This window comes from Myodes glareolus, chromosome 8 (genome assembly GCF_982192425.1).
Source record: "Myodes glareolus chromosome 8, mMyoGla1.1, whole genome shotgun sequence".
In the NCBI taxonomy this organism is placed as follows: Eukaryota; Metazoa; Chordata; class Mammalia; order Rodentia; family Cricetidae; genus Myodes; species Myodes glareolus.
The window spans coordinates 21,695,459-21,755,430 of record NC_142033.1 but is presented as its reverse complement, the minus strand read 5'-3'; the positions used below and the strand labels follow the sequence as shown (position 1 = coordinate 21,755,430).

Here is a 59,972-nt window from a genome sequence, read left to right as displayed (position 1 = left end):
AAACAATACAGAAATTACTTTACAGCCTTCATGCTCCTCGGAGCCTAGCTGAGTTTCAGGCAGGTGTGGGCTCCTACCTATAATCTCAGCATTCAGAAAGCAGAGAAAGGAGGTCCCTGCAGGATTTTGACTAGCTGGATGTAACATGGCGGGCCGGCTTGTTGGGGTATCTGTCCCGCCCAGTGCTCCACAGCCGGCAAGCCCCAAAGGAAAATCAACCACACAGAGATCTCTATAAGTTATAAAGCTGATTGGTCCAATATGTCAGGCTACTTATTAGCTCTTATAACTTATGTTACCCCATTATCCTTATCTATGTTAGCCACATGGGCTCAGTACCTTTCTCAGTGGGGCAGCTTACATGTTGCCTCTTCCGTGGTCTGCGCAGGAGTGGCTGAGGAACCTTTCTCCTCCCTAGCCTTATACTATTCTCATTACTCCGCCTCTACTTCCTGTCTGGTTGACCCTCCTATACTTCCTGCCTGGCCAATCAGCATTTTTATTAAAATACATGATTGACAGAATACAGATAATTCTCCCGCACCAGCTGGACAAGTCTGTATTGGTGAGTTGTGGATTCGGTTCAGATACAATCTCAATAAATAAGGAAGGGAGTGATCAAGGGAGATTCGCTATATCAAGCTTGGGCTCTATATGCATGTGCACACGTTTAAGTGTTCACACACATGTGAGCATGCGTAAACACCCTCATGCTTACCACACTCACTTTAAAAATTGAGCTTACTATTGGGTCTTAATTATTGACATACATTAAAAGACAGTCTTGTATGGATAAGAGTAATTCATAAATATAATATCACTATTTTGTGAAATTAGTATCCCCCTGATTCTATGAACTCTAAAAATATTTATATTACATATAAGTCTCAGTCTTATTACCATGATTGCTATTAGGAAATGTCAACAGTGAAAAGCTTCAGTTTGAGGGTTTCATGTATATTGAAAATGGCTGTCTGGAAGTGCCAGAATTATGAGTCATTAAAGAGAAAAAACAAGGACAGATGCTATTGATGAATTAAGGGTTGGAAAGTTCTGCAGAATAAATATTTGCTTGTTGTAGTAATTTCTTAAACTATGTATAAATTTCAGATGTGTTCATGTATGGAGATATGAAGGAAGATTTTGAAATAGAAGACTCTCAGAAAGTGTGTTGTCATATTGGAGGGAATGTCTGTATTTGTCACTCTTTGCATAACTTATGAGCAGGATGTCTTTAGGAACATTAAAAAATATGCATAATAGGACCATATAGGTTGAACAATTTAGTAAAGAAAATAATGGTAAGTGGGGCTAGGTAACACCAGCGATGGATTTTTTGACTAATTAGACTTTTAAAAATTGTTCCATTACTAAACATTTATCTAACATATGTATTGATTATCAGTCAATACTGTGTGAGATAAAACAGAAATAAAGCAGTTGTGAAGCTTTATAGGATGTGAAATACTAAGGCTAATAAAATATATAAAAAATTACAACGAGGAGTGAAGAATCAGAATTTATTTGAAGAAGGAAAAAATGCTAAGAGAGGTTTGTATAGTGAAAGATTTTACCTGGAACAGTAAGAGACACATTCCTAGAAAAGACAAACTTAATCTTGGTTTTGTACAATAAGGAGAGTAGTCTGATAAGAGAGGAAGTTGCTCCACAAAGAAAGAACAGTGCAGCAACAGAGGAAGTTGTGTTCATGAAGTGAGAAGAGTGTGTTCAAAGAGGAAGCTGTGCTAATTAAGGGAAGTCAGAGAGCACACATAACACAGAGCACAAGCAAAAGAAAAATTCTATTGATTGCCATGGGACATTGACTTAGGTTTAATTTTCAAGCAAAGGAGCCATCAATATTTTGATAGAATATGTCCAAATTATGAAATTACATTATAACGTAACAATTCAGTGAGTGAGTGCCATAAGAAGAGAATGAAGGTGAAGAGAACCACAATGTGATAATAAAAGGATATAAACAATAGCAGTGATTATTTCAGCCATCTTCTGCAGGTGATGGGTTGACAGAGTATACAGCCAATTTGGTTGTAGATATACTTTATAAAAATAACAAAATTTTGCAATTACACCTTGCATTATTTGTAAGTATTGCTTCATGAAATTTCAGTCTGAGCTTTTACCTATGTATTTTATTGTGTATGTATGGGATTATGACATGAGAACATACTGTTTCTTACTATGTATTTTGGCCAAGCTAGAAAAACTGAGAGAAACCCCACCTTCATGATTGCTGCACACAGAGTTCAGAGAATTCTCTGCCTGAAGTATAAGTTGGTGCTGTATGGCACAATATAGTAAAAAGTTGTTAATGCTATTTTTATTCTTTGAAAGTTTTGTACATGTCTATAATACACATTGACCATACTCGTCCACCACTACCTCCCTTTAACCCCGTCTATTCCCTTCCCTTTCCAACCTCAAGTCCTCTGGGGACTAAAAGTAAAGCCTCCCACTTTAGGTGGAGAGAAATTCTCTGAGCTGATGAGCCTGTATCTGGAATAGCCTCTGGCAAGCATTGTTCATCTATTTCGCTATTTACTAAGTGGGTGGTCTGCTTCATAACTATACTGTGCTTTTTGAACACTCAATGTCACATCTTTGGGTTTCTCATATTTCCTAAAGTGATCAACTGCCTTCAAAAAGGCAATTCTCCCAGAGCATAGTTTCAGACATTGGAAGATATTTGATGTACAGAGTTATTACTGGTTATCAAAATTTGTGGAAGAGGGGTGCTACAGGCATCGAAGAGGGTGTGTCGAACCCTCTGAACTGGTGAGCTTCTCATAGTAAAGATTTGTTCTTTGCCTTTCACATCATGCATCTCGATCTCAACCCCATTCGTTTCCCCATCCTTTTGTATCCCCTCTCTGCCCTTTCAACACCCCCTCCAAACAAAATTTAAAAGAAAATAAAATGAGAAGTCAATCTCATCATGGAAGCTGCAGTGTGACACAGTGAGTTATGTAGTGATGTGTGATTCCCCTCTGTATGTTGTGAATATCATTGGTTAATAGAGGAACTGATTTGAACCTATTGCAGAGCCACAGGGGGACAGAGCTAGGCAGGGAAAACTAAACTGAAGGCTGGGAGAAAGAAGGACGAAGTTAGAGAGAAGCCATAGAACTCTGCCGGAGCCATATCGATCTTTACTGGTAAGCCACAGCCACGTGGTGATACACAGATTACTAGAAATGAGTATTAAATTAAAATGTAAATTGTACATTTTACTAGAAATGAGTATTAAATTAAAATGTAAATTGTACATTAGCTCTTACATTGTAATTACATTGTAATTAGCTAAATTAGAATGTAAGAGCTAGCAGATAAGAAGCTAGAGCTCATGGACCAAGCAGTGATTTAAATAATTTGATTTCTGTGTGATTATTTTCAGGGCTAAGTGGCCAGAACTAACTATGAAGCAGCCTCATTCAACAATGTAGTAAACCCTTTTGTCCATGTATCTTCAATTGCAAATGTCCATTGTAGAGTCATTGTTCTGGTTTGAAGTATCTGGTTTCTGCTACACTATCAATGCTGGGCCCTCACTGGGACTCTTCTTGAATATTCTATTGCTTCCCTGTGACATGGCCACCCTGCGACTTTTGGGTCTGCAGGACTGGCCGCTTCACCACATGCTCCAACAGATCATTGATGGGGTAGATGCTGGGGTGAGCCAACTCAGCCTTGGTTCTGAGTCTGGGTAGTTGCAGGGTCCATCAGACAGTCAGCCCTTCCAATCCTGACCACCAGGGTGCGCTGTCTAGCACTACCCTGGCTGGTTGACTTCTTTCAGATATGGATGGGCAAAGGGCCAGGCCAGTTCTGCTGTCACGTCCCCAGGGTAGGTTCTCTCACACCTACACCATCAGGGTCAGCTCTACTGTGTTACCCTGGGGAGGCACAAGAGCCACTCTCCCTCCGGAGTGCTGCAGCTGGTGAGGAACAAGTTCAGCTCTCCCTCTCTTATGACCTCCAGGCCAGTTCTCCCACCTGCCACAGTCAGTGAGAGGATTTGCTGCCCCAAATCACCACAAGGCAAGTGAGTTGCCATTTCAAATCCCCCGTGCTCAAGTTCTCAGAGCCCAGAGCCCGTTCACCCACCGCAGTCAATAGTGTCAGCTCTGCTGTGCTGCCTGCCCAGGCGAGGTGCAGGGTCTGCTTTCCTGAGTGCTGCGTCTGATAAGGGAGAGGGTCAGCTCCCTCGCCCACCGCAGGTGATAGGGGCAAGGTATGGAGGCCGAAAAACGCAGGCCCATTTTCACCTGTCTGCCTGGCAGAGAATTTGGAGATTGACAGGCATAGTTGCACAACCTAACTCAGGAGGTGATTGCTTGGTTCTTTTGAAATTAGGATAGCTCGGTGCCATCCTGATGGGTGGTCAGGATATGCAAATGTCCTTCTGCTCCTTCTATTGTAACTATGAAGTCACCTAGGGAAGGGGGTCTTCAGCATAGGTGATCTAGAGCACTTTTGCTACCTAGGCAACAGAATGTTAACGATTTGATGTCTCAGAGTGATAAAGTCTGTATGAGTTATTCTTTTGTATCATGTTAATGAAGTCTTTTGTTGCCTTCTCCCCCTTCTCCATTTTTGTTGGGTATGAAAGTTTATTATGGAAAAATAAACGTGGGTGAATTTCAGGATTTCAGTCACTGGGATGCCCTCCTGATACTTTCTATGTTTTCTGTCTTATTATTCTTTACTTATATTTCTTCAATTTTCATGCCCCTTCCCTGGCAAGAGGTGATTTTTGTCGAGGCCAGTAGGACAGCAAGTGGGGAGGACATCTTTCCCTCGCCCTCACCACCACATGGCAGACGATGGGGGCGTGGCCGGTTATCTCCACTCTCACATCCTCCAGGCCAGTTCACCAGGGCCTCCACCGACAGGGTCAGCTCTATTGTACTGCCCAGGTGAGAGGTAGGACCCTCTCTCCTCAGTGTTTCAGCCCTGAGGGGCAGAACCAATTTTCCCCAGTGTTGGCAGTCAGTGAGGGGTGGGCCAATTCTGTACAACCCTATCTTCTTGGCCTGGTGTTAGTAGGACCCATTTCCACCAACATAGACAGCGGCCATCATTAGGGCTATGAACCCAGACATGGGCTCGGCAGCAGTCCAGGACGAGGCATCACCATGGTCCTGGGTGTTAATGAAGCCTCCCTCTTTAGCCCACTCATCGCCACTTTCAGTTCTTCGGGTCATGAACCATTCTGTCTCTGCCTCTGTCTGTCTCTGTGTCTCTGTCTCTGACTCTCTCTTCCACCTACACCAGACCACACATTTGATGACCGTAATAGTACCCGTCCGGTTGGTGCTGCAAGACACTGGCAGTACTGTGTTTTCTACTTGGAGCCCCGGGTAGACTGCCCCACGCCTGCTTGTGGGTCTCCTTACCCCGCTTTGACCTGTTATGACACTGGGCACAACCACGCTTCTTCCCGGGAGCCTAGGTTGGCCCACTCTGGGTCCGTGTGTGGGTCTCCTTTTCCTGAGAGTATAATTCTTTTGTTGGATGTTTTTGTTGCTGTTTGAGACAAAGTCTCACATAATGAGGGCTGATTAAGTAGCTAAGAATTCCTTATTTTAAAGAATGTATCTGTTAACAAGAGTTGAAAGGCTCACACTACAGTCCAAACATAGACTCCATGATATTGTTTATGGAATGCTCTGATCACCAACTTTATTAGATTTAAAATGATAAAACAGTATTTTTCCCACACAGTCCCAAATGAAATACTGCAGTAGACAGTTTAGAACATATCATTTACAACTCCAAGACTTTCTGAATCTTAGCATTAGAAGCAAAATCATATCTTACCACCACAACACAGAAAATTTATGTGGAAATGGGTATATGTGTGTGTGTGTGTATGTGTGTGTGCGTGTGTGAAGAAGCAACTTTGCTTTGAAGTGAGTTCAGATCATTGACAGCAGCTGCCTGAGAGAATTCTTTAAAATCATCACAGTAAGTTTCCTATTTCAAATCAGTAACTGAAAAATGTCATGGGTGTTCTAATATACTGGATACAGCAGCCATAAAGAAACTTTGTAAGGAAAGGGTACATGTGACTTTGACAGCCAAGGATGCAAATTTTCAATTCTTTATCAAGCTGTTTATATATCTTGGCTTAGAAACACAGATATCTCAAAGGCCAAGAAATATTCCAACAGAACCTTATCTCATTCTCATTCTATTATGGGCACTGAAACCTCATTCTCTTGATGCCTACATGAGTTGTTGTTTATTTATTTGTTTGTTTTGTACGAGAGCGGATATATAAAGTTCCATGACTGAAATAATCAGAGCATGAACCTCAGGAGGTACTTGGTGGCAGAAACAAAGGCATCGGAAATTTCTTTTTGTGAAGAAACAGATTTTTTTTTTCTGTGTTAGATTCTCAATTGTGTTCAGGCATTTGACCTAAGGTAAAACTGGACAATATCTCCCCCTGGCGACCAAAGTATGTAAATGCACATTCAAAATGTCAGATTCTTGTACACTTACCCTGGGACAGAATGCTCAGAAAGTCAGCATCCCCTCTCAATTTTTCATGACAAAAGTTACATATTAAGTAAACAATTCCTTTATATAAAACATTAATCGCTATTTCTTCTACATATATCTGTGCAGTGGGGATGGTGATGTGACTATCGTTCACATGGTTGTGTGTATGTATCTTAAAATCAGAAAGGTTTTCCAGCAAAGGTTAGATTATCGTTACTTTAGTTTGCCACCAAGCTTTGATGGTTGCGTACAATCTTCTTTTATAAAATTTCCTTATATGCACTTAGAAGTAGCAAACGTACTGTCTGTGATAGAAAGCTCATGAAAACAGAGAAGGAAAGTAAAGAGGACAAGAGGAGTTTGCGAGCTCAGGAGATATCCTGGGAATAGTATGAGCACCTTGAGATTTCTGAGAATTCAGAAAGTTTTTTGCTTGAGGAGGCACTCAGGAAAACACACTTTGAAAGTCTCTTAGGCTATCTTCAAAACTGCACAATGCCTCTCGTGTACAGTCCAATTTACTGGGCTTAAAGATATGAATATCTTTGCTGCATGATAAAATAACCCATTGCTTCACAAAAAAAGAATTCTGAAATGAATCACGTGTGTTTCATGTTGCTAGGTCCAGCTATTTAATCTCGTTTCATTGTACCAGTGCCACCAAATGAAAGTCTGAATTCTTATATACATTTGACCTGCATGCTACTATTTTGTTTAGTGTCTGTAGCCTGTTAGAGACCCGTTTTTGAAGCAATCCAGCGTCGGTAATAAGTCACTTGTGTGTAAACTCCAGGTTTGTTCTTTTGACCACAGTTGTCTCCCCAGCTCACAATTCCAAGGAGATACCAAGTGTCTTTATTGTCTCTTACAACCAACGGTCCCCCAGAATCACCCTGAAAATAAGCAAGAGAAAAACAATTAGCTAAACTGTTTATCACTTACAAAAATTTGATGGATCACTTATTTTATTATTAGTGTATGTGTAGATCTCATCTAGTCTGTTTTCTAGGGGTAGCATTTTATGGCTTAAACGTTTCTTATTGTATTTAACTCCTTATCAAGTACTTTCATTGCTGTTTTTTTTTTTCAACTAGATGGTACATATTGCTTTTCTGTCATGGCAGTGGATATTTAACTCTTTACCCTCTTTGTGACCAGATCTTATGAGTTCTATTTCTTAACAGTGATGCTTGTCATGTAGATATTACTTATGAATGAGTCAAATTCTCCAGAAAGGTGTTGCCTGAACCCACTGATTTCTTTTTGTTTTAATTGAAAATAAATTATTTTTTTGTACAATGAATACATTCTGATCATAGTTTCCCCTCCTTCATCTTCCAGATCCTCCCCACTTCCTACCCTTCCAACTCCAAGCCTTCTTTCTAGCTTAAGAAAGCAAACAGGCAAATAAAACAAATTAATAAACGAGAAATGTGTTGGCTATCTGTTGCTGGGCATGTGGTCTACCTTTAAGTGTGGTTTGTACCAGTGAGGCTCCACTGGAGAAAACTTATTTTTCCTTTACAAATGTTGTCAAATGGAAATGGCTTCTTCCACCCAGTGTGGTCTACAGTTCAGTGTATACGGTTGTTGCCCTTTAATAAATACATGAGCCTGTTGTGTACAAAGACATTACTATCCTCTTATCCTCCGAGTTTCTGGTTATTAAGACATTTAAATTTTGTGTTTGATAGCATCAATGAAATCTTTCACTTGTTTCAGGTAGTTTAACAATAAAACACTTAAAGTACTTATATACTACGACGTTTACACATTTGGAGATGTCAGAATGTCTGTGCTGTGCTAGCATAAAGAACATAAAAATATTTCCTGGACTGGGCAAGAAGCTTAGTGACCTTAGTTATTTTCTCTCCCCAACCTACCCTGCAGGCATCATAAATTCCTTCCAGATATCCTGCACAGAACATCCCACGCTTGATTTCATTGCCATACACCTGCTGTTGCTTGCACACGTCATTGCTTATGATCTGCACTCTGGCTTCTCGGAGCTCATTTTGAGATTCCCCTTAAGAAAAAACAAAGCAGTCTCAGAATTTTCAATAGGCATTCTTAGATGGACTGAAGTGAGCGGGTTTTTCTCCAATCTTCTTCACTCTAAAGTTGTTTATACAAACTACAGTTAGGGTGAACTGTCCTAGAAAAAAAAATTCTAGCTAAAAGCCTTTAACCCCCATATTTGAAAGGCAGAGGTATATGTGACTCTGCAAGTTTGAGACAAGTTTGGTCATATAGACAGTTAAAGGGCAGACAGTGCTATACAGTGAGACCCTGTCTCAAAACAAAAGCAAAACATAAAAGCTGGTTCATTTAATGAAGGTTGTTATATTACCAGTTTTAATAAATCCTTCTATAAGCAGAATGACCAATTAGTTTCCTTTCTAGAAAATCCTTGAATTTTTACTTTCAAAATAATTTATTTATTTTTATTAATTTTGATTTTTATTTTATGTATATAGAAGTTTTGCATTCATATATGTTTGTGCACAACATCCATGCATTGTCTATGGAGTTCAGAAGAATTGGATCCCCTGGAACTGGAATTATATGACTGAACCATGATGTGGGTGCTGGAAACCGAACCTGGGTTCTTTGGAAGAGCTGTCAGTGCTGTTAACTTCTTGAGTTCTCAAAACCAGTCTTTACTGCTAAAGAATATATCCTATTTTTTTAAAAAAATAAACTTTATATTTGTGGATTTCAGATTGTTCCCACAAATGTCATTATTTCTTGGTATGATAAACATGGTATTGTTTTTGGCTTGATAAAACACTGCTTACATTATATGTTTATCAAATCCTATGCATTTGCAAAGACCTTCCATGAATATAATTGCATTACATCACAATGTAATGGCTTATAAATAAATTTGTCTTTAATAAATTTAGGCATACAGATCCTAGGCAGGCAGAAGCAGAGGAAAACTAAGAATATCACAAACATTATGTAACTGTTTTTCTCACTCGTGGAATAATAGGAAATCATGGCATTCTGGTTGGTGTAACTGTCCAAGCATAGCTCCCAAGATTCTTGTTATTTCTCTTTCCCCACGTATGGGTTGGATGTAGGAAGCCTCCTGGAGGCACAGGTGGTCCTGCAGTTTGGAGGTATACAAGTCCATACCTGACTTAGCCACGTGGGGCTGAGCACCCTTGCCTGCACCCTTGCTTGCACATGCTCAGACCAGCAGAATGGCATTAACCAATCAGGACAGCGTTCAAGCCTCTCCACCGTTTAAAAGCAGTTGCCTCTGGGCTCTACTTCCTCTCTCTAAGCTTTCTCTTGTCCCTGCTCTATCTTCCCTTCCCCCAATTTTCCTCAATCGAATGCTCCGAATAAAGATGTGACCAGGGAAGGAATTCTCGTTTTTAGTGGCGTTCATTCCTGCTGGTCAGGAAGCGCGTCGCAGTTGGACTCTGTAAATGGGACGGGAATCGTTTTCGTGATTAGTTTTAAGTTACATGGAAAAGCTGGGAAATTTTTCATAAGTAATATCTTTAATCAGATTGACTTTGGATAATTGAAAGGGAGATAATCCAAGACAGACCTGGCCAAATCAGGTAAGGTTTAGAATTTCTTCCTGGTTGGACCTCGTATAGACACTTCTACCACTGGGTGGCGCTAGAGTCCCCTCCGGTGAACTAGGGAAAAGCAGGCCTCAGGTACATCTACTCAGGTAGATGCAACACCATCTAAAGTTTGCATTCTACCTGCATCTAAGCCAGAATCCTCACGCAGGACTCTTGAATTCCAGGGACCAAATTTGCTTTGTTTCTATTTTGTGTTGGGTTTTTGACACTTTGTAAAACGAGATCTCAAACTAACCAAAGACAAGTTCTGGGGAAAGGGCTGGCCACTTAATACAGGCGATGAAATTCTTCTGCTAAGGACTGAAACATCTGCTCTGTGTTCAGAGGTACCTACCAGTGTAGTAGAGTGCTCCAAATCCTGTGATGTAGACAGTTGAATTTGGCGGGAATGACGCAGAAGGCTCCGGCAAACAAATTCGGCGCACTTCATCTGAAAAGGTGACTCTCGGAGAAAACTGCACAAGAGCAATGTCGTGGTCTCTTGCTGGGGGGCGGTACCTCTCGTGCATAATAATTCTTCGGACGTCTCTTTTCATTAAGGGAGGGTTTATTGTTGTTCCAAAACTGAGAGTCCATTGGCGTGGGTTTGAATTACTGGAAAACATTAGCAGCATACACGAGCCGCACAGAATTCATTAACTACACCGTTTAGATTAGTCAACTGCATGCAGTTAGGTTACCTCAGGGAAAAAATGCCGCTCTCAATAACGCTTGTTTGCGATTGCAGCTTCGTTTCATTTAAACGTCTGTTGCCCATGATTTAAGTATAAAATACATACAAATAGCATATCGGAAATGAATTTCATATTTAATTGAGTTTTAGAAGTGTTCCCTCAACAAATCCTTATTAATCATGCATACGCCTAATATTATCGAGATGCTAGGAATAAAGAAGTGAACAAGACAGAAGCTCTCGGTTCTCATGAGTGTTATGCTTGAAGAAAGGAGAATATAAAAATAAATTGAAATATTGATAAATAATACAAATTCTAAAAATAATTGATAAAATAAAACAGAATAATGTATAAGGTACAAGTGATGTGCAGCTTTGGAAGGCTGTTTTTTATTATTGCTATTTTTACAATATCTTTACACTGGTGAAGGGAGAGTTGTCAGCTCTGAGATAGTCAGGACAGGGAAGCATCTGAGGGCCTTGGGCCACGTGAGATTCAGTTTAAGACACCCGAGGAAGAATGGTGGAAGATGATGCTGGAGAGGGAGGTGGCTACCAGAGGGTCTTACAAGAGAGAGAAAATGCTTATGCTTTATTTAAGGGATACTGGAATTCTTTTGAAGTTTTAAAGCTGGGGCTTATGTAGTCTCATTTACATATGCATATCTTTTGATGCTAGACCATCCCTATCTTCCGTGTAATGAAGCCTTGTGTTAACTCAATATCAGATCTTTTGTTTGTTCTTTATAAATCTGTCCTTTGAGAACTGCTTTACTTACCTCTCCGTGAAAGGGCTCCCCATCAGGGCTGTTACGGAGAAAGGGTCGTAAGAATTACATAAAGAAGTCTCAAGCACCTAATCACGTGCCTGTAGCAACACAGAGTCTAACAATTGTGCTAATTGTGATACAAAACCACTGTCAACTCTCCCTTGCCTCTGCCTGATCGCACCTGCAGATGGAGGCGTGCTCCACTTCGGAATCCCTTTGTTCATCTTGGCATTCCTTTCATCTCTGAGCAGCTTTGCCTGCTGACAAGTTCTTTCTTGACTCCCTAAGTCTTTTCCAAAAACATGACAGTACTTCAGATCAGTTACTATGACTCTATTATCTGTATTAGAGATTTCTCGGAATAAGATTTCATCATGTAGGACAATGTATCTAAAATATCAATGTGCACATAAATGATTAGGGGCTTTTATTAAAATCCCGCTCCTGAGTCTGTAGCTCTGGGATAGGGTTTAACCATTTTCATTCCTGACGAATTCCCTAGCGATATAGGTGCTGCGACTCCATAAACTGCACTTTGAACGGGAAGGCAAGCAAACAGCTTACTCCTGCCTGCCCCTTGTCATCCAAGTTAACTTGAACTGTGCTGCCCAGTTCAGAATTTACGCTCCCAGGCAAGAACTGACCAGCTTAGGTTTCACGGATCATATATTCTGGCTCTGCTTTTTAAAGATGTAATGTGAATTGTAATCAAACTTTGGTGACTGATTAATGTCTGTTGCTGTGAATTTGACCTGGGCTGGTCTCCAGCAGCAGTTCCCTACTTCCTGCCTCCTTGGAGATTCCAATTCCAGTTTGTGAGCAGCACCGTGAGACCGACAAAGTGCTTGATGGGAGCAGGCACTCATGTTAAGTGGAGAGTATTCTTTAACAAAGAGCTGCATTTGTTAGTACATGTGTTGTGTTGGAGTAAGTTCTACTTTGTTGTAATTTCTTTAGTTCAAACTCTGAAGACTTAATTAATGGGTATTTGTTGGGAGCCGTGACCCCCCCCAGATCCTTAATTTCTGGTAAACAACTTGTTTTCCTTGGTTCTGAGACAGCCTGCAGCTGCTCTGAGCACGAGACCCTCAGGAGTTCCTGATGGGAGGAGAGTGATTTCTGGTGGGTTTGGCTGGGGCGTGGCTATCAGTTAAGGATCTCTCTATAAAAGGGGGCATTCCTGTTTCAAGGATGACACTTGTCTCTGTCTGTGTGTCTTTGTGTGTTTTGATCTCCAGCCCCTTGCCTGGTTCACAAACTGTATGGTAGCGCATAGAGCTCAGAAGGGCATGGTGCGCTCCAGGCATTGGTACAATGTTCACTACTCCTCTATTCCCACCAAACTTTCCTAATAAGTATGCAAAGAGAACATTACTTTAGAAAAGGATCAGAAAGATTTACTTATTATACTTCAGTTGTATTTCGGACTTTGGCACTCAGAATATGGAAATGCTCATGGTTTTTAGCAACATGGGGACTGACTTAAGTTCAATAACTCACGTTCTAAAGCAGTGTGCTGCCGTGACGACCCACATGTTACCAATCAAGGTGCCCCCACACTGATGGATGTTGCTGCGCTGAAGAGAAACTTGCCAAGGCCAGGCACCTTTAGCTGCAGGGTTTCCAGATACTATTCTGTTGGCAATTAACGGGATAGCTCGTTTGCCACAATCTGAAAAAGGTGAAAACGTTTATAAGGAGAGTCTGTCTAGTTTTTGATGCTACAGAATACTGCAAGGTAGATGTCACATTTGTCATTTTTTAAAACATGACCACGATTTAATTTTTGCTTTTCCTTTCGCACTGACACATTCATTGCTTAGTCGAACCATTGTATATGTGAATATATGTTGCTCGCTAAGTTATAAATGATTGACAGCATCAATCCCATGAACTATCAATTGCCAGTTATCCAGTTGTTCTGGGAGCCCTCACCAAGGTTATTGTTTTGCAGTTGTAGGTAATCCAACAGTCTTGTTACCAAGGAGTCCTCATCAGAAGGACAACTCTGTTAAGCCAGATAATCTGTGGCCTGTTTGGTGGAAGCACCTTGGATGTCTGCTAGAGTGACTGACTACATTTTAAGGTGTGCAAGGATTAGTGCATCACAACTAGTCATTCATTCTTTAGGATGGAGATTTCCATGTTTCCACAGAAACATTACATCCACCATTGGCAAGAATGAACATGCACTTCATCGCATCAGAGGCTGCTTTGGTGTTTGGGTTTCTGTGAAGACAAAAGCTTATAGAAGATCCTATTGTTAAAAAAAAATATGGTGGACTGGGTCTTGTTCCAACAACAAATGATTATAAGAAAAGAAAAATCATTGTACTTGTGTTGATTATCCTCCTAACATGGCTGTTTCAGAGATCTCCAGCACACTACCACGGCTCCCACTGGACCGACCACTGTCCTCATCTGAACATCTAGAATGGCTCCCACACCGTTTCCTTGAGCCTGTCTTCTACATTCCATTTCTGCACTGGACACTGAATGGACTTTCTGAAATGTGCAAACTTTCATTACCTTCTAAATGAGGTAGTCATTTTTCCAGGTGATTCTGGTCACTGATGACTGTGAATCACATCTCTTTCCCACACACCCAGGTCCCAAGCCTTTGGCACAGCCAAGAAGACTCTTTCCATTTGTAGGAAATGATGACACCTTCACTTTCCTGGTCTTCATGTCCGGAACACTTACTACCAGTCTTTTGATTCATGGCCTTTTTTCTCTGCCATTTCAGGGATTATTTTCTGATTCAACAAGACCAGCTGAGCTAACTCTGATTGACTCTTAAAGCACTGCATATTTTCTTAAATCATTTGTCCCATTATATTTATAATTTCCAATTAATTTCTGTCTTATTTTATTTTGGAATTATGTTTTGAAGAAGATCATGTCTTAGCCACAGTAATGTGACCAGCTCCTGGCATACTTTTTGACCCTATATTAAAAGATGTTAAAAAGTCTATGAATAATGATAAGTAATAAAGTTTTAAAATAATGAAAATAGATAAATGAGTAAATAAGTAAAAAATAGTACAGATGTTTGCAACACAGAGAATCAAAAGCACGGATCACTAGTGAAATCCTTCACCACATATGTAAAATCTTTCAAAATTCATGCCACATTAAGTTGAAACAAATTGATGTCACTGCCAGGTATGAAAATAATGTTATATTTTCAGTAGTCAGTCTCAAAAATGGGTTAATTCTTCCCTTTGGATCTTCTTATATCATTTTAATTTCAGTAGAAAGCAAGTTTCAAAATTTTTTAAAAATAAATTAGAAAAGTAGGCCCACTTATTAAAAATGAGAAATGTCTTTTTAAACTTTCTTAGTCTTAAAAATTAGAAAAACACACATTTATCTGTTGCCCAATTATTATACTTACAGATGAAAATGTGAATGTACATGAGAAAGTATGAGCTAATATTTAAAGATACATTTGCATATGTGGAATTTGAGACTGTTTTTATAAGCTAATTAGACTTACATGCTTGTACAGTTAGCTCCCCTGATGATGAAATACATCGTTTAAAGTCAAACAGATGAAGAGTGAAGACTTTATGTTCTCCAGGTTCATAGCAATAGCCAAGAATCACCAAAGGTCACTGACCATGGACTCTAGACAGCTGAGCGCATAGACCAGTTAGGACACTGGCTCTCTCATATACATTTGATATAAAAAGCAAATCTAATTAGTTGGGTAATTTCTTACTCATTGTATCAGATAAAAAGAGTGGATGAATAAATTCCGCAAATGGTTTACATTAATGTTGTTTTCCAAGAGTGCCAGGTAAACCCTCTCGGATTCCACTTTAGGATGAGGAAAGGGAATAAGTAGCTAGGCCCCTAGGCAGCACACTTTTCCTCAAACAAAACATGTCTGCTTTTGTCTCTTTTGTTTATTTAAGATTTCATATAATCCTGTTTTTCTTTGAGACTTTAGGATGAAGACTTTGAAAAACTCCAACATAAATTGTGTTTAAATTACTTCTCAGACATGTTTCTAACTAATTAAATGCTGTGGCTTTAACAAAAATTATAAGGTGGACACAACAGACATTAACATTACATGCTTTTAATCCCAATATTGAGGAGGCTAAGGTAGGAAAAGCACCAGACAGACCCCTTTTCAAACTAAAAGCAAAAATAAAAAATAAAACTATGGTGTATTATTATATAATATAAGCTGATTATTGGGAAAGGTCCATTTTAAGGTTAAATTTTGCCAATCTCCAACAGTTTTAAATTTGACAAAGGAGGCAAACTCTTACACACATATAAACGAGCATGTCGCTCTTAGTAAGTATGTAAAATTTTCACTTACACACTATAGTTCAGTAAGACAGGAATATGATGTGCAAAGTTGCCTTCCACGTGTGCTGGTGTTTTAGGTAGAGAGGCTCACTCAACAAGATAGTGACAAACTACAGGGCCATATTTCTCAGAATTAGTCTCTGTGTCCTATTTCCATTTGAGGAAAATAAGAAGGTGCCAACTCCTTATAAGTCCTTTGTGAGTAGCTGGTGACAATGACCTCATTGAAGCAGGAGCTTAAGGAAGAATGAGTTCAGAATCATCCTCGAAGGCACTGGCCAGATACAATGAAGATGCGATTGCTTAAGTGCTTAGCCTATGGAAGCAGCTCAGTTTCTAGCTCATGTATTTTGTAAGGTTCTTGTTCAACTAAAGCCAAAACAAAGCACAAAAAGAAGGAATTTGATTTGTCTGTAGTGACACATTGAAATGGTGTCACAGATGGAAGGCTTAAGTGAACCTCCATGCCCCTTTTTTTCTTTCAACTGAACCTCACTAGCTCTGCGACCATACAAGACTCATCTGGCTGATGACCCTAAAGGTTTAAAGACTTCACCTGCCAAATGCTTCCTCCCCTTTCCTCTGGAAGAAAGTTGCTTGTTTTTATCTCCCTTGGAATTCAGGGGAAAAGTGGCCATTTGCTATCTACCCTTTTCTCTCTTAAAAACTTCAGTGTACTGATGATAACTGGGGAACCAGTCATTCTCTGGAAAAGGCACAAAAAGGACAGTAATTCCAAAAATTCCTCCTCAGTGATTCTTCTTTACATTTACAGAACACAGAGTGACACATTGTATTGGTAGTCTGTGAATCAGAAGAACCGATTATCCTGACTCTGTCAGACCCTCATGCCCACCCTAGATACAACTCTCTAGATGAACTGGGTACTTGTACCCACAAAAATAGGATGATATTGGTAGTTTGAATAAGAATGGAACCCATAGGCTTGTATATCTAAGTCCTAGGTCCCCAGTTAATGGAACTGTGTGGGAAGGATGGGGAGGTGTGGCCTTGGTGGAAGAGGTGTGTCTTTGGGCAGGGGGCAGGCAGGCTTTGAGGTTTCAAAAGGCATACATCATTTCCAGTTATCTTTCTCCTTGCCTCATGGTGGTAATTTCAGAATGTAAGCTCTCAGCTACTGCTCCAGTGTTATGCCTGTCTGTCTGCTGCTGTGCTTTGTCATGGTAATGGACAAGTGACTGAGACAGAGCCTCTGTCTTCTTTAGTTTGGTTAAATTTCTGAATAAATATTTTTCCTTATTCTAATGACTTACTATTGTGTTATTGGTGTTTCTGAACAGCAAGTAAGATGCATAGGCTCACAGTCATACATTAGAATTCTTCTATCAGCCCTTCATCACTTCAGAATCAGGAAAATGCAAATTATACATCACCATAATGACTCTAGGATAAGCACTAAAGTAGTTGGAAGTAATTTTTTCCTCCGAATTTGTTTTTCTTTTTCTTTTTGAGAGAATATTGCCCCATGATCCTGACTTGCCTGAAACTGACTATATAGACTGGTCTGGTTTTAAAGTTATGTCAAGTCTCCTGCCTCTGCCTCTTGAATGTTGGGATTACAGACATGCACTTCCATGCCTGGCACTGTAATTAGAATTCTAAGAATATTTTTTGTTGTTGTTTTTAGGGAGAATGTTACAATCAGGGGTTGTCTGTCAATTCCTAGTTGAAAAAAATTCCAACTTTTATAAAATATTTTCCATTCCCAGTGCAGACATAAACATAGTTTTGCTTAATTCAAAGTGACCATCTCCAACACACTTTGGAGGCTAGAAAGATCTAGTATTATCTGTGTTTTGCCGACTATAACCACTGTGATGGGAAGTTAGGCACACATCCCCTGACAGAGGCAGTGAGCTCTTTTACCAGAGGAACAGGAAGAAGTTGATTCTAGTTCTGATTTCACAGCATTGTATCTAAGAAAGGACCCAATTTCAGAGTTATTTATCAAAATAAAACACAGACTCTTGGTAAAGAGTACACGAACCCTGAGCTAAAAGCTTATTTCCAGCTGCTCATAAACACGGTGCATTTGGAAAATTCGGAAACCTTTACAGTTCTAGCTTTTCCTTCCCCCGGTCAGTTTCCAAAGAGCGTGCAATCCAACAGCTTCTGAAACAACAGTTTCCAGGTTCTGTATTATGTCCTTTGTTTTCCTATATGTTTTCTCATACTTCTGTGTTGTCAACGAGAACAAGCATTGTTTCACTTTTACGGGTTAAAAAATGCACACGCAGGTACAGGTGATTGCTTGTATACTACGATAACAAAGAGACTTTACAACTAAGTAACTCGAATATTGTTCTACACAAGAACACCCCCTCCTTAAATACAGCACAATCATTAAAGTACATGAAACACAAGCGGAGTCCCCATGAAACAGAAAGGCCTGGTGGCCAGGCTCCATCACTTGTTTCTAATACTGCAGGCAAACTTTTGAGTTCCTGAAAAACTAACTCACCATTGGAATTACATACAACTTGTTATGTACCTTCTCAGAATGGCCATTATTTCACAACGAAGGACAATGGATTGTACATTTGACAGGTTCTTTCCTCCCAGCTGGGAGGGGTCCATAGCTTTATGTCTTAGTAACTGACTTCAGGTCCTGTGAGCAAGCGTCTATTGATCCATTACTTTGGGTTCTCATTTCCTAATGATATTTCCTCTTAAAGAGTCAGCTTGACCCTCAAAAGGGCAGGGCACCCTGTTTTATTTCTAATACAAATCTTTTGTTCGTTCTTGCTCGCTTAAATCTGGTTCTGGTGGAGTTTATGGGATAACTCTGTACCTGTCTGCTGGAAGCAGATGTTGTGTTAGCACACTGTGTGCAGGATAAGCAGATTCCTGGCTTCCTGCACTCCTCAGAGCCTCAAATATGCTACTAGACGGATGAATTTCAAAGAGACAATGTTTATAAAGTTATTTCACTTTTGTTTAAACACAGAACTTCTTTTTTGTAATGCTCATCAACAAATTAGATATCTAGATTTGAATCTTTGCTCCTCTAAATTATTATATTTCTTAATATTTTATAACCATGTAATAGAGTTTCCATATTTTATTAGTGAATACAAATTAAAGTAGATATTGCATATAAGGTATAGAGATGGATTTTGATGAAGATAGACCCTCGTCAATTCAGAGAGTTGATGGTGTAATGAGTTAAAGGTGAAAAGAAAAGAGAAAAATAGAGTAATATATAAATGGTTACAGTGACTTCTAATTCCCACTAAATTTTAAGGTATTACTCTTTATAAGATGGTTCTAGTGGCTATAAAGGCAGTTTTTTTTCTCCTAAATACTCATAGGAATAAAAATAATAAAAACTTCATAACATCATCAAATACTGAAACTAACTATATTTTTAAAGGATACAGACTCATCTGTATTTTTATAAGGTCCCAAACAGAAATCACTTATTGCTTAACCATTTCACTTGCTTAATCATGGGGGCAGTGACTGACTTGGATTAACCTTGCTTGTGGTAAAGATGTCTTTATTGAGAGATGAGTCCCAATCAATTACTTTCAGGAAAACTACTTGATGACTAATGCCTGACATTCTTTCATCAGAGAATAATAAAAACTTGAAATGTCTCATCTTTAGGTTGAATGTTTTCCCGTATGATGTCTTAGTATTGTTTGCAGTGGGATTGAGGCGTGAGTTTTTGGCTGTACAGAGCATTTATATGACATGGGAGTCAACCTATTTACCATTTACTTGAACTAATGACACGTCAGCAGGCAAGGCTCTTGTGTTCCTCTTCTTCTGATTTAAGATGCTGTTGTTCTTTTCTCCCACAGTTCTTTGCCCAGTAGAGGGGGACTGGAGTGTCATAACAATGTCTGCTTCTGCATCATCTTCTTCCGGACTAGGAAACACAAGAGCAAGGTTCACATTCAAAGGGCACACCTGGTACTGTCTCACTGCCTTTCCTTTCTAGTCCTGATCGATGCTTCAGTTGCTGAGGTGTCAAGGACCAGGTAATCTACTCACAAAACACACTCTTCTACATGCTACTTTCTGACTTAAATGCATTTCTCATGTTCCCTCTTCTAACTTTTTTTAGAAAAACATTTTGTTTTAATTGAACCCCCCCTCCATTAACTTGAAGACATGTTACTATATTGGAATAAGACTCAGACACCAAAGTCAAAAGGTCATCAGAAACATAATTTAAAAAAGGTTTTAGTATTCTCAGGCTTTTGTGATCAGCCTAGTTCTCATCCCTTAGAACTACAGTTGGTCAAAGGGCAGGGAATAAGTGGCCGACTGTGAGGTACCTGTTCCTAGATGGGAAACATCCCTTATCCCCAAAGCTCTGGGAACATCATGGAAGGGGGAATGGAAGATTGTAAGAGGCAGGGAACCAGGGATCAGTTACAAAGCTCTGTCTTCAGGCCATGGCAGATGTATACTCAGGAACTCTCATCAAGAACGACTGACTGCCTAAGTCCTGTACAAAACTGCACCAGGCAAAACTTCAGTATTGGTGGGGGAAGGGCTCATAAGACCCAAGTTATAGTTGAGGAGCTACGGTCAACCAACAGCTGCTGAGGGAGGAAGAGTCAGATTTCTTCAGGGATGAGTTTTTGTAGGTGGCCTATGTGCCAGAAGTCATGCTCCTATGTGCATGTGGGCAATGGTGACTGAACTCAATAGGATGCACACACACTCTTGTGTGTGTATATTATATCCATATACAAACAGATAACGACAACAGAAAAAGAAGACTCGAACTTGGAAGGGAAGTGTTGGGGGCACACAGGAGGAATTGTATGGTGGGGAGGATAAGACTGATGTGATCAAAATGCACTATACTTGTAATAACTTCTTAAAAATGAAATAAAAACATAAAAACCTACTTGACTCTTTGACTAAAAGATAAAATAAGAAAATTGCATAAATTCTGAGACACAATAGGTCTCACATTCTACTATTGCTCTACATTAGAGAAGTATAAGTAATTAGAATTTTATGCTAAATTGGCAAAGGGGACCCGAATATTTTTCCATTTTAAATAAAAGAAAATAAAACAGTTTGCTGAACAGATTTCCACAAAAATATCACAATCAGTACTGGCTATTCATCCTGAGAAGCTTCTCAGAATATGGTGATGTTACTAAATGCTATAAAAATTGGGATGTGAAGAGAGAGGGTATAAAATGTAGGAAGTTCCAGCATTTAAATGCTTTTTGTCTCCTAAATTATCCATCCATATGATAATAAGATCACAGAGGGGCTGGAGGGATGACACAGTGGTTAAGAGCACTTGCTTCTCTTGCAGAGAGCCTGAGTTCAACTTCCAGCACCCGTATGGTGGCTCACAACCATTCATTATTCTCTCCTGTTCTCCAAGGCACGGGACAGGATTGGTGAACATGTACATAGACAGTCAGAAACACTAATTACTATAAAATAAAAATAAATCTTTAAAAACTCCTTGTGGAAGTCATGAGTTAATAGAAGTAAAGAAAGTGTTCAATCATACATTAGTCTGTTGCTAAGAAAAGTGATCACCACCCATTTCTTCAAATAAATTCAACTAAATATTTTAGTTGTTTTTATCAAGCTTTTTCATATACATTTATTGTACAAAGTAGTGGGTTTCATAATTACAGTTTTGTTTGAGTTTCTTTTTTCTCTTTGACATGAGTCATACAAACTCCTGGTTTTGTGCCCGTCCTGCTGTGTGATTTTTAAAATAACAAAGTTTAAACCTCTGAGCAGTTTCAGCAACTGATCTGAGTCTTCCCTCCCCATCCAAACAAAAGGGAACATCTATTACGACACAATCATCTTTTGGTTCGGGCATGTTGCCTGTCACTAGGTCTTTGTGACAGGTAAAACTTATGATCCCATTTTGTAGCAAACTTTTCTTTCCTTGATGTTTTTGAAGCGCCATATCTGTCAGAAGTATAGAATTTGATGCATGCAAAGACATGGCCAGGGTTTACCTATGGCTGTGGACTAAGGTGGATTCCAGGCCCCACAGTCAGTGGGGAGAGTTTGAGTGCCAGTTCTATTGGTTGCAAACGTCTCTTGGGGAGCATTCAGTATATCACCATCTTCCTCCCCACACCTCAGCATCTCAATTTTCAGAGTGGATTTAGCCCTGTCCATTGAGAGAAACTATTGCAGCAGCAATATTTATGAAGAGCCCAGTACAGGGTCTAGAGACACACATTATATGGAAGACCCTGTGTTCTTGCCCTTTGTCCCCCCAGATTTGCAACTACACCCTTGCCCAAATATACATACGTTAGTCTGACTACTTGGTTTTTGACATGGTGTTTGTTCAAGGCTGACTCTATAAATATTTCATCTACCTGAAATTACAAAAAAGGAAAAACAGTATGTTAGTAGGATGTTTTATAATGAGACTGTATCCCAGATTAAATGTTAAAGAAATGCAGTTTTTAAATGAATATTTCCAATTGTTTGTTATATTATAAAAGAATCTCATTGCAAAATGCTTGAATTAAAAAGGGAAAAAGAAATTCAGAATGTGCCCCAAACCCAACGACTTTTACATTATAAAGAGATTCTGTAATAGACACACAAGCATCCTGAATGATCCCATCCTGCTTCCACCATTTCTATCTTTCCAGACTATAGTAAGAGTTTTTACTTATGCAGAATTTCCAAAATTAAAAGCAAAATGACTTCTCATTTTGTAGTAAATCCAAGGGTTGTACATTTCATATTAATTCTGTTAAAATCTCACAAATAAAATATAATGTTTAGGGAAACCATACAGAATTTTTCACACTGAATTATGTAATAAAAGTGCAAAAACATATTCCCATTCATTTACAGTATGTTTAGTAGGTAGTAGCTTGCTATATAGATCTTTGATTGTGAAGTATGGGAGGTATTGGAGTAATATTATGGAGAAACAGATGTTTGAATCTACTGTGGACTCTAAGGCTACCCAGAAAGGAAGAGAGTAAGATAATGTTGAAACATCAAGTAGCAGCCGTTGCACTCATCTTATCCTATAAGGAAGAAGAAGAACAGTATTTTTGACAGATATATATGTAGGTCCAAGCCTGCTACACCGTGATGTTGTGTGACCCATCACAGGTGTGTTTGACTTTTTGTTCCTTCTAACAACCTCTTGGTGGTGGCAGTGTCATCTGAATATCTGCACTGGAGCTGGGGTTGCAAAGGAACCAGATGCAGCAAATAAAGAAAGACAAGGTCCTAAATACTAAAGCCAAGGGCCAGAGATGAAGCTCTTATTTTTAAAAGAACAAGACATAAAAGTGAAGGAAATATGTTTTAGGAATGGTGGATTAAGTTATGACTTCTTCTTACTACTACTAGTAATTCACAGATGCATCACTGGGAGCCAGGATTTTCATTACTTACATTAACCTTTACAATTGCTTCATGAAATAGGAGTAATTTGATTCCTGTCTCACCAGAAAAGAAAACTGGCTTTGAGGCAATGTCTAGTTCTGTGATTCCATGCAAATGAGAACATGCTGAGACTTAAGGCTTTCACATGTAGGAGCCATGGTCGGTTTCCACTCAGTTATGGAGCGTTTCTTCTTTAATATTCTGTATCCTATAGTTCAGTTTTTTTCCTAAAGCACAGTGATCAGTCTGCAAATATAGTTGGTTGATATGAATGCAATGTAGTATAATGCTTGGGGTAGACTTAAACACAAGCTCAAAGACAGTATTTAAAGAGTAAATTGTTGGCATCTATCAGAGTTAGGTGTCTACTGCTGTGCTGGAACACCATGCCGAAAAGCAACTTAAGAGAGAAAAGGGTTTATTTTGCCTCCACTTCCAGGTAACAATTACTGAGGAAAGTCAGGGCAAAAACTCAAACATGGCAGGTTTCTGGAGTCAGAGCAGACCCAGAGGCCATGGAGGAGTGCTTCTAACTGGCTTGTTCCATATCTCTTACTCAGGTTGTTTCTTAGAGAATCCACCACCACCAGCCAAGGAAGGACAGCACCTCCCAGAATGGACTGGCCCCTCACACATCAATCACTAAATAAGAAAATGCTCTGCAGGCTTGCCTACAGCAGTCTTTGGGCATCATTTTCTCAGCTAAAGTTCCCACCTCTCAGATGACTCTAGTTTGTGTCAAATTGACACAAAAACTTCTCAGAACAGCACCCAAAACACGTCCTCACTGGACTTCTATAGGAGAAGCTTAAATTTGGCAGTTTGAAAGAAACTTTTTTGCAAGACTTCCCCCAAAGTTGCATTGCTGTAATAATCTCTGCCATTCAGTCTATACTTCTACTCAACACGTGGGAGGGAAGACCTCCCCCCCAAAGACATATCCAAATGAAGGAGGAGAAAATTAATAAACTTTGAAAGGAAAAGTGCCCATTGTGATTGGGCACTAAAAATGTATGGCTTGTAATAATAGTCCGAATAAGTTCTACCCACAATTGAGTTTTGTGTAACTTAATAAAAACACTGGATTAAGGTTTCAACCACTGACCTGTGGAGAACAATTAAACTTGACACCATTTCCATGGTGGAATGTAAACCCTCTGTGAAGATGGGAACCAAGGAAGCAGCAAGAGGAAAAGTGACATAAGTCACTTACATGCTTATAACAAAGAAAGATTCTTCTCTGATTCCAGGACCTTGTCTCTAGACAACCCCACTAATTAGATGTGGGCCAAGAGCCAAGGATGTTTCTGTGCCATGTGCTTAGACAGCACACTGATGAAGGAGACACAGAAACTGGTCAAAAGAGAGCTCATGTAATGACTTACATGCTGGCAAGAGGGGTGAGGAATCCAGCAAAAACATAAACATTAACTGTATTACTGAAAGGGGTTTAATAGAACCAAGCCCTGCAGCTGACCCAAAGTTATGCTTGTGTGGGAGATGAGGGCTTGTTTCATCATACACACTTTCCCTGTTGGTGCTGACATTCCAAGTTCTAGGACACTTCTTTCTCCAGTGTAGAGTTGGCTAAAAATTTATTGTCATTAACACAATCTAATAGAGTCAATGACTTTAAACTCCTACCTGTCATCCTACCTTAAGGGCATCTGTAGCTTTGTCATTAGGAATCGAGTGTCCTAACAGTGAACAAAAGACCTTTTTTAGGGTAGTACTTAGTTTTTGCTTGATGACTCTGGAAGGCTTCAAATTGCACCGAGATTAAATCCTAAGAGGGCAACCGAAGGTTAGCTGGGTGTTTAATGAAAAAGTTGGGGAGAGGCTGACAACTCAAACAGATACACCCAGCCGTTGATCTCATTCCCAATCATTCCTGAAGTAGCTGTTTGCACATGTCAAAGTTTTTTTTTTTTTCTGTTAAAGCCAATTGACTTCTCCTTTCAAAGCCGTCCATGTTTTCACATGAGGGTATTTCTAGGCTGACATTGCAAAACTCAGATAGCTTTTCCTCTGAAGATTTAAGACAAGCTTGTATTTCCAGTTAACCTTAGTTGACCTCCTGAGAACTAAAAGAACCAAAAAAAAAAAAAACCCCACACCTTATTTTATTCTAATTATAATAATGGTACTATTGAAAGCATGATGTTTTAAAAGCACAGTTTTTAAAATACTTGTTCATGTTAGTTGTACGGGTATGTCCGTGTGCCTGGGCATACATATCAACACTGCAGGAGTGGAGTGCCTGCAGAGGCCAGAGAGGGTGTCAGATACCCCACAGATGGAATCTTAGACAGCTGTGAGCCATCGGCTGTGGGTGCTGGGAACTGAACCCACACCCTCTGGAAGAGCAGTTAAATGTTCTTGACCTCTCAGCCATCTCTCCAAAAATCTTTATATAAGATTTAAAAAACCTTTAGTTTTATAAAGCTTACTTGAAGTTTCTGTTGCTACAGGGATGACATCAGTAAAAACAGGGAATGGAGAGCAATTGGAAACTTTATGCACATCAACAGACATTCAAGGACCTCCCAGCCTGCTGCCAGGCTTTCTGTTCAGCCCTCCACGCACAAGTACCTTGCAGTCCTGACCTCCATTATCCTGAGTACTTGACCTTTGACCTAGTGAGTCCTTCTACTTTCTGGTAGTCTTGCTTCTCTGAATCAGCTACTCTTGGGGGCATCTCTCTCAGGGAATTAATTTGGGGGTTTAGTTGATTATTATTATATGATTATTATGTTATATGATTAGTTTATCCTCAAGCTAATCTTATTTCCTACTGTCTGGGTTTTTCTTAACCAATGTGCAGCTTCTACATGTTTGTAGATCTATTTGAATAAGTGTGTTATTTCTTTTGTAAACTGTAAAGACACACAAGCATGTGAACTATTTGAAGGGCCTTCTTTCTTCTTCTCTTCTTCTCATGGCTTTTCCCAGAGGTTGGTTTCCTTTGGGGAAGTCGCTCCATCATGAGTCTACACATGGTAAATGCAGCAGTCATCGTCACTATCGTCTGCTATCTGTGCACTAAGTTCAAACTCCCGTGCGTTTGCACACACACGCTTCTCTCAGCAATCGGAGGTGATTACTATTATTACCCAAATTATTTAAATGTGGAAGTGACTTGCCCTAGCTGACACAGCGGTGAGCCACAGACTCGGATTGGGCCCAGGCTGGCCAGTTTCTCAGCTTGCTACTGCCCTCACGGCACTGACCTAAGGATGAGCACCCAAGTAGGTTTGCACCAGGAGCTCTTCACCACCATGGGCAGCATGCGGTGCCTAAGAGGACCAGAAACTACAAAGGCCTGCCAAAAATAAATGGCACGATCCCGGGAGCTTTTATGGCAATCCCCTTACACTGTTATTATACTGACTGGAAATTCAGGATACCTCACGTGCAAGTGAGTCTGGAGACCAGAGGTCAGTGTTAGGTGGCTTTCTCAATCACTGATCCTCACTGATTCAGCTAGGCTGCCTGGGCAGTGAGATCCAGGGAAACTGTATTCTGCCTCCCTAGTGCTGCTGGGTTACATGCAGAAGCTTCCATGCCTGGTTTACACAGTGAGCACTTTGCTGACTGAGCTATTTCCCACCCCACCCCCATGTGTTTTTTTTTTTTTAACTTAGCTGCAAATCCTTCCTTCAGGGCTGGGTCAAGGATAGCCATCCTGAGTACCAGATAAGTCTAAAGGATCCCCAGCATCACTGGACAGAGATAAGGTCTACTTCTCCTGGCTTTGAACACAGTGCTGGGTCTACTGGAGAAAGGAACTGGGTCCAGTGTCATCTGAGGTCTGGATATGTGGGTGGAGTGACGTGGCTATGTGACTTTCTGATTACCTTAAATCAATAGGCAATGAGATCACTAAATGGGCTGTGCTGTTTCACGATGTTGCCAGTTTCGTTGGTGGCACTGCTCTATTTCAATGCCTCTTTGCAGAATATCTTAAGGAACCCCACATCTATGATTAATCACACATTGCTGGCTTTAGTGTACTAGGTAGCCTAATCCCAACTTGGTTAATATTCCTGAGATGGGAAGTCAAAGAAAATATGTCAAAATTAAAATGTTACAGTTAAACATTATAAAGATAAAGTTCAGTGTGCCTCAAAACTCAGGATCTAAAAATGATCTTTCAAAAGAAGGATGAAATATGCATCTATTTCAAACAGTACTAAAGAAATTTAGCATCAGGAATTTCAACACAAGGGAGAGAAGTTACCATGTAGAAGGCTCCTATCTTCTCCAGGGTGGCTATCTTTTAAATCTCTAAATTTGGTTATGAGAGAGAGGGGAGACAGAAACAGATTTTATTCAGTATCTTTTCTCGTTGTCCAGTGTGTTACTATGTTTCAAAATAATGGATTAATAATCCGAATTAATTACAGACTATCTGGAGGAATGAAGACTGTGCTGTAATTCTACATCTATCCTGTTTAGAGATGCCCGTCTCAGAAACCTTTCCTCAAAAGGCACACTCATGTGCAGCTTCCTTCAACTACAGATTATTCATACTATACATTTATGTAGCACTGTATTCATCAATATTCTCTCGTTGATATAGTTGTTTCTATTTCTGTTTCACTCACCAAATACTGAAGCCAGGAAATGAAGATGAGAACACCTTTACATAATAAATAACTCTAGTATATTGGTTAAGAAAATGATTTATAATATTTTTATATAAAAAAACTAAATGAAAGAATTCAATAGGCTTTAACAGTTTTGTCTTCCACTTTAGCTGAGTCTGCCCATACTGGGAGAACAATTTACTAGAAAGAGACCACATTTGAAGTCTAAACCTAGAGGCTTAGTTCTCTCACATGGGAGGATAAAAGTATCCCTCTTACGCTGATAAAGATTAGACATGAAATATACAACACTTATCTTCTTCACTGAAAGAATTCACATGGAACAGGTCTGTAGTCATACACATCAACCCATCCAAGCACACCTACTTTAGCTTCAGAAGGGATACAAATCTGAGTCCTCTGCAAGCATTTGGCTACTTTCCATTCCCGCTTTCTCAGCCTCTGAGCATGAACTATGTCCTTGTTTCTGTTAATTATTAATTATCATTATGATCTCACTATGTAGCTTGTGATTACTGGGTTGCACCACAATGCCTATCTTTGCTCTTTCCTTTTATTTAAATTTTCTTTGACCTTCCAAATTCAATGTCTTATTTCAGCCATAGCTCCAGTCCAAGCAGTGGGCATCTCTCTTGTCTCTCTGAGTTTCTTTAACACTGTTGTTGAGATTAAGTTCATTATCATCATGTTCCAGCTGCTTTTTCTCAGTAGCAATTATTCTGTGATGTACATCACAGCCAAATCCTTCACTCTGTCTTCTAATTAGGATCGTTTCTAGAATAACTTTTAAAAGAATGACTATCTATTTCCAAGTTCTTTGTCGCTATTCTTGATATAAAAATCTCGAAGATAATTTGAGGGTAATTCTGAGCCCTGTTTCTGGTGGCACGTGCTTTTAATTCCAGCACCAGAAAGGCAGAGGCAGAAGGAATCTGAATTCAAGGCCTGTCTGGTCTACAGAGAGAGTTCCAGGACAGCCAAGGTTACACAGAGAAAACCTATCTCAAAACCAAGCACACAAAGAATAAATAAGGGAAAATTTAGAACGTTTTTGACATTGGGGAACAGATTCTCATTACCTGGGTAAGAGGAAACTGAAGAAAACTCCAAGTTTCAATTAGTAAGAGGAAACTGAAGAAAACTCCAAGTTTCAATTGTTGCCATTGGTTGCAATCTCATGTGAGTAGGACAATTGACAGAGAATAACGTGCAAGAAGCCAAAGAGGTTCTGGAAATTTGAGGGATGATCCACAGAACGCAAACTCACATAGGTGATTCTCACACACGACCACTGTCCTGGGGACAGATGCTCACTAAGGACGCAGAATCTGGAAACATAATATCTGCTTTCAAAGGCTCACTGTATCGTTTAACCAATAATCAAAATGCGTGGCCTTGAGCAAATTAGGTTTTCTGTAGTTTCATGTACTCACCTGTAAAACTGAGGCTGTAGTATATTTCCCCCCAAAGGTTGTCATTGAGTATTAAGTGGAATAATATGCATAAAATACTCAAGGTGTTGCTTCATATTATATATTATTACTATTGTTATGGTATGACAACTTTAGAACTTCCATATGTATAATGATCCTATGATTTTAAATGTTTTTGATATTTCTAAAAATATTCGCTAAGTAAAACACTGTCAATATTTCTATTGATCCTCATCAGTCTTGGATAGAAGTTAAGAATGTCATTGATTGTGATACCTAGCACTGTCAATGTTTCTATTGATCTTCACAACACTAGGATGGAAGTCAGGTATATCATTGATTGTGATATCTACAGTGACCCCACTTGTGGGTTTTGTTTTGTTTTTGACTTTACAGTGGTGTGTGAAAGCAGGACATTTGGCAGAATCTATAGTTTGAATGTTTGGTGTAGGAGTTCCTTCTGTTTGTGTGTTGCTTTCATTGGTTAATGAGTAAAGAAACTGCCTTGGCCTAGTTGATAGGGCAGAACTTAGGTAGGCGAGGAGACAGAACTGAATTCTGGGAGGAAGAAGGCAGATCCAGGGAGAGACATCATGGAGCAGCCAGAGACATGCCGAATCTTTCCCAGGAAGCCACTGCCACATGGCGATACATAGATTAATAGAAATGGGTTAAACTAAGATGTAAGAGTTAGCCAATAAGACGGTAGGGCTAATAGGCTTAGCAGTGATTTAATGAATACATTTTTCTGTGTGGTTATTTCAGGTGTAAGCTAGCCAGGTGGCCGGGATGAACAAGCAGCCCCTTCCTCCTACAAATGTTGAATTTTAATTTTTTCTTGTATTGGCAATATGGGTGTGATATGCTCTCACAATAGTCAACAATACTCTTCAATGTGATGTATTTTAGTGATTTTTGCATATGAATATCTAGTAAATGACCTGAACCACCCATCATTATTATAAAATAGGCTTTGTTTGAGATTATTTTGTCCAATTCTAGGTATACACATACACACACACACACACACACACACACACACACACACACACACATATATGCTCTGGCTGTCTTAAGGGTTGTCCAGACTGAGTTATGATGTTTAGTAAATTAAGTGTACTTCATGCCTTTTTGGTTTATAAATATTTCCATTTTATCTTGGGAATGATGGAGATAACTTGATAATAACTTAAAGAATATCTTTCCTGGAGTCAGGATACCAGTTCTCTCTAAGGGATGTGAGGGGACAGCTACTTCTGTCACATCATTTCATGAAACTGGGCTGAGTTCTAGCAATCCTGAGGCATGAACTCAATTTACTTTTACATCTCTATTCCCATCCAAATCAATAAAGTGAAAACTATGAGGCAGAACAAGATCTGCAACTCATCCTTCTTGGTGATCTAATTCCTGTCCAGAGAGTAGGGAGAAGGATCTGGTTTTACTCATTAGGATTTAGCAACTATTAAGAGGAGTGACTCAGCATGGAGCAGGAACGCTTCCAGGAAGTCTTCCAAAGCAAACTTTGTAGTGGAGGAGGATACACCTGCATCACTTAAGTAAGAGTGAGATGGTACAAAGCTTTCTTGTCCGTGGGGAACTTCCTTGAGTTCCCTTACCTTTGATATTCTCCTCTACTTATTGTCCTTTACACACAATTTAATCCTTAATTATATCATGTCCTGCTGTTCGACTCCAGCTGTATTACTCACATCTCCCCAAGAGATTGCAACAGTTTGTGAAGACAGATCCTACTTCCTTTTCTGAAAGATAGATGTGCCATGAAAAGCAGTAAGCTCAATACCCGTATTACATATTTAAAAAAGCTTAGGTTGCCTAGTTGGTTTTTCTGAAAGTGAGTTCATTAGACAGTGTCTGAAAACTGGCCCCTCACCTAATGCCACGCTTGAAAATATTCACTATTTTCAATATTATATTCAATAATATTAAAGGAATAATACTAAATATAAAATTGTAAAGTTCGCAGAAGAAAATACAGTACAATGCTTTTATGATTCAAAGCAGTCAAAAGGCTAAGAAAATCAGTTCGATTGCATAGATTTTCATTTCATCAGCAGTACAAATTAAAGAAAAGGGAAATGATGTCTATAACAAATACACACTTTAGTGTCTAAAAATTATATGTAACTCCTAAAAATGTAAGCAACCAACAAAAATAAAAACATAGACCAAAAATATGTCCAGAGAAGTTATTCTTTTTTAATTTCTTTTATTGAGCTATACATTTTTCTCTGTGTCCAGAGAATTTGTAGAAAGAACCCCAAAAGAAACAAGGTATGAATTTATTCATGATTTGCAAAATGTGACTTAAATCATGAATAAGAAAAGAATGCTAATTATGCCTATTAGGTTAGCAAATAATGCCAAGAAAAAAAATATAATCACAAATTATATGAAATAGACTAAATATTCCTGTATTCCTGCTAGAGTTTAAATATCTTCAACAGGGTCATGTTTTGAAAGCTTTCTACCTAGCTGAAAGCACTATTTGGGAGGATGTGGACCTTTTAGCAAGTGAGATCTAGCTAGCCAAAGTAGGCCACTAGTCACAGACAATTAAAAGCTATAAGAAGCCCCAGTTTATATGGGAACTCCTTTTTTCCTTTCTGGTGTACTGTGCTATGGCAACTATCCGCCCATCACTTGTGTGCAGTGGGGTGTTATTTGAAGAGGCTGTGGAACCTTTAGGGAATGGGGTCTGACTGGGGCAAATAGGCTCTTTGAAGGTTGTTCCCAGTCCCTGGCTATACTGTGTTCTAGCTTCTCGCCTACTGTGATGTGGAAACGTGACCTGTGTCACACATTACCCCAGCTCTGATGTTCGGTAAGGTGCATGGTGCCAATCAACTATGGACATATATATTTTATGAGGAGAAGGACATTATATGTAGCAGGCCACATGGCGCCATAGCTAAGCTGGTTAATATAAATATACCATAAATATATAGTGACAACCACAAGAGGCTCTGAATATGCCTCTGAGAATTATTTAACTCAATTATTATTTAACTCAATTTCTGTCTCTGATGTATTTTTATGCCTAGAAACTCACACATAACTGGTTCTTGAAAATGTACTTTCAAACTCAGTTTCTGTTACACTCATATGTCCAAATTTTGTTATTTTTTTAAATTTAATATTTTTAATAGTTTTACTGTATTTATTTATTTTTTTAATTTTATTGAGCTCTACATTTTTCTCTGCTCCCCCACCTCTCTTCTTCCCTTCAATCCTTTCCCTAAATTTATTATTTTTAAATAATGAAAGATAATAAAATGAGATAGAGTAAAAACTAATCACCAGAATTGGACAAAGCAAATAAACAGAAGGAAAAGAAACAAAGAGAAGGCACCAGAATCAGAGATTCATTCATTTGCACACTCAGAAATCCCATAAAAACTCTAACCTGGAAGCCATATTATAAACATAGAGGACATGGTTCAGACCCATGCCGGCCTTCTGCATGATGCTCAGTCTCAGTGAGTTTATATGTTGTTCATTTATTTTCAGATATGTTGCAATCCTATCTATTTAAGTCAGTAAAGGTGGAGTTTATTAGTTATTATGTATTTAAACAGTAACAACAATATTGAATGCAGACTAAGTAAGACAGTTTTAAGTTTCTCAAAAAGTAACAACAGTTTCTATCATTCAAAGAATTTATTTTTTCTAGTATGACATACACACATCAGAAAGTTTTTTGAAGTCACTTGAGGTAAGAAGAATTGGGAGATATTGAGACACACACATGCTTCCGCACACTCATACATTCATACTCGCTCATTCACATTCTGGAATTCCTCAACAATTTATTGCAAAGACCATTGCCCATGATACTCTAGATACAAAAGGATGGGAGAACATACATCAATCTGTGAGCATATGTTATATGTTGGTACACGAGGATATAAGATAGAAAAAGATGTGCAGCATAATGTGAATTGAGAATACACATTAGAAACATGATCTATAACATTACTGCAGTCACGATGCAGCTGAGGATACTGCATTCAGGAATATGGTAGCATGACAAAAAGGACAACAGATTTGAGAAAGGGGATGATTTAAGGAAAAAAATCTTCACTAAAGTATGAAATTCAATCATATTTCAAATATACCTCAACATATATAAAATGTATTAATTTCACATATTTCAAATATAATTATCAATTTCCCTGCAAGTGACTTAACTTCTGTGCTTTCTTCTGATAAATTAATCTGAGCTGTTTTTGAGTGAGAATTCATGGACATTCATAATACAACTTTAACAACATAAACATTTCTCTTTTGTAGAGCCTCCTGGACACCAGCGTTAACAAAACTGTTAGCATTAACTGTAAATATTATATAGTAAATCTGGGCTTCTTGCCATTAGTAACACACTTACAAGGTAAAATTGATATTTTGTTATCTTTTATATCTATTTTAAAAACTGTTGTGTGGTCTTACAAGAAAGAATGTTGTCATTGAATTCAGTGTAGTTAGATTTTCTCTATTAGGAAACTAGAGAAATTAGAGAAACAATTGATCTGACACCTTAGCATACAATCCCTTGTCTTAAAGGAGATATTTGAGTCAGAACTCCCATCTATTAGACAGGCATATTCTCTTACCCCAACTCTGACTTATAGAAATAAGTCTTGAAATATAGAGTAAATAGGTCTGAGCTAGAAGGCTAGAAAGCTACAAGATGATGCTGATGTGTGTGGTTGGAAAATTATAATTTTGGAAATAATTCTTGCAGTAATCTGTGAAAAGATAATTTTATCTGACTTACCAAATCTTCATTCGCCTCCTGTAAGTCCTTCAGCTGATTTGAGCTCTTTCGTTCTGAACTGCTAATGACATGAATATCTGAAATTGTAAAGGTTCCTTGATAATATTCCATTTTCTGGCCTGTGAAGATAATGAAATATAGAAAGTCCATAATCTATACAGGCTTCAAGATATAAAACCTAACTACAAAGGACCTGAAATGAAGTCTTAAATATATCACCAAGCTTCCTTTTAGTTGAGTTTATTAAAATTTTAATAAATTAATAGTTTTATGTTCACAGTAGTTGAATATATGCAGAACACTGTTCTGTCATGCCATCCCATGTATCATTTGTTCATAATTGCAGTTTCTTGAGATTGGCATTGCTTCCATTTTATAAAGGAGGAGAGTAAGACACCATCATGTTTGCTATACAACTAGTAGGTGGTCTTTCTGAAAGTTTCAGTCTTACAGTGTGGCCCTAGAGCTTGGATGTTCATTGTTATGTTTTCATGTGCTTTGTTGTTGAAGTGTGCACCATCCATGAACTCAGGTAAGTAAATGAGCATTCTTGTATACTTTCCCTTGTGGTGAAAGATCCAAGTACAGTGAAGGAAATTACAAGAAAAAAAGCTATCAGAGGTCGCAAGTGAAAACAGTCTGTAACAGAGCTCACTGTCTGCTCAACAGGAATGAAAACAAAGAGATGAGAGTCTGTTGTCAAACAGTCCTTCACAGTTAAAGATGCTTCTGTACAATCAAATGAACTGACTTGTGGATGGGTCTTTGTCATTGGTAGAAACTACTACTGAGTTTTTCAGTATGAGACTTGGAATACGGTAGAAAGTCATTTTTTTTCTCCTAAGAGTGTTGGCCTCACCAAGTCTTTAAAGATGACTTTAGATAACTTTAACATTTATCTTTACCAAAGTCAAGTAAAGTAAAGTAGAGACTTTACTTGACTTTACCATTCAAGTAAGCAGCTTGAGCTACTCATTTTTATCACACATCATCATCATCTGAGTGTTTATTGTGGAGATTTGTCAAAAATGTAAATGGTTTATATTTAGCAAAGAAAGATGAAATGGAGAGGGAAACTAAAAATGTATTATTTGCATTAATATAAACATATTAAGCAATAAACACAAAATTATTAAATACAGTTTGGGGAAGAGTAATTTTTAAGAGAAAGTAATAACATTGAGTCATAGTTTATCTGTGATCTTAAAATTCACTATTTTCTTTCTTTTCATAGTGTTTTTTTTTCCATAGAAATTCTACTGGATAGAACAATGGTCAAAAGCAAAAGAACCAATTTTGGTAGCACATTTATCACAGTCTTGATGTGCAGTGAGTGGTAAGATTTGCTTGGTCTGTCTGTCAGTAGCCCATGGAAAATGACTATTTCGGGTATTATATGTAAATTCTAAATAATATTGTACCTCAGCAAGTGAGAATCTTCTATACTTTGTTGAATGCTGTATCATACACATCCAAAAAAGTATTTACATAATTATTTGTTAACAAAATGACAGACTAAGCTTTAAAATAATCTAAGTGGGGACAGCCCCAGGTGCAAATATGAATCCCATTTACAGACTTGCAAATCATTCTGCCCTGTGTGGGGAAGTGAAATTGCCAATTCTTCCAGTTCTTACCAGAGACTAAGACGTGAGCCAGAAGTCCAATGGTCGCTGCCACCATCATCAAGGCGAGCATCGTGAGAAGGGCAATTACCCATGGCTTCAGATCTCTGCTGTGGGAGCCATATTCTGCCACTCTGCACAAAGGAAGACCATGGTTACTCTCACATGGAAATAGTTAGAGGTTTTCTAGTTGTGCTTCAGTGAATTCACACTGCTGTGTGATTCCTTAACAGAGAGAGGACATCATTTTTAATTTTGGGTTAAGGTCGTATTGGTCCTGTGAGGAGCCATTGAAAGGATTAGACCTAGGAATCACGTTGTTGCCCTGGTTTCTGCTTCTAATGCAGTTTGGTGGTATCAGTGTGATGCCAAACTGCTGTCAGCAGAGATTCCAGTGTCCTACATATGCTTGCAAAACTGACCCACTTCCAATGCTCTTAAATGTCATATAATTCTATCTAAAGTTTCACAAACTTTTTTAAAGATTATTTGTTATTAGGTGCATTGGTGTTTGGCCTGCATGGATAAATGTGTGAGGGTGTCGGATCCCCTGGAACTGGAGTTGCAGACAAATGTGAACTGTCATGGAGGAGCTGGGAATTGAACTAGGATTCTCTGTAAGAGCTGTCAGTTCTCTTAATCCCTAAGCCATCTCCCCATCCCCTAGGTTTCACAAACTAACTTCAGATATACTCTTTAACTCATCTTTTTAAAACTGATATTTTAAACAGGGAAAATTAGAAAAGTGTAAATAAATATATCCATCTTATAACTTTATCAACCATATTTTTTGTCATTCATTCATTTTTATCCCTGCATTAATAGTGTGAATTAAGATATTATGACCTTCCACCCAACCACTGTTATAAACAGGCTCTTTCCAACATCACGTTAGCCCCCAATATTAATGTTGCTCTAATATCTCCTAATGGCCAGTCTACCCTCAAATTACATTTTGTCTTCATAGTATTTATCCTTGTTTTACACAGGCCAGAATACTGTCCTGTTTTATATGTGTCAATGCAGATTTTGTGGTAACTAGGCTTTTAAGTCGCTTTTATTCAAAAACAGTGTGCTTCCTTTGAAGTTTGGATGTCACTGGCTTTTTGAAGAGATCAAACTAACAGTCTTTAGATAGTTCCGCCTTCTGTTCTTGTCCGATGCTTCCTTGTGGTAGCAATCACTTTGCTTTTCTAATTTCCTCGTAATTAGAATTTACATTCTAAATTCTTAATTAAGTGTGGGTTAAATTAATTTGACGCAAATACTTTAGATGTGACAATGTGTGCTTTATGTATTATTAAACTAGGAGTAGAGAAAATTATCACAGTGTTGGATGAAAAGCTGCCTTTCTTCTCGTAACTTTTTACTGATAAATGTGTTCATTGTATTGTGTCAAGCAGTGGCGTGAGTGCTCACTGCACAGCGTCAACTGGAACTCCTCAGAGGACTGCACTAGGTCATCTTTTACTACTAAAACCTGATGAGGAACCTGGTACAGAATAAAATTTCATTAGCCTCTAAGCCACAAGTGGGTTAAACCAAGCTTGCCTATGAACTACAAGAGGTCATCAGGCCCTCTGACTCGAGTGATCCATTCCAACAATTTTCCATGATAATAGGTTTGTTTGCATGTTTTGTTAGTTTATCATTTCATGTTTATATGTTGATAACAATATTTCTTCATGAGCAAAAAATATTCTTCATATTTCCTTCACAGAATATGTTGAAATGTTTTATTCAATGTAAAGTTTTAGTATATCGTGATTATCTATATTGGACTATACAGCAATTTTTATAAGTTAATTTTAAGGCAAAAAGTATAATAATTGAGGCCTAAGTAGTAAATAAAATAACAGATTTCAGATGGGCACGCCAGAGTAGATAGGAAAAGCCCACAAGACCTCAACCCTGCACAAAGAACTATAGGCAACTGAGAAAAGCTAGGAGCAGGAGAGGTGATACTCTTTAGGAAAGGGTCATTAATGCCAAACGATCAGCTATGAAGCAGATATACAAGTAAGGTTACTTGTACTGAGCAGGTGATATTTAGGAATATACATGGATATACATATACACATGTATGTGTGCATGCACTAACAATTAATGAAAGAAGACATTATGAATTTGTAGGAGAGGGAGGAGAGGTATATGGAAGGATTTGAAGGGAGAACATGGGATGGAGTAAAATTGTAATTATACTCCAATCACAAAAATTAAGAAGACACATATAATCCTACAAGCCTGAGAGCCATAAATTCTGTGTACAGAGAATATAGACCATGTGGACAGTGGTTGATTAAAAATAACCCAGATTTGGCTGAAGAAATGCTGTAAGATCTCTGACTGAGGCAATCTAACACACTCAATTATAACAGCAAGCAGATGCTCCACCGGATGAGGTACTGTTCTGCCTTCTAAATGGCTTGATGCTTAATTCAGAATGAAAGAAACCTTAGAGATTTTTTTTGTGTGTAATTTGGCCACATTCTGAAAGAAGACACCTATATTCAAAGATATCAAGTGATTTCTCTCACATAACAGGAGTTGGCGATTTCCCAAACTAAGGTCTTTTGACTTCTAGAACACAAATTCCCAGTGGTCAGACTGTCTTTCAATTAGTTACATTTTGGATTCTTAAATGTGCTTATAGTTTATGTGTTCTCTATGGCTGCCTTGGAAGGGTTGACAGGCCAGCTTCGAGAGACTGCTCTGCCTCAGTTGGGCCCCTTCATGGACTCTTGTTAGTATGCACCCCAAAAAAAGTTACCCAAAGAAAGAAAGGTTTAACTTAAGAATATGTACAAATTTTCAAATCCATCATACAACAGTTCCTCTGAACAAAGAGAATAGAGGAGGGCAACTGTGAAAAATCCCACGACTGCTACTCAGGTATTTACAGATGACATCACAGCACAAACGCGAGCGATTCAGCTTCGCTGTGTGCTGCTAAAGTGCGTATGAGCTGTATCTTCAAATGAGCTAGAGTGAAAACTTTCATTTAAATTGTTATATTTTGGGAGAGCCTGGAGGTGGCTGGGTGGTTTCAAGAGTTTGCTGCTCTTGCAGAGGACCCAAATTCAGTGCCCAGCACCCGTGTCTGGCAGATATGAGTTGCCTGTAACTCCAGCTCCACTGGGATCCAATACCTCTGGCCTCCTCATGCACTTGCACACACATTCACACACCCACACGTAATAAAATAAAATGTTGTATGTTTTAAAGAAGCTTTGGGGACTCTAGTCCCCGTACAACTTTGAGTAGTATAACTGCAAAGTCCTAAGTTAAAGTTACTGCTATTTAATCCTGCATGAATCAAGGCAAAGACTAACTTTTTATGGAGATAAACATGTAATTCATGAAGGCAAAAACACACCATTACCTTTCCCTTCTGCACAGGCTCAATTAGTCATCTGCGTAAGATCACTTCCAATTAGGAAACACTTAGTAAAGTTGTCTGGAATCTAACCTGTCTGTAAATGGGTGCACCATTTTGTTATACATTGTTTGCCTTACCAGATTTGCTTGTGCAGTCAAAACAAACACAGGTGTATTCATTTTCTATCCCCAAGTAACTGATTACCACAAAATTAGCAGCTCAAAGAAATACCCAGTGCTCTATGTGGCATGGCTAATTTCTTTGCTCATGTCATCTCTCTCTCTCTCTCTCTCTCTCTCTCTCTCTCTCTCTCTCTCTCTCTCTCACACACACACACACACACACACACACACACTTAAATACTATGATGTGTTTGGGGAGTTTGTTTTGTTCTCATTTTTTGAGATTTTATTTTAATGATATTTCTCCAATCCTTTTCTTCCCTCTAAACTCTCCCATCAGCCCCTACCCACTCTCCTTTAAATTCCTGTTCTCTTTTTTCACTAATTATTATTACATGCATAGGTATATAAACCTAAACATCAGAAGTTCAATCTGTATAATGCTATATGGATGCTATATGCATGTTTTTGGGGGGTGATCATTTGGCCCTGGACAACCCAGTATTTATAGTCTCTTACGACACAGATCAAGGTTCTGCTTGAGGCTGCTTTCACAGTCTGTGGTTTTTGAGCCATTTCCATGTTCACTAGAATATTATCCAGAACTTGGTTTCTTGAGGTTGAACTAAGGTCAAAATAAAGCCTAACCTTTTCTTAAGTTATCAACGAATTAGACCCCCAAGGATAATATCCCATTTTTAATATCATTTTTCTGAGGACATCATTACATCTTAAAATCCCATTATGGCATCAAGATAGGCATTTGATTAATATTCCTTCTCCTGGAGAAGAAGTATGTACAAGAGAGGGTGGGGATGCTGGCAGTCATCATGGGATTTGGCCACACTACAACTAAAAATATTAAGATTTTAATGAGAATGAATACATGCACCATCATGGGGAAGCATGTGTGAACTAAATTGTAAGACTGGCAGTGGAGAACTGTTCCATGAGAAGGTAATTCTAAGATGGGCATAGAATAAAAAGAATAATAGGGAACATAATGTTTTCAGACAAACAGAAAACTCTCAGAAATTAAAATGAAGAAAGACCTAAAGTTAATCCTCCGTCATGCTGTAATTGGCACTTTGCATTCTTCTGGGGACCAGGAAAGTACAAATGATCCTTATTCCGAACTGCAGAGACCTATAATCTCCATGAAACCCAGTTTGTCACATCCATTAGTCAGTTTTGAGAAGGGTGTGTTCATGGCTGTCAAAGCAATAGGCTACTAATTCAGTAATGTGACTTGGCTTCTAAATCTTAGAGGTTGAATATACACATAGAGTTACAGTGTGCAGTTCCTTAGTATCTTCATATGTGTGAATTCAACCATGACTTAAGCAAAAGGACATGCTGATCCTCATGTCCCTTGGGATCTTCTTTTCCCTGGCAGGTAGACTGTCCAGGTGCTCCACTTTCAACTTTATGTCCTTTATCATCTTGTCTATAGTCCTCAGAGTTTTCATACTCTGGAATTATTTTTCTGCTTTCCCTAAGAAGGTTCATGTTATTGGTATACAAATGCGTCTTAGGGTTATTATTGCTGTGATAAAACACATGACCAAAAGCAAGTTGGAGAGGAAAGGATTTATTTGATTTCCCTTTCATATCACTGTTCATCATTGAAGGAATTCAGGATAGGAACTCAAACAAGACAGCAACCTGGAGGCAGAAACTGATGCAGAAGTCATGGAGGGATGCTGCTTACTGTCTTACTGTCTTGCTAACTGTGGCTTGCTCAGGCTGCTTCCTGTAGAGCTCAAGACAACCAACCCAGGGATGGCACCACCTACAATGGGCTGGGCCCTCCCCCATCAATCACTAATTAAGACAATGCCCCCCAGACTTGCCTATAGTCCAGTCTGATGGAGACATTTTCTCATCTGAGGTTCCCTCCTCTGAGGTTATTCTAACTTGTGTCAAGTTTACATAAAACTAACCAGCACAATATATACATAAGATTGCCACACAACTGTCCATTTATAAATAGGTTGTGTCCCTACAGGGAACATTGTGTGGTGACTTTTATATATGGCTGTCTACTGATTAACCTTTACATAACTTTTACGATCACCATTTAATACAAAAATTATACAAATATGAACTCTCCTTGGAAAGTATTACCACATTTGGCCTATAGTCACTTTTGTCACTAGAATTACTTATACTACTTTTGTGAGTATTTTACTCTGAGGGAGAAACAATTTCCTCGATTCGTGTATCGTGAGTATATCTTGAGTTAGAACCTCATTTATCTTAGAAAAATATATTCCTATTTCTCACTGATGATGCACAATTGTGTGTGTGCATGGCCTACATTGTGATATTTCACTGTGGGTCTACAATGGATAGTTATCAAATCAAGGTTTCTGCACGTCTACTACTAGATGTTTATCATTTTGTGTGCTAAGGATATTCAGAATATTCTTTACTAGCTATTTTGAAATAGTCAATTAATTGTTACCCTTAATTGTTTTAGTAGCTATAGAATATTAGAAGCAATTCCTTCTACTCAATTGTGTAATGATAACCGTTAGGTGTTTTCCCTCAAACGGTCTGCCTTTCGTTTCTATGAGCTGGAACATTTCTTTTGGGAGAGGAAACTGTTCTTTAAGAGACTCATTTTTACTCATCAAGAAAGGCTTCCCAGTGGCACAAATAAATAATTCGTGGGATCTGAGCAGCATGGAAATAAAGGCTTTCCTGAAGTAAGGCCGAGACTGTTTACTGGACAAAAGCTTTTTCAGGCTTTCCAGTGCTTACATCTTCAATTTGAATTTGATTTTTGCCCCATAACCCTTTCTATTGGTCTTAAATGTGTGTTTTTTCCAGAAGTAATTATTCCCATCAGTCCCCTCCTCAGAGAGCCTTTTGTGACAATGACAGTGTGATTTGAGAGACAGGATGCTAAGAGGAGGCATGCAAAGGGAGATGTAATGAACACGTCTTTCTATGCTGCCAAATGATGCCTTAGACTTTAATTCGTGTGTGTGTGTGTGTGTGTGTGTGTGTGTGTGTTTGTGTGTTTGCGTGTTCACTCAGAAGTACAGAAGCCAGAAGAAAAGTTGGGTATTCTCTATTACTATATGTCTTATAACTTTGAGTTCAAACCTTTCACTGAACCATGAGCTAGACAGGTGGCAAGTCTCAGGAATCCTCCTGTCTCTGTTGCAGCCTCCCATGCTGGGTGACACGTGGGCTTGACTCCACCTAGCTTTATTCATTAGTTCTGAGGATTTTTACTCAAGTCCTCATGCTTGTGACTCAAGCGTTCTTGCATTTCCACAGCTCACAGTTTAGTTCCTGATAGCTTATGTAGACACATATCTTCTTTAAAACTACAAGATCATGGGGGCAGTAAATATGTCATGTACAACACTGATACATTTCTTAAGCATGTTCCCAAGTTGGAAGAAGAGTGGAAGATTCTCATGTTCAAATATATTTGATAATGAAAATGAAAACAATTTAGGAAATGTTAATTCTGAACTTTCAGTGATTTCAAATGAAGAGTGTAAAAATAGGAAGCGTGTTCACCAGTTTGCTACATGCCCTGGCCATTGACACACTCACAGTGCATCCCATGTCAGGTCTTAGATACTGGAAACTAACAACTTAGCAAAATGAAAATTTTCCATGCCTACTTTTCATCAGCATCTGTCCTGCTGTTTCTCAGGTCCTCCTTTTTCTTAGAAGGGACAGAAGACATAGTTGTGTATGTGTTCTCACCAGTGTGAAGCTTCATTAACAACAGGCGAAGCCAAGAGACCTATCATCTTGTATTTTTTTTCAAGACAAGAAAGCAAAAACTGTGCAAAATATCACCATGCATTGAGAACAAAGGACATCTGTGGGGAATGACAATGAAGTTCAGTCTGTGTTGAGCTCAGGAAACTGAGAAGGAAATTGGAAATGCAGGAGGTACATCAGATCCTTATCTCTTTGCCCTGATCCCAAGAAACCAAAACAAGCTTTTGAAGGGGCTTAACTGTGTGAATTAGACAATCAGAGGAAGATGTCAGCCAAAAGCTTCCGAGAACACCTTTTCTCTGTCCCCATTGATGGTCTGCACTCAGGAAGTAACATACAGATGTGGCCATTATCAGTCAATTTGTTGTTATTATAACAACACATGAAAGAAATCAAGAATTCCGAAAAAAAAAGAGCATTTTGTTTTGAAGATATTGCAAGGAATTCTGTTACCAGGATCATTTTGGGCTTTTAATCATCTTGGAGTTACCCCAAAGAAGTTTATACAAATAGATATCAGAAAGTACCCAGGACATTTTTAGTGCAAGTTAATCAAGGATAAGAGTACCTTCTACTATGGTTCAAGTGATACAATGAAATCAAGATATTATTCAATATGTACTATTCAATATGTACGATTAATAGGACAATAAAGGATTAAACAAACAGGCTAAACAAAGCTTTCTATACAATGTTTTGTGTTCCACAAGATATAGGTAGTACTTAATGTCCATACATTTATATGTATATATACATATATATATGGACATGTAGTGTATGTGTGTGTTTATGTGTATGCATGTGCATACTTAGTCTTGACACATTTTTCAGTTTCTGCCATTCAATTGTGTAATAAGTATGTTGGATTGGAGGTTAGGATTCAGGCTGGAATCCATGTCGTAGAATGAATTCTATTTATGTAAATGCTTGTGTTGCAGCATCTTACAACACAAATATATTCCAAAAATTACTTGTAAGACGTTAACCAGCCATAGTGATATATTCTACTCTTCATTTTTCAAGTTTTTATTTATCTATTAACCTTTTCATCCAGTTATATATCTTCTTCTCTTCCACTTGAAATTGTTTTCCTCAACCTTTTCTTGAGACTTTATTATGTTTTAAACACTTAGTTTGAGGGAGTAAGGATATATGTGACATGGGCTCTAAGTTCAGAGAAACCATGTTACAATGCTTTCTGTCTCATTCTGCTGCCCAGGCTGACCTTGAACATACATGTTCCTCCTGCCTCAGTTCTCTGGATGCTGATATCATAGTCATGGCATAGTGGCATGGGATATGCCACAACACCCAGCTTCTTGGTACAACCTTTAAGACCTGTGCGATTAAAAATAATGCAGTACGGTAAGCTTTTTTTCTGTAAATACTTCAAATAGCAAAAACAATAAAGTTTCATTTTGTTAGCAAATATGAAAGTTAAACACTTTGAGAGATTCTCTAATTCTCCCTCTGCATGGAACAGCCATCTATAAGCATTTTATATGGAAATACTGACTTGCTGTTTAGGGTAATAAATGCTCGGTTTCAGTGTGGACTGACTTAGGTTTTGAGGTTTCCACAACCTTGTCAACTTCAGTTCCCTGTCCTCTGTGGAGGGGCGACAATAAGCCTTACCCTAAGTGAAAAGGCATGAAGTGAGCAAATGAAGGTCTCTGGAATACACTGAATCCACTCTTGTCTGAAGGTTTTCATGTAGGATAACATCCTTTGGGGGGTGGAATGAACTTTTCATAGCAGCCACTTATCAGATATCCCACATAGCAGTTATACACATTATGATTAATAACTGTAATAAAATTATAGCTATAAAGGAGCAACAAAAGTAATTTATGGTTGGGGTCACCACAACATGGGGAACTGTATTAAAGGGTCTCAGCATTAAGGAGTTTGAGAACCACTGATATAGATGATCTCACGTACTTGTAGCCACAGCTTGGTGAGACTACCCTTAGCGCTACCATTTTATTAGTAAAGCCAGAGTGAAGGGAAGGAAAGGCCCTGTCTGTGTAACTTCAAAGATGCCTGTTTGCAGCCAGACCACGTTGATATCTGTAGTTGGAGGAGCAGGCCCCTTGTTTGTCCTGGCTCCCGGCTAGGTTACACTCGAAATAAACACACAGAAATTGTATTAATTAAATTACTGCCTGGCCCATTAGCTCTAGCCTCTTATTGTCTAACTCTCACATCTTTATTAACCCATTTCGGTTAAATCTGTGTATCACCATGTGACTGTGGCTTACTGGCAAGATTCTAACCTACGTCTGTCTCAGGATGGAGATTCATGGCATCTGCCACAATGCCTTCTTCCTTCCAGAGTTTAGTTCTCTTTTCCACACCCACCTAGGCTCTTCCCTATCAAAATGCCAAGGTAGTTTCTTTATTCAACTAATGAAAGCAACATAAATACAGAAAGACCTCATACACCAGATACCAAATGTGGACACCCAAGACAGAATAGTATCCAAGGTTTGCTTACTGGATGAAGCAAACCTTGGGTCCATTTCTGACCACTGCTCAGGATTTTCAGACATATAAATGAGTGTGTGAGTTAATTGTGATCTGGGCAGTGTTTTTTCCCATGTAAACAGGATAATCACAGAGGTTTGTTTGTCCCAGGATTGTAATGAATAAATAATCTAATAAATGCTGTGGTTCAAACATGCATCTTAAATAAACAGGCAAAATAAAAGTCCTTATTATAATAAGTACAAAAAATTACCACCCCATATGGAATTATGTACTACTCTGATAATAAATTCCAACAATCTTGACCCCTAAGTGTGTGTGTGTGTATACATTTGTATATATATATATGTATATAAGTATTATATATCTTCAGTCTTCCTCTTTTGTTAGAAATATTATTCCCCATATTATAGCTATCAGAAAATGAGAGCACAACTAAGACAAAAATTTCCAGTTCCCTTCCTAAATCTCGATGACATGGATGTTCACTTCAATCCATGCACTATAGAGAGATACCTGAAGAGTCAGGATACTCAATACTTCACAAAAATTTAGGATTAGGAAACACAAAATATTATAGTCTTAAAAGTTGTTAAATAGAGGAAAATCAGGACAGCCTTTCAGTTCATCTCGGGCTTTGCCTCCACACCTAGATTCTAGCTTTTCTTCTAATTAATTTATAATGTTGGGTTCATGATTTCCTCCACCTATAAAGATGACTTGCTAACAGGAGCTAAGACACAGATGTGGAAGAATTACATGAGTTAACAGGTATAGAAGGCACATTATAAGTACCATGACACTGAAAATATAATATTCAATTAATAATTGCCAGTTAGTAATTTTAACTCTGAAGACAGTTTTAGACTGTATCAGGAACTGCACTTAACAAATTAACAAGTAATTGAAATAGTTATTGAAAATCAAATTGCAATTAAAACACAAATATTTGTAATGACTTTTCCCAAACTGGCTTTTCCCCTAAAGGTGATAACCAAAAGATGAGTTTAGTTTTCTCTTTTTATTAAGCACTGTTTATACTAAGGAGCTAGAAGATGAGAGGGCTTCTGAGAAGCCTGTCCCAGTTTCAGGTGAAGAGTAGTTTATCTGTTATAAAGTAGGTAAGTGAGATTTTAGAGTGAAATCCCCCAAACCAATAAAGATTTTGAAAGGATAGGGATATGGTTATTCTTACAGGGAAACCTAAACAGAGTTCTGCCAACCCAAGACCAAAGATGAGATCACAGACCCCATAGCGGAGACATCGGGTTCATGACAGCACAAAGAACAGGCATGTGAATAAAATGGTATATTCCCAAGTCCTCCACATTGTGTTTCTCGATAGTGAAGAAATGAGAAGTACAATCTTGAGCAGAACCATCGGACACACTTTAGAAGGAGTGTAGGTGAGACTCTGGATATCCCTCAGTTATTAAGAACCTTCTGGTCCTTAGTCTTTTTAATGCCATTAGTGAGATTTGCTATCGCTTGCGAATCTCCCATTTTGGGTGAGTTTCCCTGAATTTGACTCAAAGCAATTGTTGCTTCTTTGTGTTTTTTACCATCTTGATTTTTTTTATTAGTGATATGTCACTGATATCTGAAATGGTGACAATTGAGCACCAATATTACTCCTATAATACATTTTCCCTAAACCATAAAAATTTGTAGGCTCATAATTGTTCACTAGAAAAGAAAACTTTTTGTGCCTATACTTTCAAAACTTGATAATTTTGTTAGGAAAAATGGGAAACGTAAGGTTTTGCTTTACCATGTCTTAACATCTATAAACATTTAGTATGAATTTTCTAATTCAAGGAATTTTTAACAAATAAGCAAAACATTAGCACAAAGTGTTTATGTTTGTTAGCTTGTTTGTGTGTTCAGCAAATATTTGTGCATTGTTGGCTAAGCATGAGACACTGCTGACCCTCCTAAGTGTGTCAGAAATCATGGTTACTATATGATTTCTTTCGAAAGCTCTGATCTAAATAAGTATCCTGAGACTGGTGAGATGTCCAGTGAAGCTCACTGACTTAGCAGCTGCCTAGGATCAAATTCTCACACATGAAATTCTGAGGATGGTGCCTTCTGCCTACAGAGATAGAAGTTAGTAAAGTGACTATGCTCATTCGTGAATAATACTATATAATGTATGTTTAAGGCTCTACAAAATTCGGGCATCTGACAGTTCTGTAAGCCTGGAGAAGTATCCTAACTTCTGTGTCTTCAGATTTCACTCATTAGGATAGGCATTAATGGCACCCTACTCTACTGAGCTTGGCAGGTTGGCCAGGCTCTTGAATGAAAAATGTAAAATATTTTATGTAAAATATGTAAAATATTTTGAAAATATTATAAATATTAACAAAAATGAAATATTATCATCCTAGCAGTTAAAATCACTATTTTGAAATATATAGTTAGATCAAAGTAGCTTTTCCTATCTTTAGATGTGGCAAATCCTATTTAAAAATTCGTAGTTTTTACCTTTCCTCATTACTTAGTAGAAGAAGTTGTAGAAAGTTATCACACTAGCCCCGGTCTCAATCTTCTTCTAGCTCAGCTTCTCCTCAGGTGTAAGGTTCTCTACAGTGGACCGAGGGTCTCTGAAGTTCATGACTTCTAACCTCCCCCACTGCACAAGAACCAACACAAAGTTACAAGGAGAAAAAGCTGAAGGAACAGCCTAGATACTGCTGGGCTGCTGCTGTGAGGATTGTTTTAAAACAAATGATCACCACCACCATCACCACCATCACCACCACCAGCGAACTTCGGTTCAGAATCAACCAGGACAAAGTGTGATTAATTGTCTTTCCCAGTGCTGTCCCAAGTACTAACTACTGAACTTGACAACAAGAAATAATGCTGCTGCTGCTTTTTTTTTTTTAACCAAAAAATACCAATTTTTAAACACAGAGATTACTTAATGCAACCCACTATAAAGATTCCGGAACTCTCTCAAGCTTAACTGACATTTGAATCCCTTAAGGATCCCTCCCCAGCCATGCTCTGACACTGGGGAAGCTATTCACTGACAGACAGCACAGCACTGCAAAGAAGCAGTGCCCAAAGGAAACAAAATGAACTTACCGATGCACATACATCGTGAATGGGAGGAAGGGAGCTTTCCGATGTCAGCCACTGAACAGGACGTTCCAATCAACTCTATGACATCCCTACAGGTATTAGACATCTACTACTGGAAGAAATAAGGAAACAAATGACAAGTAGTTGAAAAGAAACGAGTTTGACAAGTCTGAACACGGAAGCCTCAGCCCATAGGACAGCTTGGAGAAAGAGGCAGAGAAAACATACTCCCAGCAGGAAAGAAATGGTTCCTCATCTCTTCTCTTCTCTTCTCTTCTCTTCTCTTCTCTTCTCTTCTCTTCTCTTCTCTTCTCTTCTCTTCTCTTCTCTTCTCTTCTCTCCTCTCCTCTCCTCTCCTCTCCTCTCCTCTCCTCTCCTCTCCTCTCCTCTCCTCTCCTCTCCTCTCTTCTCTTCTCTTCTCTTCTCTCTCTCTCTGTTTCTCTCTTATATGTATATTGACTACCTTTGTTAAATAAGAACATGGGTCCATAGATTTAAGTGAGAAATATATTATGAAGGCAATAGGATTAAGAATTTAAAGGAGATTATTGGTAGGTATGGGAATATTTTAGGGACAACAACATAAAAGTGCTCAGAAAGAAAGAATCATGCAATTATGGTTGAAAAACACTCGTCTTAAGTGTCAGCATATAGTGAATTTAGCACAATATTAATTTATCATAAAAGACACATTGTTTTAATAAGCAATACACTAACAGTTTACTTAAATGCCTACTGTCAAAATATAGGCAAATAAATGAATGTCAAATGAGATGTTTTTAAAAATGACCTAATGTAATAAACTGCAACATATATATTTGTATTTATCAGAGTGGTAAAAACCTAAAAAGAAGAAATACGTTCTTTCATTTTGGCAGACAACACAGCACATGTGTGCTTATTGTTCACCTTAATAACTTAGCAAAACTGAAGCCTCCATCTCTTTCCCTTTGACTCTTCTGATGAAAGGAACTTTGACCAACTCAGTTTTTGTCATTTATTGCCCGCCTTCTAGAGCAGATCGAGTATGCAGTGTGATCCAGTTTCTTCAATCATTCTGTGCTCCTGGGGTAGTCCCTTTCTCCCTCCAGGTGGCAGTTGCTCACTCCTCTGTGCCCCTGGGGTAGTCCCTTTCTCCCTCCTTGGTGGCAGTGGCTACTGCCAGTAGCCTTAACATATTACTACACATCTGACAAAGTTAGAAATAAAATTAAGTGTGATGATATATATGTGAAAATGTCACAGTGAAGTCAATTACTTAGAGCCCTAACTAAAAATTAATAATATAAATGTTTTAAATATAAGACTCTTTCATCATTATGGATACTGTACATCCCAAATCAAGATGTCAACAGACTGTGATCTTTCTAGAGGTGTCTAGGGAAGACTCATTACTTGATTTTTTTAAAATTGAGATTTTGAGTGTTGAATCAATAACTTCACACATGCAAAGGTATTGCTGTATTAGTGAGCTACATACCAAACATTTTAAGACAGGCTCTTGTTGAAGTCCTCAGGCTGCCCTTGAATTGGCATTATATCCCAGTCAGGTCTTTGACTTACAATCTTTCTGCTTTAGCTTCCAGGTGGCTTGATCACAGGTTCGTAGCATCAGGCCGAGCCTCCCCTTGCATCTTCCAGCACTTATGGACCAGGGACCCCTTGGCTTGTGATAGGTAACTCCAGCTTCTGCCTGTAGCCTCTCCTGGCTGTCTCATCTGCCTCTCCTTTCTCTCTCTCTTTTATTTTTGAATGTTATTATATAAATATATATAAACCATAAAACTTATTATATAAACCACTCTTAAGCATATAATTTTCTGAAATAAGTATATTCACATCCACAATATCTTATAATCACTACAAATATCTGTTTTCCGAGCTTCTTCCTTATTACAAAACACACTCTGAATCCACTCAACACTAAAGCCCAATTCCTCCCTAACTGCAGCATCCAGAAATGACTATTCTACAATAACACTGTGTAGTTATTAATTTAAATTAATTAGTACTAATTAATCAACAAATCAATTAATTATAATTATTGTAACCTGACTATTCATATTGCCTTAGTGAGGTGGAGTACTATATGCCTTGCCATGACTGACTAACTGCATTTAACATAAAATTCCCAGGGTACATCTATGATGGGGCATGTAACATAATTTACTTTTAAGGCTGCCTGAGATATGTAATATTTGCTCGTGACTTGCTTATTTGCTCATCTCTCAGTCTGTTGAAGTCCGTCTACTTTTTTCTACCGTAATGATGCTGTGAACACGAGTGCAAAAATGTTTTCCGTGAGTCCCTGCCTCTAATTATTCGGGAATATACCCAGAAATGAAACTGCTGAAGTGTATGATAATTTGTGTTTAGTTTCTTGAGAAACCAAGCAGTGTACTCTGATGTAAAGATGTTTTAAATTTTGATGTGCACCAATTTACATATTTCTTCTTTTGTTGTCAGTCATTTTGGTTGGGTGTCCAAAAAAAATCCACTGCCAAATCCAATGCCATGGAGTTTGTCTACTATAATTTTTTCTCTAAGATTTGTATTCTTTGGCTCCTGCCCTTAAGGCCTTTGATCCCATTGGAGTCAGTTTTTGTGTGTGATGCAAATTAAGTGGTACAATTTCATTATTTTGTAAGTGGATATCTAGATTTTATAATCAATTTTATTTGTTGAAAACATTATATCCTTTACTTGTTGGATTGTTTCTATTCTCATTCATTAGTTTATGCATCTGTCTGTCTTTCTTCAAGTACTGAACTCTTTTGAGTATTTTTATGTATTTCTGGGTGTCCTGGAACTCATTGGTAAAAAAGCCAGGCTAGCCTCATACTCATAGAGATCCACCTATTTCTGTCTCCAAAGCACTGAGATGAGAGTCGTGTGCTACTATACCTGGCTTACACTGTTTTAAAATAGATGTCTTTAAATTTTTAAAAGTGGGGTGTGTGTGTGTGTGTGTGTGTGTAAATGCAAGCAGGCTGTGAGCTGTCTCATGTTGTTCACAATGGAAGTCAGGTTCTCTGCCAGAGCCATAATGCTCATAACTGCCAAGTCACCTCTGCAGTCCTAGCACTACACTGTTGCTTACTTTTGCCACATGTCTTGAGATCCAGAAGTATGAATCTTTTATCTTTCTTCTGGAATTATTCCTACTAATCATTGTTTCCCTGTAAATGAACCACACTTTCTTATTTTTCTCATTGAAGAATAGACATGAAATATTATGCTGCTAAACTGTATATCAGATCACCCCTTCCCACATTTGTTACTGTCGTTTTCTGTTGTTTGTATGTTTACTGATTTATTCAAGGGATTCTTGTAAATACTATGTTCTTTGTCATGGATGGTCTCTAAAGTCTTGGTTTCTTTAGTTTATCAAAGACTAGATTTCTTTAGGAGCATAGAACCCAAAAATGTGACAAAAAAAAAACCCAAAATATTCTTCCAGATCTTTCAAAATTGGCTCTCAGATGAAGTATGGCCTTAGCACTTACAACTCTTTCTTATGACTTCGCTTGCTCTCACATACCTACCTATTAACTTTTGTAGTTTTAAGTAGTCTCAAAATGGTCTCATCTATTTGCATAAAAATTTATACTCCTTTTTCATATTAACATTAATGTAGGATACACACACACACACACACACACATAAGGAAGTCCTCTTGGAACAATAAATTACAACTGTTGGCATTTCTTCATTGAGAATGATTGCAGAGTTGGGCCACTGTGCTAACAGTTTTATTCTGTTAGCTAAATACACGGATCACACTGAAACAGTTTTAGCTGAAGTAGGCAGGGCGTGCTAAAATCCCACTTACTCAGCGTTCTGGAATCTCTGGAGAGATGGTGGCTATGAAAGCTTTTGTCCTCGAAGCTACAGGAGGAGCCTGTTTTCCCTGTTCCCCGTAAAGGCAAGGATATGGCCTGATAATGATGTAAAAATGCTATCTGCATTTCTACTACACCATTCATCTTTTTAATAAACGAACATGGTGGGAGGGTGTAGATGTTTTAATGTTGCCAGTTAGTGAAATTAGTAGCAAGTATTTGTTATAAATATGAAAGGCTGTTTAAATTAAAAGATTACTGTACAAGCCTTTGTTTTAGCTTCTGCAACACTGAGAGGAGCAATCTGGTTGTTATTTTGTCAAGTTCAAAGGAAATCCTTTGGCAAGGCAATCCCTTTGGCTTGTTCCAACAGCCTTGGGAAGTTTGCTCAAGTTCAGAAAACCTCTCTCTTTCCTGGAGTAAACAAATAAACCCAAAGGCACGCTATTGTTCTGGTGAAGAAAATGTACCACAATATAGTTTGAAACTAACTTAGAACATGGTATGGAATGGTACAGATTATCCGGTCACAGTACATGGATTTGGCTACAAATAATCTTCTGCTATACCAGAGTCCATGGAATTTCTACTTCCTTCCATACACTTCCTTCCTTCCCTTGTCTGCTGGGTGTCATGTGATGTTTCACCCTGGTTTTAATCCAGTTTCTCTTAGGAATAAGTTACTGAGGATTTCATCAGCAAGTACCTTGGGAAACTGCCTGGTGCTTCTGGGTCTAGGGTCGCCTTTTGTTGATGATTAGTCTTGTTCCCTCGACAAAATCTAAACTCACCTTCCAGGTGAGCCTCTGGACATGTCTGGGGATAATATCTTGATTGAATTAATTGAGGCAGGGAGACCTGCCCACTGTGTATGGGCAGTCCCTTTCTGAGGGTCTAGATCATGTAAATTGTAGGGAGTGTTTCTCTGTCCCACCAGACAGCTCCCAAATCATGACAAGAAAGCTTACTATTAATTATGAAAGCTCAGCCTATAGCTTAGGTTTGTTTCTAATTTGCCCTTATAACTGAAATTAACCCATTTATAATAATCTAACTTTTCACTTATAATAATCTATGTTCTATCATGTGGCGTGACCTCTCTTCCATCTTGCACCTCCTGTTTCCTCTTCAAGTCTCCTGGCATCTCTGGTGTGCCTAGATTCTCCTCCTCTTCCTCTTTCTCCCAGGAAACACTGCCTATACCTCCTGCCTGGCTATTGGCCATTCATCACTGTATTAAACCAATCAGAAGGTGACTTGACAAAGACACATCTTCCCAGAGTACAAATATTCTGCAGCATTACGTCGAGAAAAGGAACCCCGAACCAGCGTGCCTTACTGCCTTCTGTTCCTGATTATGGATGTCTTGTGAGCAGCGACTTCTTGCTCCACTGTTTCATTTCCCTGTCCTATCAGTTGTACCATGAATTGTGAACTAAAATAAGCCCTTCCTCCCATAAGTGGCTTTGGTCAGGATCTTTTATCTCAGTGTCAGAAAAGAAACTCGGACAAAACTCAGGCTGTTTTTGACCAACCTGACTAAGTGGTTCTTAGGTCATTGTTAGAATTGTTCTGTGGCTGAAATGTGGAAGAGTTTGGAACTTTGAGTTAGGAAAGCTCTTAAATACAGGAAGCAGAGCTTAAGGGCCCATTGTGCTGGGATCTTGGAAGAAAAAAAATGCTGAGAGAAACATGGCACTAGCGGAGGCCGAGCTCATGAGCTTTCAGACGGGAACAAGACTTCTATCCACGTCTCCAGTCATATTGTGCTTTGGTCAAGAATCTGCTTTTATTCTGCTGATATCCTAAAAGATTAAATGAGGTTGAATTTTGAAAATGATGGATGATGATAACAATGATAATGATGATTATGATGATGGTGGTAAAGATGGTGATGATTACTTTTATTATTGTTGTTTTTGGCAGATGAAATCTCAAGACAGAATCATATTTGACCTGGTATGACAAGATGCTGTACCTGTTTAAGAGATCATCCTTACTGGAGAGAAATATCCTGTGTTACACTGTGACAACAGAAAGACTGTCCTTGCGGCAAAATCCTGTCTTTGGAGGCTCGATCTTGTGAAGAGTCAGATTCATTTAAAGAAAAAATGCCTATATGTTATATGTATTTTTAAGTAAGTTTATAAAATAAATTTTCCTTTGGGTGTTTGTAAATCCTATGATATACAGCAAATGTCCAGTCCAGCGAGATAGCCCCAATACGGATATAATGACAACTTTATTTAAGGGATACCCCAAAACTATCTTATTGGTCTTAAGACCCATTCAATAGAAGGAGATTCAAGTTGGGTAATGTAAACTTAGCCAAACATCTTCGGGTGGAGAGGTCATAGTAGGAAAACTATTGCTACCATTTTCCTAAATCAATACAGTTTCTCACTGTATTATAAACCCTTATTCTTATAGTCGTAAGTAATACAGCTCTCCCCACTTCTATTACTTAGGATTCCTATTGTGAGATAATATACAACCAAAAGTAACTTGGGGAAGAAAGGGTTTATTTCACCTTTAGATTATAAGTCCATCACAGAGGGAAAGCAGGTGAGGAACTTGAGGCAGATGTAGGATCAGAGGCCATGGAAGATGACTGTTTACTGGCTTGATTCCCATGACTTGTTCAGCCTGCTTTCTTACAGTGCCAAGGATCTCATAGTACCCAGCCAAGGAGTGGTACTGCCCAGTTACTTGGGCCTTCCTATATCAAATCAAGAAAATGCATGACAGGTCAATCTAACAGGGAGATTATTTTTTCAATTGAGGTTGTCTATTTCAAAATGTCTGGCTTGTGTCAAGGTGACATAAAACAAAGCAGGTCACACCTTAATAGGGAAGCTTATTTTTGTAGCAGAAAGAGCCTTGTACAAAGATCTATAATGGATTAAAAGGCAGAGAATAGGTGACTGTAGGCTGACTGACCATATACAACCCTGTGATGTATAATAAGCACCAGTTCAATTCCTACACCTACGTTTCAGGGAGCATCCCAGAAATGAGGATAGATAGAAATAGACTAAGGGAAAGCATTCCTGCTGAGAGCTGGTTAACTTCTAGATACAACATATAACTGAAATTGCAGTCGTGTGGGTGCTTAAACAAAACCTGCATAATGGTCATGCAAGATGCAAGTTGACATGCCAAAATGAAAGGGGGATGTTTCACAAGGCCTCACCCATAGATGAAAAGCTATAGGCAATTAATGAATGCCAGAGAAGGAAAAAACAGTTTTCTCCAAGGAAAGGGCCACGTACAGTTTATCCAATCCCAAGTGGTCATCTCTGAACACATGTATATATGAGCAACAATAAATGGACTCCGTAAGTTTTTATGTGTGTGTATGTGTATCAATAATAATTGTAGAAGGGGTGATGAACTTGAGATGGAGTTGGAGCAGAGGGAGCAGAGAGAGCAGAGGCGAAATTATGTTAACAAAGTGTACTTATGTACAGACTTCTCAAAACAATGTGTCAAAAGTAAATAAGCCTAAAAATAAGGAGTTCTCTAATTTTGAAAAGTCAATGCCTAGGAAAGTGTTTCTCCAGAATCAATGCACAGATGCTGATCTGGCTGTGGTCCAAGAGGCTCAAGTAATATCTCTAGACTGTAGCAATTTCCTCCCTGTCGTACTGACTTTGGTAGCATGGAAGATGAAAGACTTGAGAAGGTCAGGAAATGGACACGAGGCCATGCAGTGTATGGTAGGGTTGAAGTCCCAGAAAGAAGGCCTGAGAAGTCATTATGTGCAGCTGTGGAGTTGAAACCTAGGTTTCAGTCCTGGAGACTCCAGATGCTGGAGATGTCAGTACCATGCAACAGAGTCCAAGGAGAGCTAAGGCAGTGGAATGGAGGCAACCTAGGAGAAAATCTTTGAGTGCTTAAGGCAGTTGTCTTAAGGTTAGTATTGCTTGTTGAAAAACCTTGACCAAGAGCAAGTTGTAGAGGGAAGGATTTACTTGGCTTATAATTTCACATCATAGTCCATCATTGAAGGAAGTCAGGACAGGAGCTCAAGCAAGACTGGAATCAAGATGCAGGAGCTGATGCAGAGGCCATGGAGAGGTGCTGCTTACTAGCTTTCACCATGTGGCTTGCTCAACCACTTTCATATAAAATCTAGGACCACTAGTCCAGGAATGGTCCGATCAACGATGGGCTAGACCCTCCCCCATCAATAGCTAATTAAGAAAATGTCTTCCTGCCAAATCTTATGGAGGCATTTTCTCAATTGAGGATCCCTCCTTGCTAATGACTCTAGCTTGTGTCACGTTGACACAAAACCAGCCAGCACAGCAGTATAGCTGGGAGGAGGGATGTCAAGCCTTTTAGAGTCTAGTTGATTACATTACAATTCCTGGATGAATACAGAGCTTCAGTATTTAATGTTTGCCTTGTGGATTTTGGTGGTCTTTCTTTCTTTCTTTCTTTCTTTCTTTCTTTCTTTCTTTCTTTCTTCCTTCCTTCCTTCCTTCCTTCTTTCCTTTTTCTCTTTCTTTCTTTCTTTCCTTTCTTTCATGTGCGTGTGATTATTTCTTGTTATGTCCTTGTTCTTCTTTAAAATAGTAATGATATTTTGTGTCACTAAATGTTGGAAATTTGCAAGTTATTTTAATTTTTTTCTAAAAGATCACAGTTAAGAGTTTTTGGACTTTTACAGTGTTGAAATTGTTAAGGCTTGTTGGAACAGTTGATGTTAGGTTGAATGCATTTCTATTATCAGATGGCCATGAGTCTATAGATACAAGAGACTGTGGATTAAAAAGTGATGTGCTCTTGTTTCAAGTTGACAAGAATGAAGTGGTAATGATTAGTATAATTGTCAACTTGATAGGACCTATAATGGCCTGGGATGTGAGCCCCTGGGCATGTTTATGAGTAATTATTCTGATGGCATTGACTGAGGATGGTTAGACATGCTCATTGTGGAGGTGAGTCTCTGGAAGGAATCCTGAACTCTGTAAATAGAGAACTAAGAACCAGCAGGTTTTTACAACTCTCTTCCTGATTGTGGTTGCCCTGTGACCAGGTGTTTCAAGCTGCTGCCAATTACATTTCTCTGCTCTGGTGGACTGCCTTGAAATGTGAACTAAACTAAGCCCTTTTCCCTTAAATTACGTTGTCAGAGTGTTTCATGGCAGCAACACAAGAGAAACTAAGATACCCTTGCAAGTTACAATGACGTAGGCAGCTGAAAACAGAAAGAATGCCTTTTGCAAAGACAGAAAAGTTATTAGTCCGTTTCAAATTACTTTGCTGCACTGTATAGGGATGGGAACATGTTAGAATCCATAGCCCACCTAACAGGAGTTGAGGATAGAAGTGGTTACCGCAGATAGATGAAAGAAAGGGGGATTGAAACAGTGAGATGTTTCTCTGTGGAAATAACAGTATATTTGGGCAGGCATAATTTCTTGTTGTCAACGACACACTAAAGACAGTTAACAACAGAATAGTTATACAATAAAATAGAAGATTTTGAATGAGCTCATAAATGAATGGAAGGTGATGGCATGATTGTTGCTGTAATCAGTTGTTATGTAATATATACATTGACTTTAGACATCACATTATGCCTCATAAATATGCGTAAATAATTATATGTCAGTTAAAATAAAAAACAGTTAGTTAAATTCTAAATGTAAGAGTTTGTTGTCAAAACTCAAGTCAAGCAGCAGCTGACGATCTAGGAGATTGCCAGAGTTTGACTGTATAGTTACAGCACATCTGGTGGGCATGGGTCAAGGCCCAAGGGAACGGGAAACCTAAGCTGGCACAACTGAATGATGTCTCAGCAGTTTGTTCTGCTGACTTTCTGAACCCTCACAACTTAGAGACTTCCCTTAGCCAGTCTTTTCATCCTGCTGCCGAGCTCCTTCCCTCAAGTTTTATACATTTCTACTCAATAACTTAGCTGTCATGTACTGTGACTGACAATGAAAGGGACTGGGTAGGTTTTGAAAGGATTGTAATATTCAGTTAACAATCCTGCTCTTGAAGATGATTTTAGAGCCTACTGGACTGAGGAAGTGGAGAACTGGATAAAGAACGACTTATTAACTAGGGGGCATTTTTCAAGATATGTAGTTTAACATTTGTGGTGGTTTGAATAAGAAATATCACCATAGACTTGTATTTTTGAGCACATGGTCCCCAGCTGGTGGCGCTATTAAGCAGGCTATAGGGCTTGGAGAAGGCGCAGACTAGCTGAAGGAAGAAGATCACTGATGTTAGGCTTTAAGAGGTTAAACCTCACTTCCTGTTCTCGGTGCCTCTGTGCTTCTGGTTCCCGCCATGCTTTCCCCATCATAGATTAAATTCTCTGTCCTTATAGGACCATAGACTGAAGTGGAGCTTTTCTCCTTTGATATTTTATCCCAGCAACAGAAGAGCAACTAACACAAGAGCAAGAGTAACTGCTGAGCCCCTGCTCCAGCCCTGGAGACTTCTATTGATAGGGCATTTCTGTGTCTGTCTTTCATATCTCTGAAAATTTTAAACTTCATTTACATGTTTTATTCTTTCCTTTCTAAGGGGCTCATCATTTTTAACTTCTTATTAATTAATCCACTTCTTAGTTGTATCTGTGAAGCTACAGACCTCATCAGCTATCCTTCCTCATTTCTATTCTGTTCTAGGCCTAATATTTCCATCTTTTATGCATCTCATTGTCACAGTCTTAACAGCATTCTCATTCTTGATCAAGGTGAGCAAGGTGTCATTGTTCCTCAACTATTTAAGTCTTGATGTCTTGTTTATTTTACATTTTTGAGTGTCTGAGAATATGCTACCTCATCTATTATTCTCATGAGGAAGTTCAGAGTGTTTATTTTGGAATATGACTTCATGTTTCCCAAGAAGAGTCAGCTATTTTATCTGGCACTGTGAACTGCGCAAGAGCCAAGCCTGCCCATTACCTGGGTCAAGGTGAGTTTTAAGGAACAGGTTTACGGTGAATTCCAGGATTGAGATCTTACAGGCCACAGTAACTATTACAGCTCACTCCCATTTGCTGACTGTCTAGCTCCAACTAGCTCTCCCAGTGGAACTCACACTGATAAACCTCCAAGAGTGAAGCAGTTCCAGAGCTGGGGAGGTGACTTAGCAGTTAAAGTGCTTGCCACAAAAGCAAGAAGACCAGGGTTCAGTTTTGGACAGGACACAGAAAGGTCATGAGTTCTGGGTTTGCTTGACAGATCTTGTATAAGATCATTATCTTATTTTAAAAATAAGACGTAAATATATGAACAGATTTTTTTTTTTATGTGTGTGACATAGTAGGATAATGTAACAGTATACACAAACTCTACATTTCAATTTGCTTAAGAGAACATGGGGGAGAGGATGTCAGATTATTTAAATATCATCTACAGGGAAAACCTTGTACATCATTTTCTTGAGGATTGCAGTTTGTAAAATAAGATGGGCCAGAAGATGGCACTATAGTAGCACATTTGGTCTATGTGTCTTTAGACTTCCATAGGCAGCAGTGGAACTGGTGAGCTATTTTCCCATTTGCTA

At 38.6% G+C, this 59,972-nt stretch overlaps 1 protein-coding gene and 1 long non-coding RNA gene across 2 annotated transcripts; one reads left to right on the top strand and one right to left on the bottom strand.

Annotated features, from left to right (window-relative positions):
- Positions 1 to 7,143: 7,143 nt before the first annotated feature.
- Positions 7,144 to 48,725, bottom strand: LOC125408213 (transmembrane protease serine 11A). Its single transcript, XM_085691705.2, has 9 exons — positions 48,598 to 48,725; positions 35,773 to 35,894; positions 34,136 to 34,254; positions 22,191 to 22,258; positions 19,643 to 19,800; positions 13,080 to 13,251; positions 10,471 to 10,730; positions 8,412 to 8,554; positions 7,144 to 7,421 (listed from the first exon to the last, which is right to left on the bottom strand). The coding sequence occupies exons 1-9, from the start codon at positions 48,609 to 48,611 to the stop codon at positions 7,260 to 7,262; spliced, it is 1,218 nt and encodes a 405-aa protein (XP_085547831.2). The 5' UTR covers positions 48,612 to 48,725; the 3' UTR covers positions 7,144 to 7,259.
- On the top strand, positions 48,483 to 54,592 carry LOC125408166 (uncharacterized). The gene is made up of 3 exons (XR_007234407.3): positions 48,483 to 48,689; positions 50,174 to 50,270; positions 54,363 to 54,592. It is a non-coding gene; the product is annotated as an uncharacterized LOC125408166 (long non-coding RNA).
- Positions 54,593 to 59,972: the final 5,380 nt, after the last annotated feature.

Bases quoted from the DNA above. Each gene is read 5' to 3' on its own strand.
- LOC125408213 (XM_085691705.2), bottom strand. The intron at 19,801-22,190 runs GTATGTATATTT...TGTGTTTCCTAG, and splicing joins AACCAAGTAGTCAGACTAAC to TCCGGAAGAAGATGATGCAG. The intron at 7,422-8,411 runs GTAGGTTGGGGA...GCTTATTTTCAG, and splicing joins GAATTTATGATGCCTGCAGG to GGTGATTCTGGGGGACCGTT.